We start from the raw sequence: 72,089 nt of genomic DNA, 5'->3' as shown, positions 1-72,089 counted from the left end.
CCCGCCTATCAGCGGCAGTTCTCCCTCTCGCGCACCATCCCTCTCTCGCTCGCTGCCCGCTGGGGCCGATCTGTCGGCGCCAGTTACTTCGCCCGCGTGCTCCCTCTCTCTCTCTGTCTCGCGGGCCCGGATCGCCAGTCGCCGAGCCATTGCCCCGCGCACCCCTTTCTTCTCTCTCTACGCCGTAGGCCTGCCTTGTCAGTTCCGCCCCCTCCGCGCTCGCCGTGGACCGGCGCTTGCGCACTCACGCACGTCGCCAGATTTCTCAGCCACGATGCCCACCCACGCGCCCAGCTCCCTTCTTAGAGGCCCGCCAGTGCCCTGCGCACGCCCCTTGCCTCATTTCACACATCTTCACCCTATCTCGTGCTCTGCTCACGCCGCCAGCCGTCGCCGGAGACCCGCGCCCGCGTTCCCGGCCATCCAGCTCGCCGGAGACTGCTCCAAGCCTCACCGAGCTCCGCCCCGAGGTGAGACACTCGTCCCCGTGCCCAATTTCCCATATTGCGCCCTATGTTCGGCCAATTTCGCCTTCGCCGGTGCTCGGCCGTGGAAGTCCACCGTGCTCGCGCAGTGACCAGCCGATTTAGCCCGGTCTAGTTCACCGGAGTAGGTCCCTGCATCACCCCTGCCTCTGCTGAAGCTAGCCCAGGCCTTAGCGCGCCTTAAGCCCCCTCCCCGTGGCCGGAATGGCTCATCGGAGTTCCTCCGGCCCGCCCGAGGCTTTCTCATCGCTGTTCTCCCCTCTCTGCCCGTGGATTCATGGCCCCTTCCCCGCCATTGAGTTTGCTGTGGCGCCCTCTTCCTCTCTGCCCAACTCCGACGACCCCGGACCCCCCTAGCTCATGCCTACCTCAAGTCCGGCGACCTCACCGCCGCGGAGAGGAGCAGCGCCGCTCGCAGCCGTTCACCCCTCCCCGGTCTGATCCCCTCCGTTCGATCCTGATCGCACGGCCTGGACCGCGGGTACCGCTTTATGCACGCGCGCCCTGCGCCCTTGGCCTGCCTCTGATCCCCTCCGTCCGATCCTGATCGCACGGCCCGGACCGCGGGTACTGCTTCGCGCACGTGCGCCCTGCGCCCTTGGCATGCCTCTGATCCCCTCCGTCCGATCTTGATCGCACGGCCCGGACCGCAGGTACCGCGTTGCGCACGCGCGCCCTGGCCCGCCTATCAACGCCCAAACCCCCTGGCGTGGGGCCCGCTCGGTCAGCGCGCTCTCCCCCTCTGTCGCTGACACCCCTTGGCCTGCCTGTCAGCGCTTGCCCGCTCGCACGCGCGCCCTCGACCCCAGATCTAATCTCGGCCGTCGGTTTCTGATCTAACGGTTAGATTCACCCGATACCCCTTCGCGCGGTAGTTTTCTTAAAGAGACCCTCGGTTTATTGGAAAACAACCCGCCATCCCTGGTTTTCGTGCGGAGGCCCCTGTAATCTTGCATATCTAACCCTGGACTTTGAGATATTCACAGAATTAGCCCTAATTTCATATTTTGAATTCCCAAACTTGTTTATTTCATAACTTTTGCATATGAACTCCAAATTTAGTGATTGAAATTGCAAAATGTTCATAGAATTATTCTCTGTTTAAATAAAATGGTTTCACTTACTGTTTGCACACTCTAATTTTTAGGATTTAGTATGAATTAATATAGATGTAGTTTTATTTATTTAATAAAATAAATAAAAGGAGAACCTTAGAGATTTAAACTTGTTTAAGCTTGTGAGATTAGTAATATGTATTACATAAGTTCATCTCTGTTCTAAATTTTAGGTCACAATAAAATAAATTGAACTATGCTATGTATTTGTGAGTAACACTTAGAGAAGTAATAATCTATTTTCAAATAAAGTTAATGTATGCCATAGTTTATGTTATACTCTGAATTCATTATCCCTTATGTAGTATTGTGTCTTTTGAAGATGTGTTCCAATGTTTGTACATGTTTGGTGTGATGTTCATTTGTACTTTCCAAATGTATTGAATGCATGCTCGCTTTATTTAGACAACGAGCAGTCCGAGGTTCCTGAGTGTGTTGTTGGAGACCTCCCTGAGCAGCATCCTGGTGAAGGCAAGTGTCCTATGACCTATTATGTCCTACATACTTTATGATTCACTGTCCCGCATTACTTTATGAAACCTAAGGATTGACTAGTCTGTATTCACTTATCCTTGTTTACCTTTTGGGTTACCATGGTTAGCATGTTGCTATTGCCTTAACTTAATCAATGAACATGATGTGAACATTTATGATACAATACTGTTATCCTGATTATGTGGATGATCTTGTGATATCTTAGGGGGGCTCAGGCCTTTTTCCTGAGTACCTCTCCATAAGGAACTGTTCGTGGAGTGACCACCCATGATAACAGTATAACCATGAGGGTGGAATGGGACGCCCTTAGCTGATTAATTAGATGAACCTAGGGGTGTAGTTGGCTTTGCCGGAGGGCCGTCAATGGGGGCCGGGGCGTAGTGCTCGCTCTGCCAAGGTTGGGGTGTAGAGTTTCATTTTGATTTGGTTTTGTTAGTCACCCACCTTGGGGAGGTGTACTGCGTTTGTACGACTGGCAAAACCTAACGAGCAGCTATGCACCAGGGGAGTCTTTGTAAAGGCTACATAGTGTATCCCTAGCCATTCACCTCGGTAGTGAAGATCGGGTCTGTACAACCCAGGCTGGAAAGGGATCACGACTTATGGGTAAAGTGTACAACCTCTGCAGAGTGTTAAAAACTGGTATATCAGCCGAGCTCACGGTTAAGAGCAGCCTTGGGATCCTCTTTGATTAGAAGAACTTTGGATAATTTTATGATGATGGTTAATAATGATGATATAAAATATGATCTCTGGTATTTCCTCTTTTGAGGAGGTACTTCTGGTAATAACTGGGTTTATTACTAAAACCTGGCTCTACTAATAATAATAAATACTTGACCAACTAAAAGCAACTGCTTAACCTAAACTCCATATACAGCTAGTCCACTTTAGACAAACAGGATATTTGTTGAGTACGTTGATGTGTACTCACCCTTGCTTTACACACCACCCCCACCCTAGGTTGTCCCCAGTGTGCTTAGTGCTCAGGAGGTGATGCTAGCAACATGGATGACTTCGCGGAGTTCCAGGAGTATGACGAGTTCTAGTTCTTTCTTAGTGGCAAACCCCCAGTCAGCTGCCTGTGTAGGCTTAGCTTCTACGTTTTGTATTTTCGCACTTTGATAATTATGTTGAACAATGGTTATATAATAGACTCTGTGGATGTCTTGGACATCTTGATGTAATCAAGTACCTTTCCGCAATTTATTTCGAGCATTGTGTGATGATGTCCAATTATGTAATCGCTGTTTACGTGAGTTTCTGATCCTGGCACATACATGGTTCACATTCGGTTTGCCTTCCAAAACCGGGTGTGACAACAACCCCCTCAATAGTGGCACCTCGAGCGACAGCACAACCCCACGCCTCCTCGAAAGGCTGGGCCACCGTCAAACAACTAATGTCCGAGCTCAGGGATAACAAAATACTCCCCCGACGCCGCAAGATGATCACATGCCATGGACGCCCTGTAAGAGCCATCCCTGTCCTCAAGACGTGATCCTCACTAACAATGGAAGGACCACGACCCTCTCACGGACAATGATCGACGTGAGGTGGCCATCACCCCCAGGGAGCGGTATGCTAAAAAAGAGCCTCCCGCAAGAGGGGTGCCGACTAAGGAGGTCCATCATAGACCGCGTTCACTGAAGAAAGCTCCTAGTCCACCTACGAAGGAAGCACGAGGAAGACCACAACCTTTGGTGACACTCAGATTCCGCCCAAGGGTGGCGACAAGCCTAGGAAAGGCTCAAAAATGTCGTGCCCCATGGGGACGACCGTCCCGGATCGGGAGTCAGAGCAATGGTGAAAAGCCACCACCGCAAGCCGCCCTCAACATTAGGGATCTTTGATCAAGAAAGGCTACAAGGACAACAAAATAAACTCCTTAGGATGGCGAGATGAGAAAAAGGAAGGGGCCAGAGGAAACGACGCTAGATGCTTACGAATTCAACAAAGCCTGGCTCAGGGGCGCATCGGAGGACACTCGAGGATAGAAAGCGAAGGTGGCATGCCGCTCCCTATGCCTCTATAACATCCTGTTTTTTGCTCCGAAGGTTAGTATAGAAAAACCTAGTTGCCTAACCCCCCTTAAACCCTAGCATCATGGCATTTATTTTTGAAAGCTTTGCTCATGTGCATGAATGATGTTTGTTAGAAGCACCTCACATAACTATTTTCATCTAGCAATTTATTTTGCACCTAGAAAATCTCATATAGATGCATATATGTAAATAGAGAAGAAAAAGATAAAGATAAAGATAAAAGGAAAAATCCCTTCCCCCGACATGAGCCGACTTCGACCTAGAGCCCACGCCCGCCCCCTCCCGCACGCTTGCCCCTCCCCCTCTCTGGCCCACCTTCGGCCCATCTCCACTCGCCAAGCCAGCCTACACCCACGCTCCCTCTCCTGTTGCCCGCTCGACCCCACCTACCAGTGCTCGCACCTATGCGCCCATGCTCTCTCTCTCTCTCTTGCTGACAGCTCACCCTGCCTACTAGCCTCTCCCCTCCTCGTGGCTGTTGACTGGGCCTCACCCATCAGTCCCTCCTCCCCCTTCGCGGGCGCATAGCTACGGCAATTTCTCCACCGGCCACCGTCCTCCCCCCTCTTTGGTGTTCACTATAGTGGAGTTAGGCACTGTTTAGTCCCCACCGTGCTATGCGTGTGTACCAGCACGACAACACCACTGTCCCCTCATCGTGTCGTCTCATCACCACCGCTGTACTACCCCTGCTCACTGTCGCTGTGCTCCACCCACCAGAGTGAAAGGGAAGTGTGCCCTTGGGCCATTTCTATGTATTTTGGCGATTGAGTGCCAACACATGTGCTTAATTGGGAATTTATGTACATGGATGAACAAGGTGAAAATCATGAAGTAAAGGTATGTTTCTAAGCCTTAGTACATTGGTTTTAAGTACTAATATATTTGTCTAAGTGTTAGAAACAGAAAGAAGAAGAATAGAGAAAAGGAGAAGGGACTTGGCTGTGTGCTGCCAAGACCCAGCTCGGTCTGGAGCACCGGACTGTCCGGTGTGCACCGGACAGTGTCCGGTGCGCCAGGCTGGCGCGACTCGAACTGGCCGCTCTCGGGAAATTGGCCGGCGACTTCGGCTAAAATTCACCGGACTGTCCGGTGTGCACCGGACTGTCCGGTGAGCCAACGGTCGGCCAGGGCCAACGGTCGGCCGCGCAATCCGCGCGGGACACGTGGCCGAGCCAACGGTCGGAAGACGGCACCGGACTGTCCGGTGTGCACCGGACATGTCCGGTGCGCCAACAGCGCCAGATCTGCCAACGGTCTGCAACGGTCGTCTTCGCCGTTTGAGGAAACAAATCGGGCACCGGACAGTGTCCGGTGTGCACCGGACTGTCCGGTGCCCCCGACGACAGAAGGCAAGGATGGCCTTCCGGATTTGCTCTCAACGGCTCCTAGCTGCCTTGGGGCTATAAAAGGAGCCCCTAGGCGCATGGAGGAGAGACACAAGCAACCTTTGAGCATTCTTGATCATCCACACTAAGTCTCTGCGCATTCGTTTGTGTTTCTAAGTGATTCGAGCTCTGTTCTAAGTGAGAACTCTGAGATAGTCTTGTGAGCTCGATTCTTGGCCGTGTGTGTGCGCTTTTGCTGTGGATTTGTGTGTGTTGCTTCCCTCCCTTACTCTGTGTTTCATTTGTGATCATATACTTGTAAGGGCAAGAGACTCCAATTTGTGGAGATTCCTTGCAAACGGGATAGTGAAAGGAAAACAAAACACCGTGGTATTCAAGTGGGTCTTTGGACCGCTTGAGAGGGGTTGATTGCAACCCTCGTCCGTTGGGACGCCACAACGTGGAGTAGGCAAGCGTTGGTCTTGGCCGAACCACGGGATAAAACCACTGTGTCACTCTGTGCTTGATTCTCTTGTGGTACTGTGTTTTGTTGAGATTGTTGAGACTTTACCTTAGCCACTTGGCAATAATCGTGCTAACACTTAACAAGTTTTTGTGGCTTAAGTTTGAAGTTTTTACAGGATCACCTATTCACCCCCCCCCCTCTAGGTGCTCTCAATTGGTATCAGAGCAAGTTCTCTTCAAGAAAGGGACTAACCGCCCGAAGAGATGGATCCTAAGGGGAAGGGAATTGTGATCAACGACAAGGAGAAGGAGTCCTTCGTCAACGAGCCAAGGGATGACAAGTCCAATGACTCGGGCTCGGGCCACAAGCGAAGAGATGGGAAGAAGAAGAAGACGAGACGCATCAAGGAGATCGTCTACTACGACAGCGATGAGTCCTCTTCTTCCCAAAAGGACGACGACTACGACAAACAAAGAAAACCGGTTAATTCGAACTTTTCTTTTGATTACTCTCGTATTCCGCAAAGTTCACATTCTCATTTGCTCTCCATTCCACTCGGCAAGCCCCCACACTTTGATGGAGAGGACTACGGATTTTGGAGCCACAAAATGCGTAGTCACCTATTCTCTCTCCATCCTAGTATATGGGAGATTGTAGAGAGTGGAATGCATTTTGATAGTTCGGATAGTCCCATGTTCATTAATGAACAAATTCATAAGAATGCACAAGCTACTACTGTTCTTCTAGCTTCCTTGTGCAGGAATGAATACCATAAGGTGAGCGGCTTGGATAACGCCAAGCAAATCTGGGACACCCTCAAAATTTCTCATGAGGGGAACGACGTCACCTTACTCACCAAGATGGAGTTGGTGGAGGGCGAGCTTGGACGGTTCGCAATGATAAGGGGCGAGGAGCCAACGCAAACATACAATCGGCTCAAGACCCTTATCAACAAGATAAGAAGCTACGGGAGCACGCGATGGACGGACCACGACGTCGTCCGCCTAATGCTAAGGTCATTTACCGTTCTTGATCCTCACTTGGTGAACAATATACGTGAAAATCTCAGGTACACCAAGATGTCGCCCGAAGAAGTTCTTGGGAAATTTGTTAGCGGGCGAATGATGATCAAGGAGGCGAGATATGTGGACGACGCCTTGAATGGTCCGATCAACGAGCCGCAACCTCTCGCTCTCAAGGCAACACGAAGCAAGGAGGCGCTACCTAGCAAGGTGGCACAAATTGAGGCGGCCGGACTCAACGATGAAGAGATGGCTCTCATCATCAAGAGATTCAAGACGGCGCTAAATGGTCGCAAGGGGCAGCCAAGCAAGACCAAGACCAAGGGGAAGCGCTCATGCTTCAAATGCGGTAAGCTTGGTCATTTTATCGCTAACTGTCCCGATAATGAAAGTGACCAGGAAAAGGGGAACAAAAGAGAAAAGAAGAAGCAATACAAGAAGGCAAAGGGCGAGGCGCATCTAGGAAAGGAGTGGGACTCGGATTGCTCCTCCTCCGACTCCGACAACGAAGGACTCGCCGCCACTGCCTTCAACAAATCGGCTCTCTTCCCCAACGAGCGTCTCACATGTCTTATGGCAAGGGAGAAGAAGGTGAGTACTCAAGACTCCACTTATGCTTCTTCTAGTGATAGTGAGTCTAGTGATAATGACATAGATTATTCATACTTGTTCAAGGGCTTAGATAGATCTAAGATAGATAAAATCAATGAATTGATTGATGCATTGAATGAAAAGGATAGGCTGTTAGAAAAGCAGGAGGATTTATTGTATGATGAACATGATAAATTTGTAGAGGCACAAAAATCATATGCTTTAGAAGTAAAAAGAAATGAAATGCTTTCTTATGAACTATCTACTTGTCATGAAACCATTTCTACTTTACAAGGTGTTAACAATGATTTAAATGCTAAGTTAGAAGTAGCAAATAAATCTAATTCTTGTGTAGAACATGTTAAGATTTGCACTAGGTGTAAGGATTTCGATGTTGATGCCTGTAGTGAACATCTAGTTTTAATTTCCAAATTAAATAAGGAAGTGGCTAGTCTTAATGCCCAACTTAAGACTAGCAAGAATGAAGTTGATAAAATAAAATTTGCAAGGGATGCCTATACGGTTGGTAGACACCCCTCAATTAAGGATGGTCTTGGCTTCAAGAGAGAGGCCAAGAACTTAACAAGCCATAAGGCTCCCATCTTCGTCAAGGAGAAAGGGAAGGCCCCTATGGCTAGTAATGCTAAAAAGAACCATGCTTTTATGTATTATGATAGGAGAAATGCTAGAAATGCTTATAATGATTTTGATTCACATGTTTATGATTCTCATGCCATGTTTGCCTCTAGTTCTTCTTATAAGCATGATAGGGATATGCCTAGGAGAAATATTGCTCATGTGCCTAGAAAGAATGTTATTCATGCTCCTAGGAAAGTAGTGAATGAACCTTCTATAATTTATTGTGCTTTAAACACTTCCTTTGCTATTTGTAGAAAGGATAGGAAAATAGTTGCTAGGAAGTTAGGGGCAAAATGCAAGGGAGACAGGACTTGCATTTGGGTCCCTAAGGATATTTGCACTAACCTTGTAGGACCCAACATGAGTTGGGTACCTAAGACCCAAGCCTAAATTTGCCTTGCAGGTTTATGCATCCGGGGGTTCAAGCTGGATTATTGATAGCGGATGCACAAACCATATGACGGGGAAGAAGAAGATGTTCACCTCCTACGTCAAGAATAAGGATTCCCAAGATTCAATCATATTCGGTGATGGGAATCAAGGCAAGGTAAAAGGGCTAGGTAAAATTGCAATTTCTAATGAGCATTCTATATCAAATGTATTCTTAGTGGAGAGTCTTGGATATAATTTGCTATCTGTCAGTCAATTATGTCAAATGGGATATAATTGTTTATTTACAAATGTAGATGTGTCTGTCTTTAGAAGAAGTGATGGTTCACTAGCTTTTAAGGGTGTATTAGACGACAAACTTTATTTAGTTGATTTTGCAAAAGAAGAGGCCGGTCTAGATGCATGCTTAATGGCTAAGACTTGCATGGGCTGGCTGTGGCATCGCCGCTTAGCACATGTGGGGATGAAGAACCTCCACAAGCTTCTAAAGGGAGAACATGTGATAGGTCTAACCAATGTTCATTTCGAAAAAGATAGACCTTGTGCAGCTTGTCAAGCAGGGAAACAGGTGGGAGGAGCGCATCACAGCAAGAATGTGATGACCACTTCAAGACCCCTGGAGCTGCTGCATATGGATCTCTTCGGACCCGTCGCCTATCTAAGCATAGGGGGAAGTAAGTATGGTCTAGTTATTGTTGATGACTTTTCCCGCTTCACTTGGGTGTTCTTTTTGCAGGATAAGTCTGAAACCCAAGGGACCCTCAAGCGCTTCCTCAGGAGGGCTCAAAATGAGTTTGAGCTCAAAGTGAAAAAGATAAGGAGCGACAACGGGTCCGAGTTCAAGAACCTTCAAGTGGAGGAGTTCCTTGAAGAAGAAGGGATCAAGCACGAGTTCTCCGCTCCCTACACACCACAGCAAAATGGAGTGGTAGAGAGGAAGAACAGGACGCTCATCGACATGGCGAGGACGATGCTAGGAGAGTTCAAGACCCCCGAGTGCTTTTGGACGGAAGCCGTGAACACGGCTTGCCACGCCATCAACAGGGTCTACCTTCATCGCCTCCTCAAGAAGACGTCATATGAGCTACTAACCGGTAACAAACCCAATGTATCGTACTTTCGTGTATTTGGGAGTAAATGCTACATTCTAGTAAAGAAGGGTAGAAATTCTAAGTTTGCTCCCAAAGCTGTAGAAGGGTTTTTGTTAGGTTATGACTCAAATACAAAGGCGTATAGAGTCTTCAACAAATCATCGGGTTTGGTTGAAGTCTCTAGCGACGTTGTATTTGATGAGACTAATGGCTCTCCAAGAGAGCAAGTTGTTGATCTTGATGATGTAGATGAAGAAGATGTTCCGACGGCCGCTATACGAACCATGGCGATTGGTGATGTGCGACCACAGGAACAAGAAGAGCAAGATCAACCTTATTCCTCAACTATGGTGAATCCCCCAACTCAAGACGATGAACATGTTCATCAACAGGAGGCGTGTGATCAAGGGGGAGCACAAGATGATCATGTGATGGAGGAAGAAGCGCAACCGGCACCTCCAACTCAAGTTCGAGCGATGATTCAAAGGGATCATCCCGTCGACCAAATTCTGGGTGACATTAGCAAGGGAGTAACTACTCGATCTCGATTAGTTAATTTTTGTGAGCATTACTCCTTTGTCTCTTCTATTGAGCCTTTCAGGGTAGAAGAGGCCTTGCTAGATCCAGACTGGGTGTTGGCCATGCAAGAGGAGTTAAACAACTTCAAGCGCAATGAAGTTTGGACACTGGTGCCTCGTCCGAAGCAAAATGTTGTGGGAACCAAGTGGGTGTTCCGCAACAAACAGGACGAGCACGGGGTGGTGACGAGGAACAAGGCTCGACTTGTGGCAAAAGGTTATGCCCAAGTCGCAGGTTTGGATTTCGAGGAGACCTTTGCTCCTGTGGCTAGGCTAGAGTCAATTCGAATCTTGCTAGCATATGCCGCTCACCATTCTTTCAGGTTGTTTCAAATGGATGTGAAGAGCGCTTTCCTCAACGGGCCAATCAAGGAGGAGGTGTACGTGGAGCAACCCCCTGGCTTCGAGGATGAACGGTACCCCGACCATGTGTGTAAGCTCTCTAAGGCGCTCTATGGACTTAAGCAAGCCCCAAGAGCATGGTATGAATGCCTTAGAGATTTCTTAATTGCTAATGCTTTCAAGGTAGGGAAAGCCGATCCAACTCTGTTTACTAAGACTTGTAATGGTGATTTGTTTGTGTGCCAAATTTATGTCGATGACATAATATTTGGTTCTACTAACCAAAAGTCTTGTGAAGAGTTTAGCAGGGTGATGACGCAGAAATTCGAGATGTCGATGATGGGCGAGTTGAACTACTTCCTTGGGTTCCAAGTGAAGCAACTCATGGACGGCACCTTCATCTCCCAAACGAAGTACACGCAAGATCTGCTAAAGCGGTTTGGGATGAAGGACGCCAAGCCCGCAAAGACTCCGATGGGGACCGACGGACACACCGACCTCAACAAAGGAGGTAAGTCCGTTGATCAAAAAGCATACCGGTCAATGATAGGTTCTTTGCTTTACTTATGTGCTAGTAGACCGGATATTATGCTTAGCGTATGCATGTGTGCTAGATTTCAATCCGATCCTAAGGAGTGTCACTTAGTGGCGGTGAAGCGAATTCTTAGATATTTGGTTGCTACGCCTTGCTTCGGGCTCTGGTATCCAAAGGGGTCTACCTTTGACTTAGTTGGATACTCAGACTCCGACTATGCTGGATGTAAGGTCGATAGGAAGAGTACATCGGGGACGTGCCAATTCTTAGGAAGGTCCCTGGTGTCATGGAACTCTAAGAAACAAACTTCCGTTGCCCTATCCACCGCTGAGGCCGAGTATGTTGCCGCAGGACAGTGTTGCGCGCAACTACTTTGGATGAGGCAAACCCTCCGGGACTTTGGCTACAATCTGAGCAAAGTCCCACTCCTATGTGACAATGAGAGTGCTATCCGCATGGCGGAGAATCCTGTTGAACACAGCCGCACAAAGCACATAGACATCCGGCATCACTTTTTGAGAGACCACCAGCAAAAGGGAGATATCGAAGTGTTTCATGTTAGCACCGAGAACCAGCTAGCCGATATCTTTACCAAGCCTCTAGATGAGAAGACCTTTTGCAGGCTGCGTAGTGAGCTAAATGTCTTAGATTCGCGGAACTTGGATTGAATTGTAGCATACATGTGTTTATGCATTTGATCAGGTTCATTTTGTTGCTTATTGTGGTGCTCAAGTTGTACCAACACTCCCTGTACCTCACAAGTCCGTTGCAAAGTGATGCACATGTTTAGGGGGAGATGTGTTACAACTTGACCCTTTGAGACTAACCATTTGCTTGAGATTGCTTGATTTAGTCTCGAAGGAGGATTGAAAGGGAAAAGGTGGACTTGGACCATGAAAGACTTCCACTGCACTCCGATGAGAGGGTAACTAGTTCCAAGTTCATCACATGAAATCTTATTGCCATTTGCTCTTAATTGAAGACTTTGGTAAGGCAATGAGGTTAAAAGGCCAAGATTGATCCCGTTTTGGTGCTTGATGCCAAAGGGGGAGAAAATAAAGGCCAAAGTGATAAATGGATCAGCTACCACTTGAGAGATTTTGAAAATAGTAGAATAGAGTTTTTGTTTTGTCAAAAGCTTTTATTATCTCTTATTGTCTCTATTTTCAAAAGTTGGCTTCTTGTGGGGAGAAGTGTTGATTATGGGAAAAAGGGGGAGTTTTTGAAATCTTTGATCAATCTCTTTTGGAATGACTCTCTTTATACTTCAACATGTGTGTTTGACTTAGAGATAGAGATTTGAGTTTGATTTGCAAAAACAAACCAAGTGGTGGCAAAGGATGATCCATATATGCCAAAATTGAATCAAAATCAATTTGAGTTTTTATTTGAAGTGATTTTGCACTTGTTCCACTTGCTTTATGTTGTGTTGGCATAAATCACCAAAAAGGGGGAGATTGAAAGGGAAGTGTGCCCTTGGGCCATTTCTATGTATTTTGGTGATTGAGTGCCAACACATGTGCTTAATTGGGAATTTATGTACATGGATGAACAAGGTGAAAATCATGAAGTAAAGGTATGTTTCTAAGCCTTAGTACATTGGTTTTAAGTACTAATATATTTGTCTAAGTGTTAGAAACAGAAAGAAGAAGAATAGAGAAAAGGAGAAGGGACTTGGCTGTGTGCTGCCAAGACCCAGCTCGGTCTGGAGCACCGGACTGTCCGGTGTGCACCGGACAGTGTCCGGTGCGCCAGGCTGGCGCGACTCGAACTGGCCGCTCTCGGGAAATTGGCCGGCGACTTCGGCTAAAATTCACCGGACTGTCCGGTGTGCACCGGACTGTCCGGTGAGCCAACGGTCGGCCAGGGCCAACGGTCGGCCGCGCAATCCGCGCGGGACACGTGGCCGAGCCAACGGTCGGAAGACGGCACCGGACTGTCCGGTGTGCACCGGACATGTCCGGTGCGCCAACAGCGCCAGATCTGCCAACGGTCTGCAACGGTCGTCTTCGCCGTTTGAGGAAACAAATCGGGCACCGGACAGTGTCCGGTGTGCACCGGACTGTCCGGTGCCCCCGACGACAGAAGGCAAGGATGGCCTTCCGGATTTGCTCTCAACGGCTCCTAGCTGCCTTGGGGCTATAAAAGGAGCCCCTAGGCGCATGGAGGAGAGACACAAGCAACCTTTGAGCATTCTTGATCATCCACACTAAGTCTCTGCGCATTCGTTTGTGTTTCTAAGTGATTCGAGCTCTGTTCTAAGTGAGAACTCTGAGATAGTCTTGTGAGCTCGATTCTTGGCCGTGTGTGTGCGCTTTTGCTGTGGATTTGTGTGTGTTGCTTCCCTCCCTTACTCTGTGTTTCATTTGTGATCATATACTTGTAAGGGCAAGAGACTCCAATTTGTGGAGATTCCTTGCAAACGGGATAGTGAAAGGAAAACAAAACACCGTGGTATTCAAGTGGGTCTTTGGACCGCTTGAGAGGGGTTGATTGCAACCCTCGTCCGTTGGGACGCCACAACGTGGAGTAGGCAAGCGTTGGTCTTGGCCGAACCACGGGATAAAACCACTGTGTCACTCTGTGCTTGATTCTCTTGTGGTACTGTGTTTTGTTGAGATTGTTGAGACTTTACCTTAGCCACTTGGCAATAATCGTGCTAACACTTAACAAGTTTTTGTGGCTTAAGTTTGAAGTTTTTACAGGATCACCTATTCACCCCCCCCTCTAGGTGCTCTCACAGAGGCTAGTTGGCCACCGCTCCCCTCCTAGGGCGCCTTTAAAAGGAGCCTGGGGCTCCTCTCCAACCCACACCGTGTCACATCCAGATTTAGGGGGCCAAACCCGGGCGCGACACAAATGTGAGCTGGGATCAAGTCTTACACATATGATGACTCATGGTACAGAAATAAATGTCACATCATTAATATATAACGGAGTTCTATACAAAATAGTTAAATAATCACATCATACAAAGACAACGATCCAGCAAGCATAGTTGACTGGGAGACGACGACCTAGGCCTCTCACGAACTCATCGTGGCATCCTTCATGCTCCTCAACCTGCGATACCTGATCTTGACCTGGGAGAATGTGAGTACAGTAAGGGTGAGCTCACATACGTTCATCGCTCAACAAGTTGTGGAGAATAATGTGCATGAGCTCACTTACAGTGGGGCTCATGTGAAGTGTAAGGCTTACCAAAGGAGATGGTTAAAGCTCTTGATTGTGAGCACGACTGATATACCAGTTTTACACTCTGCAGAGGTTGTGCCCTTTACCCACAAGTCGTGTTACCCATTTGCCAAGGGATCGCAACTACCCATTCATCTTTGCTAAGGAGACAAGGCCTTTATAAAGTTCCACTAGCTTCAGAAAATCCGCTACGGTTTCTGAGAAGGGAAATATAGGAATCCCTCGTCCAAAAAGCTATCACAGCGTAATCGACCCAAGAACCTCCCTATACGCAGCTCCTCTACCGCCCTTGCCTCTTTCGGGTAAGGTAGTCCTCCACTAGCTTTCCTAATTAGTCAGCCAAGGGCGTCCCATACCACCCTTGTGGTAGCACTATTATCTCAAGTTAAGCTCCAGGTTCCAATTAACACAATGATCTTGTCATGAACAATAATTAAAACAACAACATAATTGGAACATGATCATAATTCAAATGTAACATTAATCCCAAAACGAGGTAGATCAATAGCAAGTCTACCCAATAGTTAATTTGTCTGCAAGGGGTGGGGTAAATAAATCTAGGGAAACCTATTAGGTCCCATCAAATTACATTGAGAATGTCACAATGATTAACAAGAACATTATTAGGTAGAGAAGAATGATCAAGGGCACAACTTGCCTTAGACTCGAGGTTCCCAGTTACTTCACCAACTTGGTCTTCAAGTGACTCGTAACCTCGCTGCTACTCGTAGCAATACATACAAATAAACAAGAAGTACATAAAAATAACAGTATACTAAACACGAGAACAAACAGTGTGAGAATATTCTATGCATTGCTACGAGACCGTAGGTTCAAGAACTACTAAAATCGGAGTTACGGTTAAGAAGATATGATTTTCGGAAGATTTTAGTGATTACATAATTAACAACTATATTTTATGTTGATTAATGTAAATCATCTGAGAAAAGATATTAAGGAAATAACTAATTTAACTTTAATATAAATTATCACCTAATTAGGGATCATCTACTAATCAAATTATATCTATAACCAGATTACTTTGGTAAAATGATTAATCTACTATACATAAGGTAAATAAATACCTAATTATAAAAAAACATGTGGTATGTCTAATTCATGTGTGTTACTTCATAGTAAATATTTTATACGAAGCTAATACAACAAGAACATATTAAATTGGAGTTAAAATATATAAATCATGGACAAAACAAGCTCTAGTTGTTTTTATATTAGATTTATACCCAAAAGTAACAGCTAGGGGTGAATACGCGAATTCTAGGGACTAATTTGTAACTTAAGTATTGAGCCAAGGACTCAATCATGGAAATCTGGACGGTGGGTTTTAATCTGATGAAACCGAGGGTCTCTTACGCAAAATCTTCGGCGAAGGGGTATCTTCTGTTGTGAGCTGTCTGATCAAGATCCGATGGATAAGATATAACAACGAAGGGGTAAGTAACCCCAACCTTGATCTATGGATCTGCGGTCTAGATCTAATGAAGGCGTGATCTATTTCGAACCGAAGGATCACGATCAAACAGTTTCCTTTTAACGAAACGAAGGGGTACTCTCTTATCTAATCGGGAGCGCCCATTTCGCGATCAATGGACACCCATGTCTCTTCTTTGTCTTGACCAAACCGGCCACGACAGTAGCTACCGGTCAGTGGCAGCGCCATTGCTGGCAACCCCATGCTATAAATCACAACCCAAAGAATGCCACATGCAGTGGACAGTGAAGAAAATGTTTGGAGAGGGTTCTCACCGGGATTGGAGCAACATCGAGCATGTTCCTTGCCATGGAGCGGGTGCACGACAACGTCCCAGCTCCAACAAGAAATCAATCCTTCTCTGCTTGGCCCTGATGCTTGGGAGAACCAGCCCCAAGTACGTTGTGCTCCGATGAACATCTCTGATCCCCCACCAGAATCCGAGCAGTCAGCGCTTGAAGAAGATCCGCATGGTGGCATTCTTTATCTCTCTCTCTCTTCTCTCCGCTCGACACATTCGAGCGACGAGAGTATCTCCTCGTGGTGGTGTGCGCTAGCTCCCTTGCATGGTCATGGAGGAAGGGAACACAACGACAGACTTATATCGCATGATTGGTAGCCTGGCCAGCTGTAAGCAGGCTTAGTGGAAGCATTGACTGGGACCATGCCCGTGATTGGTTCTATATGTAGAATGAAATGTATCTGCACACGCGTATGTAGATAATTTTTTCTGCTTTTGCCTGCACGCGTGGAGATGCAGGGAGAGAGCTTCCCTGGTGGTGCAGGCCGGCGCGAGCCCGGCTCTTATGGCTGCAGGAACCAATCACGCCGATATAGCTTGTAGGCAGGGCCCAGTTCGAAATCCGATATAGAGGGACTATCCATACATAAATATATATAATTATACAGACAATATCGAATATTTGATGTATAAAAATTATTATACGCTGTTTTGATGTTTATAAGATAACAAATGTAAAATATAGTCAAAAACACTTACTTCTCATCTGATATCATTAAAAATATCTTCTAACATTTTGTGATACAAAATTTTGTGATAAAAAGTCATCGCTTTTATCATTGAGATCAATTTCATCCAACAACTTTTTTCGATATATAGAATCGTCAAGCCATTTAACCTCTCTTAAATTATTGTTGACCATAAATAGCTCAAAAAACATTTCAATTTTAAAAAGCTTCTCTCTGTCGATGCAACCATCATGTGTATAGTAAATAATACTCTATCTATATCAAAATAAAATTCATTTTGTTTTTTTAGTGGATTCATCATCATCTAGTTGAATATAAACATAAAAATCAAGAGATAAAACAAATATTATTTTAAAACAGATAGAGTATTCGATAATCAATTGAGACATTAGTTTAACAATTTAAACGAGATTGATTAATAGCGCATCGCTTTTTGCGTATTTGTGTCTAAAATAGATAGATTTAACAGGAAAAAAATGCTAGCATCTAGTGGCTAGGGCCCTCTGAATTTGGGAGCCCGGTGCAGCCGCACCTTCGGCACCCCCACAGGGACGGCCCTGCTTGTAGGATACAGTCCGTTTGGGACGGGCGGATCAGGCCAATTCTCCCTACGTGGAGTACGGCGCGTTCCGTTACGAGCGAGAGGAAGGAGAAGATAGGCCTGACACATGGGGTCATTTGTCCGTGATTCTGAGTGAGGAATACAACAGCTGACGTGTGGGCTCCACTAGGCAGTGCCACCGAGGGAGGGGTGCGGCTAGGCCACGAAGTGGGCTGAGCGGTGGAGAGGAATCAGCTGGGCCGGGGAGAAGGTTTGGCCCAAGCGAGGAAAACTGTTTTCTTTTTCTTTTGTTCATTTCTATTTCTCTTTCGAAATTATGAATTTCAATGAAAACTTAGTTTGAAATTTTGAGAATAAGCAAAATACACAAATCAAAGGATCAACATGATGCATGTATGATTGTATACTAATTAGTTTACTATTTATCTATTTAGATAAATGCTTGTGTGCATATATAAAAAACAACTCCTATAATTAAACAAATTGGAAACCTTTATTTTATTTTGAATTTTGAGTTTCAAATTCTTATTCTAGTGTCAAGATTCAACCCTAAAGTGAATCAAACTAATAGTGCCCTTAATTATTACAAGACAATACTTCTTTTTAAATGTGTAGTTTAATTCAAGATTCCATGTTTATCGTTTCCTTATTTTTAGGAAGAGTAATCTCAAGGGTAAGAGGATAAAAATATATCTTACTTTAAAACCTTTGAAGAATTCTACTAAATCCCAAAACTAAGATTTGAGGTGTTACAAATTCTACCCCCCTTAAAAATAATCTCGTCCTCAAGATTAGTAAGAAAGGGGATGCAACAAGTTTGGTTTGTAGTCCATGTTTTAGTTTCTAATTGGTTTTAATACCAAAAGATTTTTTCCAGTCTATACCACAAGTTATCAGGTGATTAGGAAAGCATGGGTATATATAGGTATAGCCACTTTATTATGTAGGATAAAAGATGTCTTTAAAGCATAGATAGGTTTGGGTAAGAAAGAGTAGGGTAAGGAGAGACTCCATCATAGATTGTGGATCTAGCTCCCTTTGGGGGGTCTCGCTTGACTCATATTCTTCCCTAATGAGGTTGATCTTTTCCTTCTCGAGCTTTGGTGTCTTCATCCGGTTAGGGATAAGAGGTTAAGATAAATCTGTAGGTAACACCTTAGTAGGTTGATCAACTAGTTTAGTAGATAGCTATGAGTTAAATGAGATTAATCAGAATCTGGTTTGGTTGTTTGCTTCTATATTGGTTGGATAAGTTCTGTAACCTACTATGTCGGTCAAGTTGTTTGTGTATGGCCGAGTTGATCTAAGACCTCAATATAGGTTAAAACTTGTTTATAGGAGTAGGGTATAATGTATTTCACCAATATTAACTTTTTGTTAAATAACATACATTAGATTTGATTATATTAGATAAGATAGGATCTAGATTAGATTGATAGGACTAGTTTAGATTAGATAAGATCTAATTAATTTGGATTAGATCGTGATTGTTAATCTAGGATGAGATAAGCAAAGTGCAACACCCTGAATTTGGGGGTATAAAATTTCTTCTCTAATGCCTACCAAATTCAGGTGTTACCTCATATTTCTCTCTCTTTTTATTAGAGCTATGTCAATTAGGTGAGGGATTAACTATTTATTTATTATATCAATACCTATGTGAGTCATGAAATGTTGCATCATGCTGAGCCTAAATTATTCTTTTGCTTGATGCACATGTTTAAAATTGTTTGAATTTGATTTGAAATCCATAGAGAAAATAAAAAGAAAAGCCATTAGAAATTACAGAAAAAGGGAAAACGGATTTCAGCCCAAACAGCCCATCTCGGCCCAGTCCAGCCGTGCGCGCGCCAGCCCTCGCTGACAGCCGGGCCCCGCCTGTCAGCGCCGCGCTCGCGCACACGCATCCGTGCACCCCCTGTCCCTCTGCCCGGGGGCCGGATTGTCGACGCCGGTTTCCTTGAGCGCGTGCCTATTCTCTATCGCTGCTCGATGGGTCCGCCCTGTCAGCGCAGACCGCCCGTTCGTGAGTCCTCTCTCGCTGGCCCATGGGCCCCACCTGTCAACCTCCTCCCTTTCCCTAACCTCTCGCCCGCGCACTCCACCGTGGACGCGCCCAAGTCGTGTGTTTCCCGGACACTCCCTAAGAACCTGACCTCTTTCTGGAGCCCGCACCCACTTGCTCACTCCCCTCGCTCAGTTGCGCCCCCAGCAGACCCCCTTGCACCTCTCTCTCGCACCGCGCGTGCACCTGTGGAGCTTCGCCGTGGTCCGCCGTCCGTTCCATGGCCGCCGTCGAGCTCCTGTCACGTCCGTTGCTACGGTGAGCTCTGCCTCCTCGCCAGTAATGTGAGATACCCTCTAGTTTGCTCCCTTACCCCCTATTTCGCCCGGTCCATGCTCACCGGCCCTTTTCTCCGCACCGCAGCAGCTCTGCCGCCATCGACCCGAGACCCCACTGTGCCTCGACCGCCGTTTGAGGGTCCTTGAGTCTTCTCTCAAGGTAACCAACCTAGCCCCACCCATATTTCCCCTTGTCTGCCCTAGGGTGTGCGTGAATGCTCGCCGGAGTAGGGTTGCGCCACCGCCAAGCCGCCTCACCATGAACCGCCACCCTCCAACGCCCTTGTGCTGGTGCTGTGCCCATGGCCGTGTTCGCCACACTTCCCCGAACCTCCCTGAGCCATTCCCTGCGCCCCGTGGCCCCCTAGTGCGCCTGCGTCCTCATCTCCGGCGGACCTCCGCCGTAGGCGCGAGCGGCACCACCGCTGGCGGTCAGGGAGCCCTGCCCGTGCTTGTTATTGGATCTCATGCGTTCACCTGAGATCGGGCGACCCAGAATTAATTAGATCAAGGCTAATCCCAACCGTCCGCTCGGGATCCAGCCGCTCAGATTCGTCCCTCACCCGCACCCCTGCCCTCGGGCCCGGCATGTCAGCCCTACTGACCCCAGGCCGCTGCCTTTCCTGCCCCACCTGTTAGCCACGCTCACTCGCCCGCGCCCTCGTGCTCGCCCACCATTCTAATCTCAGTCGTTGGTCTGAGATCTAACGACCGAGGTAACCAGATACCCGTTCGAGTGTGTATTTTGTTAGTAAATCCCTCGGTCTTCCAAGAATCAACCCGTCATCCCTCAGTTTCGTGCGCAGACCCCTGAGAATTAGCAGAAAGAACCCTAGATTTATATTTAATCACAAAATTAGGTCTAATTTAGGGTTAAAATTTCAAAACTTGTTTATTTCATATCTTTTGCATATGAACTCCAAATTGAGTGATTCAAATTGCAAAATATTCATAAGATTATTCTCTACCTTTTAAATTATAACCTTTTACTGTATGCACATGCTAATTTTATGCCTAGACTACAGGTTAGCGTAAGTGATGACTTATTTATTAATAAGAAAGGTAAAAGGGGAACCATGATGGTAATTAGGTGATTAACTTTGTGAGGTTAATAATATGTAATATAAGAATTGGTCCCTGGTATAATTCTTTTATCTCGTTAAGATAAATGAAATTAGGTTATACTTAGGGAACCACAAACCTCTAGGTGTATTAGTCCACCCTAGGTCCTAGACTTTGCTTTTGAGTTTGTTACTTTCTTTTGAATTCATGTTCACTTTCCTAGACTTTGCTTGGTGTTGGGGGCCTTCGTCCTCCGAAGGTCCTCAAAAACGTGATTTAACAATATCTTCCGAGTGTGACATATGAACAGATACCTTCGGACTCGGGTTAAAAGCATGTACGATGTAAAAAAGCATGATCGTGACGAAGGATGAAGTTGCTCTGAAGCTACGCGCAAGGGAGCTTCAGCTAAATAGCGAAAAAAGGAACCGACTTAAAGGGGAAAAGGCTATCTAGTCCTCATAGATTTGTCTATAAATCAATAGTAAACATGAAGGGCATGAATATAATTTTGCACAGGTTGTGTACTGCGCCTATAAGTAGATGAACAATACCCTTGTACTGTTCACGCTGACTTGTATTCGTTTGTGCGTCACGCTTGTACTTTTACCTTCTATCAAGCCGAAGGTACATTTGTAATCCAATATTGTTTTTTTCTTTTCCAGTATAATATGATAAGAATGAATTAATAATGATATATGATTGTTTATGTTATCTCTTATATTTCATATACTTCTTCTTTTATTAACATATACTGCGTTTATGAAGGTATGTCCTTCATAACCTTCGTCTGAAGATCATTATATCCTAAGGGAAATAATGCTTCAAAGGAACAAGGGCATTAACATTTAACATTTTGTGTTGCCTTGTTCTTAATTCATAGCATTTGAGAACAAGTGATCAACATTGGCGCCCACCTCCGGTGAACTCTTTCGACCACCTTCGGCAAGAACTGACCTTCGTCATGCCGCCGAAGAAAGCTTCAGCGACAGGGGCTGCTGCACTGCAGCCACTGGACCCAAACCAGAAAGCTCTCTCTCTCCGAGAAGCTCGAAGCCAGAAGAGGAAGGCCACCAGTCCAACACTCCAGGAGGAGGAGTTGAACCAAGAAATCAGGGACATGGAAATCATCCATCAGCAAGTACAAAGGAAGAAGGAGAAGATGGTGTGACTAGCTGATCTTCAAAGGAAGATCGACGAAGCTACTGAAGAAGTGCGTCATCTTGCTCAAGATGAACAAGATCGAAGGCCTCAACACAGAGAGCTTCGTCAAGAAGGCTTATTCAACGAAGATGGATGGTATGATGATTTTAATCATGATGCCTTTACTTTTGATGATGCTTCTCCCTTGGCAGCAGAACTGCAGGCTACCTCATGGCCCCCGTCATACAAGCCACCTCAGCTTCCCATGTATGATGGGCACTCAGATCCAAAGCAGTTTTTGATGAGCTACGAAGCAACTATATCTTCGTATGGGGGCAATTATGCAGTCATGGCGAAGTCCTTTGTCATGGCAGTCCGGAATGTAGCCCAAACATAGTATTCTTCTCTTCGTCCAGGGACTATCACGTCGTGGCAGAAGCTTAAGGACATGCTGGTGACCAGTTTCCAAGGCTTTCAGACGAAGCTGGTCATAGCTTAGGCCCTGTTCCAATGCACGCAAGACCATGAGGAATACCTCCAGGCGTATGTCCAAAGGTTCTTGCTATTAAGGGCATAAGCGCCCATAGTGCCCAATGAAATTGTCATTGAGGCCATGATCAAGGGCCTTCGGCCAGGACCTATGGCTCAGTACTTCGCCAGGAAGCCCCCACAAACTCTGGAGAAGCTGCTTCAGAAGATGGATGAGTACATCCAGGCTGACAACGACTTTCGCCAAAGAAGGGAGGAAGCTTACAGATTCTCGGAAATGACCAGGGGCTTCAGAGGAAGAATGCACCCGAGGCATGTCAGGTCAATTCATAACTCCGCTCAAAGTGACAACAAAGGAAGTCAGTCTCAGAGGTCACAATAAACCTCACAATCTTCGGGGCAACAACAAAGCTCTTTCAGGCCACCAGCTCCAAGGGGCAGAGGCGCCAGGGGCTTCGAAGGAAGATTTGGGGATCAGCCTCGAAAGATCTACTGCTTATTCTGTGGTGAGAACAAGGGCCATACTACAAGAATGTGCCAAATCACCATTCAGAAGCAAAAGGAGATAGTAGAAGCCGAAGCTCGGCATAATCAGCCGAAGCAGGTCTTGCACACTACTTCGTGTCACTCTCCCTACATACCAGAGTATGTGGGTAATCATCCTACAGCTTCTGTTGCTTCGGCTAGCCATTCACAGGCTTCCTGGCCACAACTCCCACCCCCACCACCACTACAACCGACCTATTCCCGAAGCCAGCAGCCAGAAGGGCGCCAGCACTCTCAACAGCAACGGGAATTCAGGGAGGAATCTGAAGCTCGCACAGTCAACAGTACTGTGCCGGAATCAAAGCACATCTATTGAGAGATATCCTACCTCTGAAATTTTTTTACGTTCAATGTCATTTTGTTTTTCAATAAGAAACAAGTAATGTAAATTTAGTTTAATTCCTTGTAATAGTTTCGCTTCTATTAAAATGAAATATATCTTCTTCATAGACTTACGAAGCTCAAAAATTGCCGAAGCTCAAAAAGTCGTTCCTAAGGGAATGCAGAGCTAGAAAACTGCCGAAGCTACAAAAAGACATTCCTAAGGGAGCACAACGTAAATTTCGACGAAGCTACAATAAAGTCATTCCTAAGAGAGCGCAGTTTAAGTTTTCTGCTCAAAAGTCGTTCCAAAGGGAATGCAGAGCCAAGTACAGCCGAAATATAAGGCGAAGAAGTTCAAAAGACGTTCCTAAGGGAATGCAGAACTTACACCGAAAAGTCAACGGTGATACCGCCAAAATATAAGGCGAAGAAGTTGAAAAGACATTCCTAAAGGGATGCAGAACTTACACCGAAAAATAAGCGGTGAAGCCGAAAAATAAACGGCAAAGAGACTTCAGTTGTTTCTAAGGGAATGCAGAGATTGTGTTCCAAGTGTGGGAGTGTGAGCATGTGCCTTCGGCATTAGCATCATCCTTTGCATCATATCATCACATCATCCCGCATAGCATCACATCATACATCATATTGCACCGATGACACGAATTGAATATGAAGTCGACCTTCGGAGATTGCTTTATAAAAAATGAAAATGTGCTAAGGCACAAAGTAAGCTGAGAAATACAACTTCATTAGCTCTATTGCAAAAGAAGGGATCCTTTGTTTATGAAGCTGGGATGTTCTTACAAAGCACGAATATTTTCACGAAGCAAGGATCTTTTCTCTTTACGAAGCATGAAAAGAAGGGAAGGTGTTTTTTCGCCGAAGGCTCAAAAACGGTATGTATGTAAAAGTTTCATGCATCGCAAAGAAGTGAATTACGAATAATTTACAGATTAGATTCAAAACTATACACATAGAATATTACAGTCTTGTTGCAGCAAAGTTTCATTGTTCGTCTAAAAATGTTTTTACAAAAAGTACTAGTCTTCCTTCAGGACCTTCTCCGCAATTTCATTTAGCAATTTGTTAACGACTTCGCCGATAACAGATTCGACTATATTGATAACCTCCAGTACTTCCTTCGCTTCTGGATCAGCTAGGAGATCGAGCGGTACCGACAGCGGAGATAATTCAGCTAAAGAAAGAAAAAGTTAATCAGTCCAAAGCTATAAAAACAAATGTCGAAGATAAAAATCACGACATAATACTTATACGTTTTTCACGCTCTGTAGCTTCTTCAACTTGTCTTGCTTTGGCTCAGGTCTCATGAATGTCCTTTTCTCTCTTTTTCATAATGTTGTGAGCCATTTCTCGGCCACCATTTGCCCAGATGTCGTTATAAAATTTCCCGCCTATTAAACTTGCTTCAGCTGAGGGGTCCTTCGTATCATTTACGGAGAAGGCAACTTCGTCCTGGGCCATGGTTTTAATATGGTCGCATCCCGCCTTCTCCAAGATAGTTGAAATCCCCTGCGCACCGGAGAACGCGCATACATCCCCGCGGTCGCTTAGAATTTCTTCAAAGGCTTCGGCCTCCCCACTTAACCATTCAATAACACCTTCGGGGTCGCCTTGTATGAAGTTTTCTTCGGAAGAATAGGCGCCCACGTTGGCAAAACTGGTTTTTATTTTCTTCACACAGTCCATAGATTTTTCAAAGCATCTTTCCTTGGATGTGCGAAGTTCTTCAACGTTTTTCTCTAAATGATTTGTCTAGTATTCGCTAATTCCTCGTTTAGCTTCTGCGACTGCGCATTTCTCTTTAGCTTCGGCTAGCTGCTTCCGAAGGTCTTCAATCTCATTTTTTGGGCTTCGGATTGGGTTTTGAAGCTAGCTTCATCTTCTTTTACTTTACCCACCAATGAATGTAGAATTTTGTCCTTTTCCGTGGCTTCGTTCCTCAGCCTGATAACCTCTGATCGAAGGTTGTTGAGAGCTATAGTGCAGCTCTCGTCTTCAGCATTCTTTTGCGCCCTTAGGGCATTGCTAAGTATTAAGCCCTGCAAGAAAGAATAAAGGATTAACATGAGAATAAAAAAACTTCATTTCAGAGTCCATAAACTTCAAAAATTCACAATTTTTGTACCTTCAGACTATTGTATGCAAGACTATCTGCGAGATCGGCCTTCTTCATGGCACAAAGGCCAGCTTCAAGCTTCGGAAAACCCATACTTCTGGCCATCTCCCGACAGACAGATAATTCTTTGTTGTCCGGGAGGCAGTACCAAAAGTCATCTTCGTCTGTACCGTTGAACACTAAGGCCCCCTTCGGATATTTCAGTTCCCGGGCATAGTGTTTGGCTTCAAAAATTTCTTCTTCGGATAATCTTTTTCCCAAAGCATGTCGAACGATATAATCAAAATCTTCGGAGAGTGCTTCGGGAGTAAGGGTTTTGACTTCTTTGGCCACACTTTTCTCAAAAACTATGCCAGTATCTAGAGATTTTCCCTCGGTCTTTTGCTCGATTGCGGCGAGCTTCGTCTCAGCAGGCACTGAAGGCCCAGCATCGGTTTTAGCCTTAATTACTGCAGCTCCGACTTCTACTTGCTTAGTATCAACTTCGATTTGTGCCTTGGAAGCTTCGGCAACTTTCCCAGTAGGAGCAGGATTCAAGGTTTCGGCTGTTTCTAGCACATCCAGTACATTTACCATTCTTCTCCTCTTAGGAGTTACGACAGAACCCATTTTTACCTTCGGTACTGTTGCCTTTTCTGGAGGGCTCAAAACCTTTGGCATCTTCGTTATTTCTTCAATTTCTGGCTGTTCAGCCTTATCAACCTTCGTTTCAACAACCTTGACTGTAGGCATCTTCGGCGTTGCAGCCGGCTTTTCAGTACTCTATGTAGTTGAAGCAGTTTCTTTTCTTTCGGCAGCAGAAGATGTCCCTACGCCAAACTCAGGAACCACGACCGGTTCAATGTAACGCGGTCGGTGGGTAAGAACCTTCAATTTTTTCCCTTCGGCACAGGCTTATCTGGTCTGTCTGGAGCAGAAGTTTTCCTCTTTTTCCCTTGTTCCCGCAGCGAGTAGCGGTAGTCAGGGTATACGAAGCCGATGGCGTCGAAAACTCTGTTTAATCTTTTCTTTCTCCAGCCACCGAAGGCTGCGGACAAGGCATTGTCCTCGATTTTGGAGTACGCCCCAAGTAACTTGTCGCTAGTAGTTTCAATGCACTTCAGCCAATCATCATTTGGTTCATCAAACTGATCTCTAAACCTGAAGGTGTATTTCAGCCGGACCAAATCACCTTCACTAGAATCATTGATGGTTTCCTTCGGCATTTCCTAGCCTTCCACAAGCGTCCACACCCTGAAGGCTATGTGCTCCTGAACTAGATCTCTTGTGCAAATAAAAGAGCAAACAGTGTCGAAGGCCTTCTGACACGCTTTCGTAGCATCATCAATTTCAACCTTCGGCCTTCGGAGGCCGAAGCGGGACCAAATGGGATGCATGATGACTTCCTTAATATCTTCCCTTGCTTTCATATCATTCTTCACGTAAAACCATTCCTCCATCCAAGCTTCGGGTCACCTTTTCCGGAATGTTGGCATCGGGTGGCTTGCGTTAGGGCGAGCGATAAATCCATAACAGCCAAAATTGTTATGATATTGTTTTTTGCCCATGGCCTTCGTCTCATATACAAGCTCGTGCATACTGCAAAAGCATTTCGCGCTTGGCTCCAGTCCTTGGCTTCTTACAGCCCAGACACAAATCCCCATTCTAATAATAGCTTCGGGGGTTATCTGATGAAGGTAAATCTGATATATTTTCAGCACTTCAACCAAAAACCTGCTCAGTGGGAACTGAAGCCCAGCTTTAAAGAAGCTTCGGTAAATCACAACTTCGTCTTCCTCGAGGGCAGGGACGTTGTTGTCTCCACCAGCTCTCACAATAGACATATCACGAAAGTACCCTCCTCTCATATTGTCAAGATGACTCTGTTTAATTGTTGATTTCCCAAAGATTGTATGACTTGGCCTCCAGGGCCGATCCTCAGAATCTTTGCCCCCGCTTTCCGCATCATAACTATCACTGTCACCAGTATCTTCAGACAGGCCTTCTAGTATCTCCTTAGTAATCTTCTCTGTATTTGTTTTTGCCATTGACTCGATAAATCCAGCAATGTAAGTGAAAGGGAAATAGGCTTACACCTTTTCCTAATTGATTTTGGTGGTTGAATTGACCAACACAAATAATTGGACTAACTAGTTTGCTCTAGATTATAAGTTTTACAGGTGCCAAAGGTTCACAATAAACCAATAAAAAGACCAAGAAAGGATTCAAACAAAGAGAGCAAAAGACAACCGAAGTGTGCCCTGGTCTGGCGCACCGGACTGTCCGGTGCACCAGGGAACTCAAGTCCGAACTGCTCACCTTCGGGAATTCTGGGAGCGGCTCCGCTATAATTCACCGGACTGTCCGGTGTAGCACCGGACTGTCCGGTGTGCCAGCGGAGTAACAGCTACTACAACGCCAACGGTCATCTGCAAAAGCAGTTAATGCGGTATAGTGCACACAGAAGTCAGAGCAGAGCCAGAAGGCGCACCGGACAGTCTACAGGACTTGTCCAGTGCACCACCGGACTGTCCGGTGACCCAGATGTTAGAAGCTCCAACGGTCAGAATCCAACGGCCGAGTGACGTGGCTGGCGCACCAGACTGTCCGGTGCGCCATGTGGCAGAAGCCCTCACCAACGGTTCTTTTGGTGGTTGGGGCTATAAATACCCCCAACCACCACACTTCAATGCATCCAAGTTTTCAGTCTTCATACACCTTACAAGAGCTATAACATTCAATACAAGACACAATCAAAAGAGATCAAATCCTCTCCCAAGTCCAAAGATCATTCCAATCAAATAGTGACTCGTGAGAGAGAGACTTGTGTTCATTTGAGCTCTTGCACTTGGATTGCTTTTCTTCTTCCTTCTTTCTTGTGCTCAACTCAATTGTAACCAAGACAAGAGACACCAATTGTGTGGTGGTCCTTGTGGGGACTTAGTGTCCCATTTGATTGAGAAGAGAAGCTCACTCGGTCTAAGTGACCGTTTGAGAGAGGGAAAGGGTTGAAATAGACCCGGTCTTTGTGACCACCTCAACGGGGAGTAGGTTTGCAAGAACCGAACCTTGGTAAAACAAATCACTGTGTCATCCGTCTTATTCGCTTGTGATTTGTTTTTCACCCTCTCTTTCGGACTCGAATTTAATTCTAACGCTAACACCGGCTTGTAGTTGTGCTTAAAGTTTGTAAATTTCAGATCCGCCCTATTCACCCCCTCTAGGCGACTTTCAATTGGTATTAGAGCCTGGTACTTCATTGGAGCCTAACCGCTCGAAGTGATGTCGGGAGATCACGCCAAGAAGGAGATGGTGACCGACGAGAAGCCCGCCACAAGCCATGGGAAGGCTCCATCCGGGGAGTCTAGCAACAAGGTGAAGGGATCCCCTTCACACGACAAGTCGCGTCGGAGCGGTGACAAGAAGAATAAGATGAAGAAGGTGGTCTACTACGAGACCGACTCTTCATCGCCATCCACCTCCGGCTCCGACACGCCGTCTGTCACTTCTAAGCGCCATGAGCGCAAGAAGTTTAGTAAGATCCCCTTACGTTATCCTCTCATTTCCAAACGCACCCCTTTACTTTCCGTCCCACTAGGCAAACCACTGGTTTTTGACGGTGAAGATTATTATATGTGGAGTGATAAAATGAGGCACCATCTAACCTCACTCCACGCTAGCATTTGGGACATTGTTGAGTTTGGTGCACATGAACCATCCGTGGGAGATGAAGGCTATGACTCGGACAAAGTAGCCCAAATCTGGCACTTCAACTCCCAAGCCACCACTATACTCCTCGCCTCTCTAAGTCGAGAGGAGTATAACAAGGTGCAAGGGTTGAAGAGCGCCAAAGAGATTTGGGATGTGCTCAAGACCCCGCACGAAGGAGATGAGGTGACCAAGATCACCAAGAGGGAAACGATCGAAGGGGAGCTCGGTCGCTTCATGCTTCACCAAGGGTAGGATCCACAAGCCATGTACAACCGGCTCAAGACATTGGTGAACCAAGTGCGCAACCTTGGGAGCACTAAATGGGATGACCATGAAATGGTCAAGGTTATTCGTAGATCACTCGTATTTCTTAATCCCACTCAAGTTCAATTAATTCGTGGTGATCCTAGATATAAGCTAATGTCTCCCGAGGAAGTTATAGGCAAATTTGTGAGCTTTGAGTTGATGATCAAAGGCTCCAAGAAAATCATCGAGCAAGGTGCCTCCTCCACACCCGATGTACAACCCATTGCATTCAAAGCAACGGAGGAGAAGAAAGAAGACTCTACACCTAGTAGGGTCCCCATCGACGCCTCCAAGCTCGACAATGAGGAGATGGCGCTCATCATCAAGAGCTTTCACAAAATCCTCAAGCAAAGGAGGGGGAAGGACTACAAGCCCCGCTCCAAGAAAGTTTGCTACAAGTGTGGTAAGCCCGGTCATTTTATTGCAAAATGTCCATTATCAAGTGATAGTGACAGGGGCGACGACAAGAAGGGAAAGAGAAGAGAAAAGAAGAGGTACTACAAGAAGAAGGGCGGCGATGCCCATGTTTGCCGGGAGTGGGACTCCGACGAGAGCTCCACCGACTCCTCCTCCGACGAGGACGCCGCCAACATCGCCGTCAACAAGGGACTTCTCTTCCCCAACGTCGGCCACAAGTGCCTCATGGCAAAGGACGGCAAAAGGAAGAAGGTAAAATCAAAATCCTCCACTAAGTATGCAACTTCTAGTGATGAGGATAATTCTAGTGATGATGAGGATAATATGCTCACCCTTTTTGCCAACTTAAACATGCAACAAAAGGAAAAAATAAATGAATTGATTAGTGCTATTCATGAGAAGGATGAACTCTTGGATAGCCAAGAGGACTTCCTAATTAAAGAAAACAAAAACATGTTAAGGTTAAAAATGCTTATGCTCTAGAAGTAGAAAAATGTGAAAAATTATCTAGTGAGCTAAGCACTTGCCATGATGTTATTTCCAACCTTAGAAATGAAAATGCCAAATTAATTGCTAAGGTTGAGAAATCAAATGTTTGTGATGATTCAATTGACAATCTTAGAAATGATAATGCTATTTCAATTGCTAAGATTGAAAAATTGAATGCCTCTCTTGCTAGCCTTAAAAATGAAAATGAAAAATTAGTTGCTAAGGCTAAGGAATTAAATGTTTGCAATGTTTCCATTTCTAATCTTAGAGATGAGAATGCTATTTTACATGCTAAGATTGTTGAACTAAATTCTTGCAAACCCTCACATCTACCGTTGAGCATGTTACTATTTGCACTAGATGTAGAGATGTTAACATTGATGCTATTCATGATCACATCGCTATGATTAAACAACAAAATGATCATATAGCAAAATTAGATGCTAAAATTGCCGAGCATGAGTTAGAAAATGAAAAATTTAAATTTGCTCGTAGTATGCTCTATAGTGGGAGATGCCCTAGCATTAAGGATGGCATTGGCTTCCAACAGGGAGGCAATGTCAAACTTCATGCCCCTCCTAAAAAATTGTCAAACTTTGTTAAGGGCAAGGCTCCCATGCCTCAGGATAACGAGGGTTACATTTTATACCCTGCCGGTTATCCCGAGCACAAAACTAGGAGAATTCATTCTAGGAAGTCTCACTCTGGTCCTAATCATGCTTTTGATGTATAAGAGTGAGGCATCTAGTTCTAGGCAATCAACCCGTGCTAAATTGCCTAAGAAGAAAACTCCTATTGAATCAAATGAACCTAACATTTCATTTAAGACCTTTGATGCATCTTATGTTTTAACTAATAAATCTGGCAAAGTAGTTGCCAAATATGTTGGGGGCAAACACAAGGGATCAAAGACTTGTGTTTGGGTACCCAAGGTGCTTGTTTCTAATGTCAAAGGACCCAAGACCGTTTGGTACCTAAGAACAAGGCCTAAAATTGTTTTGTAGGTTTATGCATCCGGGGCTCAAGTTGGATCATCGATAGCGGGTGCACAAACCACATGACAGGGGAGAAGAAGTTGTTCTCCTCCTATGAGAAAAACCAAGATCCCCAACGAGCTATCACATTCGGGGATGGAAATCAAGGTTTGGTCAAGGGATTGGGTAAAATTGTTATATCTCCTGACCATTCTATTTCCAATGTTTTTCTTGTAGATTCTTTAGATTACAATTTGCTTTCTGTTTCTCAATTATGCAAAATGGGCTACAACTGTCTTTTTATGGATATAGGTGTTACTGTCTTTAGAAGAAGTGATGATTCAGTAGCATTTAAGGGAGTGTTAGAGGGTCAGCTATACTTAGTAGATTTTGATAAAGCTGAACTCGACACTTGCTTAATTGCTAAGACTAACATGGGTTGGCTCTGGAACCGCCGACTTGCCCATGTTGGGATGAAGAATCTTCATAAGATTCTAAAGGGAGAGCACATTTTGGGACTAACCAATGTTCATTTTGAGAAAGACAGGGTTTGTAGCGCATGTCAAGCAGGGAAGCAAGTTGGTGTTCATCATCCACACAAGAACATCATGACGACCGACAGGCCGCTCGAGCTACTCCACATGGACCTATTCGGCCCGATTGCTTACATAAGCATCGACGGGAGTAAGTATTGTCTTATAATTGTGGATGATTATTCTCGCTTCACTTGGGTGTTCTTTTTGCAGGAAAAGTCACAAACCCAAGAGACTCTAAAGGGATTCTTGAGACGGGCTCAAAATGAGTTCGGCTTAAGGATCAAGAAGATAAGAAGCGACAACGGGACGGAGTTCAAGAACTCTCAAATAGAAGGCTTTCTTGAGGAGGAGGGCATCAAACATGAGTTCTCTTCTCCCTACACGCCACAACAAAATGGTGTAGTGGAGAGGAAGAATAGAACTCTATTGGACATGGCAAGGACCATGCTTGATGAGTACAAGACTTCGGATCGGTTTTGGGCGGAAGCGGTCAACACCGCTTGCTACGCCATCAACCGGTTCTATCTACACCGAATCCTCAAGAAGACATCGTATGAACTCCTAACCGGTAAAAAGCCCAATGTTTCATATTTTAGAGTCTTTGGTAGCAAATGCTTTATTCTTGTTAAAAGAGGTAGAAAATCTAAATTTGCTCCTATGGCTGTAGAAGGCTTTTTACTAGGATATGATTCAAACACAAGGGCATATAGAGTCTTTAACAAGTCCTCGGGACTAGTTGAAGTTTCTTGTGACATTGTGTTTGATGAGACTAACGGCTCTCAAGTAGAGCAAGTTGATCTTGATGAGCTAGATGATGAAGAGGCTCCGTGCGTCGCGCTGAGGAACATGTCCATTGGGGATGTGTGCCCTAAAGAATTCGAAGAACCTCCACATGCACAAGATCAACCATCTTCCTCAATACAAGCATCTCCACCAACTCAAGATGAGGATCAAGCCCAAAGTGATGATGATGAAGATCAAGAGGAGCTACCTCAAGAGGAGGACAATGATCAAGGAGGAGATGCTAATGATCAAGACAAGGAAGATGATGAAGGTCCAAGACCGCCACACTCAAGAGTCCACCAAGCAATTCAACGAGATCACCCCGTGAACACCATCCTCGACGACATTCATAAGGGGGTAACTACTCGATCTCGTGTTGCTCATTTTTGTGAACATTACTCTTTTGTTTCCTCTATTGAGCCACATAGGGTAGAGGAAGCACTTCAAGATTCAGATTGGGTGATGGCGATGCAAGAGGAGCTCAACAACTTCACAAGGAATGAGGTATGGCATTTAGTTCCACGTCCTAACCAAAATGTTGTAGGAACCAAGTGGGTCTTCCGCAACAAGCAGGATGAGCATGGTGTGGTAACAAGGAACAAAGCCGACTTGTGGTCAAGGGATATTCACAAGTCGAAGGTTTGGATTTCGGTGAAACCTATGCACCCGTAGCTAGGCTTGAGTCAATTCACATTTTACTTGCCTATGCTACTTACCATGGCTTTAAGCTTTATCAAATGGATGTGAAAAGTGCCTTTCTCAATGGACCAATCAAGGAAGAGGTCTATGTTGAGCAACCTCCCGACTTTGAAGATAGTGAGTACCCTAACCATGTCTATAGACTCTCTAAGGCACTTTATGGGCTCAAGCAAGCCCCATGAGCATGGTATGAATGCCTAAGAGATTTTCTTATCGCTAATGGCTTCAAAGTCAGAAAAGCCGATCCTACTCTCTTTACTAAAACACTTGCAAATGATTTGTTTGTATGCCAAATTTATGTTCATGATATCATATTTGGGTCTACTAATGAATCTACATGTGAAGAGTTTAGTAGGATCATGACTCAAAAATTCGAGATGTCTATGATGGGGGAGTTGAAGTATTTCTTAGGATTTCAAGTCAAGCAACTCCAAGAGGGCACCTTCATTAGACAAACGAAGTACATTCAAGACATACTCACAAAGTTTGGGATGAAGGATGCCAAGCCCATCAAGACACCCATGGGGACTAATGGGCATCTCGACCTCGACACGGGAGGTAAATCCGTAGATCAAAAGGTATACCGGTCGATGATAGGTTCTTTACTCTATTTATGTGCATCTTGACCGGATATTATGCTTTCTGTATGCATGTGTGCAAGATTCCAAGCCGATCCTAAGGAAGTTCACCTTAGGGCCGTAAAATGAATCTTAAGATATTTAGTTTATACTCCTAAGTTTGGCCTTTGGTACCCTAGGGGATCCACATTTGATTTAATTGGTTATTCCGATGCTGATTGGGCAGGGTGTAAAATTAATAGAAAGAGCACATCAGGGACTTGCCAGTTCTTGGGAAGATCTCTGGTGTCTTGGGCTTCAAAGAAGCAAAATTCTGTCGCTCTTTCTACCGCCGAAGCCGAGTATATTGTCGTAGGCCATTGTTGCGCGCAATTGCTTTGGATGAGGCAAACCCTTAGGGACTACAGTTACAAATTAACCAAAGTTCCTCTTCTATGTGATAATGAGAGTGCAATCCGCATGGCGGATAATCCCGTTGAGCATAGCCGCACTAAACACATAGCCATTCAGTATCACTTTTTAAGGGATCACCAACAAAAGGGGGATATCGAGATTGCATATGTTAACACCAAAGAACAATTAGCCGATATCTTTACCAAACCATTAGATGAGCAAACATTTACCAAACTTAGGCATGAGCTAAATATTCTTGATTCTAGGAATTTTGATTGATATTTTGCACACATGGCTCATTTAATATACCTTTGATCATATCTCCTTCTTTGCTATGACTAATGTGGTTTTCAAGTGTATTTCGAGCTAAGTCATAGATTGAAAGGGAAATGGAGTCTTCGGCGAAGACAAGGCTTCCACTCCACTCCATCAATTATTCATCCTTCGCCATCGCTCCACACCGCTCTCCATGTTGGTATAATCTTCACTCATATATTATTTATCATAGGGGGAGAAAGTGGAAGGGCTCTAATGACTCCGTTTTTGGCGATTCATGCCAAAGGGGGAGAGAGTATTAGCCCAAAGCAAAAGGACCGCACCACCACCAATTTCAAAAATTTTAGTCTTTCAATTTGTTTTTAAAGTAGTGTTTTCAAATTGGTATACCCTTTTCAAAATCTGTATCTAAAACCCTCTTGAACACTAAGAGTAGGATTTCATTAAGGGGGAGTTTTGTTTAGTCAAAGGAAAAGCATTTCAAACAGGGGGAGAAAATTTCAAATCTTGAAAATGCTTCTCAAAATCCTATTCATTTACCTTTGACTACTTTGCAAAAGACTTTGAAAAAGAATTTCCAAAACATTTGCAAAACAAAACATGTGGTGCAAGCGTTGTCCAAAATTTTAAATAAGAAGAAAGCCATCCATGCATATCTAGTAGAAATGATTATTGGTTTCATTCCAAGCAACCTTTGCACTTACATTATGCAAACTAGTTCAATTCAGCACTTTTATATTTGCTTTGGTTTGTGTTGGCATCAATCACCAAAAAGGGGGAGATTGAAAGGGAAATAGGCTTACACCTTTTCCTAATTGATTTTGGTGGTTGAATTGACCAACACAAATAATTGGACTAACTAGTTTGCTCTAGATTATAAGTTTTACAGGTGCCAAAGGTTCACAATAAATCAATAAAAAGACTAAGAAAGGATTCAAACAAAGAGAGCAAAAAACAACCGAAGTGTGCCCTGGTCTGGCGCACCGGACTGTCCGGTGCACCAAGGAACTCAACTCCGAACTGCTCACCTTCGGGAATTCTGGGAGCCCCTCCGCTATAATTCACCGGACTGTCCGGTGTAGCACCGGACTGTCCAGTGTGCCAGCGGAGTAACGGCTACTACAGCGCCAACGGTCGTCTGCAACAGCAGTTAATGCGCTACAGTGCGCGCAGAAGTCAGAGCAGAGCCAGAAGGCGCACCGGACAGTCTACAGGACCTGTCCGGTGCACCACCGGACTGTCCGGTGACCCAGATGTCAGAAGCTCCAATGGTCAGAATCCAACGACCGGGTGACGTGGTTGGCGCACCGCACAGTGTCCGGTGGCGCACCAGACTGTCTGGTGCGCCATGCGGTAGAAGCCCTCACCAATGGTTCTTTTGGTGGTTGGGGCTATAAATACCCCCAACCACCACACTTCAATGCATCCAAGTTTTCAGCCTTCATACACCTTACAAGAGCTATAGCATTCAATACAAGACACAATCAAAAGAGATCAAATCCTCTCCCAAGTCCAAAGATCATTCCAATCAAATAGTGACTCGTGAGAGAGAGACTTGTGTTCATTTGAGCTCTTGCGCTTGGATTGCTTTTCTTCTTCCTTCTTTCTAGTGCTCAACTCAATTGTAACCAAGACAAGAGACACCAATTGTGTGGTGGTCCTTGTGGGGACTTAGTGTCCCGTTTGATTGAGAAGAGAAGCTCACTCGGTCTAAGTGACCGTTTGAGAGAGGGAAAGGGTTGAAAGAGACCCGGTCTTTGTGACCACCTCAACGGGGAGTAGGTTTGCAAGAACCGAACCTCGGTAAAACAAATCACCGTATCATCTGCCTTATTCGCTTGTGATTTGTTTTTCACCCTCTCTTTCGGACTCGAATTTAATTCTAACGCTAACCCCGGCTTGTAGTTGTGCTTAAAGTTTGTAAATTTCAGATTCGCCCTATTCACCCCCCCTCTAGGCGACTTTCAGTAAGGATTCACAACTTTCTTCTCCCCAAAAAGCTTCTCCTCTTTAGTCAGCTTCGTCTCAGCAGCAACCTTCTTGTCTTGAGAAATTTCTCCTTCAGAAATGATGAAAATGCGTCTTTTTAACCGAAGCTCAGAAAGCTTGAAAAACTAACAAGCGCTAGTGAGCAAGAGCTATGAAATTGAGGAAGTAAAGCTAATGACACAAGCAGCGTATCAAATATAGCTGGTGTGAGTTCTTATTTATACGCTCAGCACGCTCCAAATTGGGGGGCCCTGTCCGTCATTGACTGTTGCTATTCTAGCAAAGGGAAGGTGTTTTTTCGGACCTTTGGCTTAAGACCTTCGTTCATGTCACAGTCTGAATTTGTTATCTTAAACAAATTAATACTGCGAGGGGCTACTGTTGGGGGCCTTCGTCCTCCGAAGGTCCTCAAAAACGTGATTTAACAATATCTTCCAAGTGTGACATATGAACAGGTACCTTCGGACTCGGGTTAAAAGCATGTACGATGTAAAAAGCATGATCGTGACGAAGGATGAAGTTGCTCCGAAGCTACGCGCAAGGGAGCTTCGGCTAAATAGCGAAAAAGGAACCGACTTGAAGGGGAAAAGGCTATCTAGTCCTCATAGATTTGTCTATAAATCAATAGTAAACATGAAGGGCATGAATGTAATTTTGCACAGGCTGCGTCCTGTGCCTATAAATAGATGAACAGTACCCCTGTACTGTTCACGCTGACTTGTATTCGTTTGTGCGTCACGCTTGTACTTTTACCTTCTATCAATCCGAAGGTACATTTGTAATCCAATATTGTTTTTGTCTTTCCAGTATAATATGATAAGAATGAATTAATAATGATATATGATTGTTTATGTTGTCTCTTATATTTCATATACTTATTCTTTTATTAACATATACCACGTTTATGAAGGTATGTCCTTCATAACCTTTGTCTGAAGATCATTATATCCTAAGGGAAATAATGCTTCGAAGGAAGAAGGGCAATAACATTTAACATTTTGTGTTGCCTTGTTCTTAATTCATAGCATTTGAGAACAAGTGACCAACACTTGGTGTATTATTTCTTTGTCATTATCCAAATGTGTTGAATGCATGATCGCTTTGCGTAGACAACGAGCAACCCGTGGTTCCTGAGTGTGTTACCGAAGATCTTCCTGAGCAACAACCTGGTGAAGGCAAGTGTCCTCTATCCTATTATGTCCTACTTACTTTATAATTCACTGTTCCACATTACTTAATTGAAACCTAAGGATTGACTAGTCTGTATTTACCTTGTCCTTGATTGCCTTTTTGGGTTATTATGGTTAGCTTCATGCTATTGCTTTACTTTAATCAACGAACATGATGAGAATATTTATGATACAATGCTGTTATTATGTTTATGATGATGTTCTTATGGCACTTTAGGGGACTCGAGCTGTATTCCTGAATACTTCTCCGTAAGGACCTGTTCGTTGAATGACCACCCGGGATAACAATGCAACCATGAGGGTCGAATGGGATGCCCTTAGCTGAATAATTAGATGAACCAGGGGGTGTAGTTGACTTTGACGGAGGACCGTAAATGGGGACCGGGCCACAGTGCTTGCTCTGCTAAGGGTGGGTGCCAAGGTTTATTCGATTTGGTTTTTTTAGTCACCCACCTTAGGGAGGTGTACTGTGTTTGTACGACTCGCAAAACCTAATGAGCAGCTATGCACCAAGGGAGTCTTTATAAAGGCTACATAGTGAAACCTTGCCTACTCACCTTGGTAGTGTTTGAGTGTTTGATCGACCCGAGGCAAAAATGGATCACGACTCATGGGTAAAGTGTGCAACCTCTGCAGTGTTAGAAACTGGTATATCAGCAATGCTCACGGTTAAGGGCAGCCTTGGGATCCTCTTTGATTAGAAGAACTCTGGATACTTTATGATGATGATTAATGGTGATCGTTATAACTATGATCTCTGGTATTTCCTCTTGGAGGGATTACTTTTGGGTAATAACTAGGTTTATTACTAAAACTTGGCTTACTACTAGTATTAAATACTTGACCAACTAAAAGCAACTGCTTTAACCTTAACTCCACATACAACTAGTCCACTCGAGCCAAACGGGACATTTGCTGAGTACGTTGATGTGTACCCACCCTTACTTTAAAAACCACCCACCCCAGGTTGTCCTCATTGCAATCAGTGCTCAGGAGGAGATGCAGGCAACATGGAGGACTTTGAGGAGTTCCAGGACTACGATGAGTTCTAGTTGTGTTAGTGGCAAACCTCCAGTCAGCCGCCTATGAAGGCCATATCTGCTATGTTTCGTATTCCGCACTTTGATCACGTTATTAACTATGTTATGTTAATGACTCTGTGGATGTCTTGGACATCTTAATGTAATAAAGTACATTTTTCACTATTATTTTGAGCAATGTGTGATGATGTCCAACTATGTAATCAATGTGTACGTGAGTTTCTGATCCTGGCACGTACATGGTTCGCATTCGGTTTGCCTTCTAAAACCGGGTGTGACAAAAAGTGGTTAGGATAAGATGAATTTATGAGGATAAGATAGAATCTTTGAAGATGAAATGGATCTATTAAGATAGTTATATGTTAATGGGGAATAATCTAAGTTGTCTAGTTATCTTATAAGTATGTTTTATGCCTAACTATATATGTAGATGCAATTGTGGACATTACTCCACAACTCATCACAATCAATCAAAGAACCAAATCAAACAGTTATCATAAGAACAAACATTCAAGCGTATAGATACTTAAAAAATAGTTTTGTTTTTTTGTTCCTAAGTTTAGGTCTCCTATTCCTAAAGGTCACTTCAATATAGGATTTCAAAGTGTGAAATCCACTTTTGTCTTTAGAAGAGAAAAGGTAAGAGTAATCAGAGTAAAGCAGCAATAGATGAGAAAAGATTAAGAAAAGTTTAGAAAGAATCGGAGTAGCAAAGGTAAGTAGGAAAGGGTTGTCCAGTTCTATCTAGGTTACGTCATACAATCAACATTCCTCTAATACCACTTCTGTCACACCCGGATTTAGGAGGCCAAACCTGGGCGTGACACAAATGTGTGATGGGATCAAGTCTCACACATATGATGACTCATGGTACAGAAACAAATATTACATCATTAATATATAACAGAGTTCTATACAAAATAGTTAAATAATTACATCATACAAAGGCAACGATCTAGCAACCATAGTTGACTGGGAGACGACGGCCTAGACCTCTCACGAAATCATCGCAACATCCTTGATGCTCCTCAACCCACGGTACTTGATCTTGACTTGGGGGGATGTGAGTACAACAAGGGTGAGCTCACATACGTTCATTGCTCAACAAGTTGTGGGGAATAATGTGCATGAGCTCACTTATAATGGGGCTCATGTGAAGTGTAAGGCTTACCAAAGAAGATGGTTAAAGTTGAGCATTGCTATTAAAGTTGGTCAAAATTTCATTAGCAGTTACTAGGTATAAGTTGATACCAACCCAATTAAATAAGAGATCACAATTAATAATAACACCCACAATGCAATGCATATGACAGATTAAGTTTAGTTCCATAAATTAATCATGTGAGAGTCCTGAGTCGCTCTTGACCGTGAGCACGACTGATATACCAGTTTTACACTCTGCAGAGGTTGCGCCCTTTACCCATAAGTCATGTTACCTATTTGCCAAGGGATCGTGACTTGCCATTCATCTTTGCCGAGGAGACGAGGGAGGGTAGCACTACAAGGCCTTTACAGAGTTCCAGTAGCTTTAGAAAACCCGCTACGGTTTTTGAGAAGGGAAATATAGGAATCCCTCGTCCGAAAAGCCATCGCAGCAAAATCGACCTGAGAACCTCCCTATATGTAGCATCTCTACCCCCTTGCCCCTTTCGGGTAAGGTAGTCCACCACTAGCTTTTCTAATTAGTCAGCCAAAGGGCGTCCCATACCACCCTTGTGGTAGCACTGTTATCTCAAGTTAAGCTCCATGTTTCAATTAACACAATGATCTTGTCATGAACAATAATTAAAACAATAACATAATTGGAACATGATCATAATTCAAATGTAACATTAATCCCAAAACCAGGTAGAGTAATAGCAAGTCTACCCAATAGTTCATTTGTCTGTAAGGGGTGGGGTAAACAAATCTAGGGAAACCTATTAGGTCCCATCAAATTATCATGAGCATGTCACAATGATTAACAGGAACATTATTAGGTAGAGAAGAGTGATCTAGGGCACAACTTGTCTTAGATTTGAGATTCTCAGGTACTTCACCAACTTGGTATTCAAGTGACTCGTAACCTCGCTGCTACTCATAGCAATATATACAAATAAATAAGTACATAAAAATAACAGTACACCAAACACAAGAACAAACAACGTGGGAATATTCTACGCACTGCTACGAGTGCGTAGGTTCAAGAACTAATAAAATCGGAGTTACAGTTAAGAATATATGATTTTCGGTAGATTTTAGTGATTACATAATTAACAACTATATTTAATGTTGATTAATATAAATCATCTAAGAAAAGATATTAAAGAAATAACTAATTTAACTTTAAAATAAATTATCACCTAATTAGGGATCATCTGCTAATTAAATTATATCTATATCTAGATTACTTTGTTAAAATGATTAATCTACTATACATAGGGTAAATATTTTATATGAAGCTAATACAAGTGGAACAAATTAAATTGGAGTTAAAATGCATAAATCATGGACAAAACAATTCTAGCTATTTTTATATTAGATTTATACCAAAAAAATAGCTAGGGGTGAATACGCAAATTCCAGGGACTACTTTGTAACTTAAGTATTTAGCCGATGACTCAATCATGGAAATCTAGACGCTGGATTTTAACCTGATGAAACCGAGGGTCTCTTAAGAAAAATCTTCAGCGAAAGGGTATCTTCTGTTGCTGTCCGATCAAGATCCGATGGATAAGATATAACAACGAAGGGCTAACTAACCACAACCCTTGCTCTATGGATTTGCGGCCTAGATCTAAGGAAGGCGTGATCTATTTCGAACCGAAGGATCACAATCAAACGGTTCCCTTTTAATGAAACGAAGGGGTACTCTCTTATCTAATCGAGAACGTCCATTTCGCGATCAACGGACACCCATGTCTCTTCCTCCTCCTGACCAACCAGCCACGACAGTAGATACCAGTCAGCAGCAGCGCCATTGCTGGCAACCCCATGCAGTGGACATTGAAGCAAATGTTTGGAGAGGGCTCTCACCGGGATTGGAGCAACATCGAGCATGTTCCATGCCATGGAGCGGGTGCACGACGATGTCCCAGCTCCTACAAGGAATCGATCCTTCTCTGCTTGGCCTTGATGCTTGGGAGAACCAGTCCCAAGTATGTTGTGCTCCGATGAACATCTCTGACCCCCACCAGAATCCGAGCAGTCAGCGCTCGAAGAAGATCCGCACGGTGGCATTCTTTCTCTCTCTCTCTCTCCTCTCCACTTGGCACATTCGAGCGACGAGAGTATCTCCTCGTGGTGCCGTGTGCTAGCTCCCTTGCATGGTCATGGAGGAAGGGAACACAGTGACAAATTTATATAGCATGTTGGATAGAGTCTGTTTGGGACGGGCGGACGAGGTCAATTCTCCCTGCGTGGAGTACGACACTTTTAGTTACGAGCGAGAGGAAGGAGAAGATAGGCCCGACAGGTGGGGTCATTTGTCCACAATTCTCCCTGCGTGTAGCAGCTGACGTGCGGGCTCCACTAGGCAGTGCCACCAAGGGAGGGGTGCAGATGGGCCACGAAGTGGGCTGAGCGGTGGAGAGGAATCGGGCTGGGCCGAGGAGAAGGTTTGGCCCAAGCTGATGAAAACTGTTTTCTTTTTCTTTTGTTCATTTCTATTGCTCTTTCCAAATTTTGAATTTAAATGAAAGCTTAGTTTAAAATTAGAATAAGCAAAATACACAAATAAAACAACCAACATTATGCATGTATGATTGTATACTAAATATTTTACAATTTATCTATTTAGATAAATAATTGTGTGCATATATAAAAAAACTCATATAATTAAACAAATTGAAAACCTTTATTTTATTTTGAATTTTGAGTTTCGAATTCGTATTCTAGTATCTATATTCAACCCTAAAGTGGATCAAACTAATAGTGCCCTTATTTATTGCTAGACAATACTTCTTTTTAAATGTGTAGTTTAATTCAAGATTTCATGTTTATCATTTCCTTATTTTTAGGAAGAGTAATCTCAAGGGTAAGAGGATAAAAATTGATCTTACTTCAAAACCTTTGGAGAATTCTACTAAATCCCAAAACTGAGATTTGAGGTGTTACACATCGGCCATCGACCTCTCTCCTCCTCTCCCCCGAGCCGTTTGGAGCTAGCGCCGCCAGCTCTGCCATCTTCGGTGAACCTCCCCTCTCCCCCTCTAGTCACCCAGAGAGCAATTCAGTGATGGAAAAAGCTTCACTACACCCTCACGGGTGCAAAACACCCCACCCCGACCACTCATTGTGACCTTGCCGGCTATCTCACCGCCGCGGGAGCCCGCCACCTCGCCGTGGCCATCCCACACTAGCTTGCCACTAGCCAAATTGATCCCACCACTGTGTTCGTTTGATCTTTCCCATGCCGACACACCTCCCTGATCCCATGGAACCAAGCCACCGGCGGAGAACCACCTATCGGCGTTTCGGACCCGGGGGGGGGGGGGGGGTCCCTGGACCGACGAGTAAATTTGTCGATGCGTGCCCCTTCCCAGATGGGTTGGCGCGAGATGGAACACAAGGGAGAAACGCGGATCATATTATCTCGCACCAGGGGGGTGTGCTCGTAGTAGGGGTTACAAGCATTTGCGAGAGAGAGAGAGAGAGAGAGTGAGCCTGTTCGTTAGCTCGTTCCCTCGCGCGACCTTCCCGCATGAAGGCCCTGGACCTTCCTTTTATAGATGCAAGGAGAGGGTCCAGATGTACAATGGGGGGTGTAGCTAGGCGCTAACGTGTCTGACAGGGAAGTGCCTGAGCCCTGTGTACATGCCAACGTGGCTGTCGGAGAAGTGCTTGAGCCCTACGTAGGCGATAATGTGGCCATCGGAGAAGTGTCTATGCTCTGTAGAAGCACAGCTGTCGGTGCTGTTGGGATCTTGCTGACGTCTCCTTGCTTCCGTAGGGGGCTGAGAGCCACCATCGTCATGGACGCACGCGGGGAGCCATCATTACCTGTTACCGGGACGAGCCAGATGGGACGCCGGTCTTGTTCCCTCGTAGCCTGAGCTAGCTAGGGGAGGGTAATGATGTATCCCTTGTGGCACAGTCGGTCCGAGCCCAAGGTCGGGCGAGGCGGAGACTTCTCCTGAGGCCGAGGCCGGGGTCGGGCGAGGACGTGATTCCTCCCGAGGCCGAGGCTGAGCCCGAGTCTTGGGGTCGGGCGAGGCGGAGACCTCCTCGCGAGGCCGAGCCTAAGGTCGGGCGAGGCAGAGCTTCCTGTTGCGCCCGAGGCTGAACTTGCTGTTGTCAGCCTTGCCCGGGTGGCTGGCACAGCAGTCGGAGCGGGGTGAGCGGCGCTGTTTTCCTGTCAGATCGGTCAGTGAAAGGGCGAAGTGACTGCGGTCACTTCGACCTTGCCGACTGAGGCGCGCGTGTCAGGATAAGGTGTCAGGCGATCCTCGCATTGAATGCGCCTACGACACGGTCGGTTGGAGAGGCGATTTGGCCAAGGTTGCTTCTCGACGAAGCCTGCCCGAGCTGGGCCTCGGGCGTGCCGAGGGTGTGCCCACTGCCTGAGGAGGCCCTCGGGCGAGACGTAACTTCGTCCGGGACTACAGTTCCCGCCCGAGGCTGGGCTCGGGCGAGGCGAGATTGCGTCCCTTGGGTAGACGAAGCCTTGACCTGAATCGTGCCCATCAGTCTTTGCGGTTTGTGCTGAGGGTGGTTACCAGCCGTGTTTAGGAGTGTTGGGGGTACCCCTAATTACGGTACCCAACAGTAGCCCCCGAGCCTCAAAGGGAGTGTGGGTACTCGCTTGGAGGCTTTGCCGCACTTTTTTGCGAGGGGACCGACCTTTCTCGGTTATACTTTGTTCCGGTGGGTGCGCGCGAGCACACCCGCCGGGTGTAGCCCCCGAGGCCTCGGAGGAGTGGTTTGACTCCTCTGAGGTCTTAATGCCTTTCGTGATGCCTTGGCCGGCCTGGTTGTTCCCTCATGCGACCTGATTGTAGCCCGGGTGCATGGTCAGGTTCCGAATTTTTAGGCTGGTTTGTTGACGCTGTCAACAGTTTGACCGTAGCCGGGTTGCGAGAGCAGCCCTCGAGCCTCTGCATGGAGCAAGAGGACGATCAAGGACTGTCTCGACTTTTATTATACGCCCCTTCATCGCCTTTTCGCAAGGAGGAAGGGGGGGGGGAAGCGCCGTGTTGCCCTCGGAGGGCTCCGAACATGGTGTCTCCAGTGAGTTGCTAACGGGTGATCCGAGTGGACGCCTGTGCCCCGTTCGATAAGGGTCGGCTAGTGGCCCAGAGGCGCGCTCCAAAAGTACCTGCAGGTGATTTGCCGGACCCAGACTCGTTCGATAGGGTCCGAGGGCTCGATGCCTCCCTCTGCTGGGATTCCGTTACAAAATCGCTCCTGCTGGTCTCGGAAATGTCCTAGGGTACCTCGGGAGCATAGCCCGAGCCTCGGCCATGTAACAGACATACACAGAGTCATCCCTCACTCTGCGTGCTCTGGGGCGGCTGACGAACCCTTCCGAGGGGCCAGCCTTCGAACCCCTGATCAGTAGTGGGCGCGGAGCCCGAGTGCTCTGGGGCGGCTGTCGAACCCTTCCGAGGGCCCAGCCTTCGAACCCCTGATCAGTAGGAGGGCTCGAGGCTCGCTTCCTTCGCGGAGAAGGATCCCTTTCGAAATATCCTCTTTTCTGGTCCCTGTTAGTAAGAGAGAGAAAGGGGAAGAGGAAAAGGATGTGAATTTAAATAGTGTGGCGCACCTTTTTTGACGCGGTCATCATGGCGGAGGTGAAACGACGCCCGCTTCGCCTGCCAAAGGTGTCGCTTGCCCTGCCGAGGAGTTAATGCGACGGGACGGGCGATTCGCGGGGCGGCCGCGTGCGTGGGTCGTTCGAGGAACGGAACACGGGCGTGTCGTCGTCACGCCGTGGGAGAGGGCTCCCCTGCCGCTTCAGGAGGGGACGCGAGCCTGAAGGCGATTTGAATGCTGCTTCCGCCATTACTGCCGGTCCACTTTTGGCCACATCAACCGTCGTGCCTCCTCCCGCGGCTGACTGACTCATGATCGTTGTGCTCGATTGGCACTGTTGGGTCATGCGTAGGGCTGCCTCGAGTCGCGGCACCGGTTCCGCAGTCGAGAAGGCGCGACATTGGCGCAAGTGACGGTGCGGTTTCTTGCACGTAGTAACCGGCGCTCCAGTTACATGACGTGTGGGCCTGGGCCTCCATGCTGGATGCGATGAAGCCAAAGTGGTGTGCCACCGCGGTGCGGTTGTACGCCACCTACATGGCGGTCTGCCCTTTCGACCGCTGGTTTTGGCGAGGATGGAGGAGTGCTTGTAACCGCAGGGCGGTTACATGCTCCGCGTGCGGTGGTTTGGCTTCTTCCGTTTCGGGTCACCTTGCATGACGTGTGGGACCCAGCCCCCTTGTCGTAGGGGGAGGACCCTGGAGCACATCGGTGAAGACTTTGCCCGTGGCGCTTGAGGATGCGAGTGGGGAGAGCCGCCTTTAAAAAGGGGTCGATCCCCCAGGCGGTATCCATGTCTTCGCACTCCCCTCATGCATCGCGCCCTTCCACCTTCCGAGCCCCCGGATGGGGAGCACCCGCGTTGCCTTCGTCTTGCTGCTGTTGGAGGAGCGCGACCTCGCGGGGGTTGGCGCCCTTCAGCCATCGCTCGGCTTCAAGGATTTTCATCATGCAGCCCGACTGCATTCCCTCACCAATGGTCATCCAGGATGATGACCACCAGTTCGGTGGTGGGGAGAAGCAAGCCGGGCTGCGGCCTCTGCCCCGCCCTCAGCTTCAAGGATCTTCATCATCCTCGCTGTGGCAGAGGGCGAGCTGAGCCGGGGTTCTACCTCCCGCATGGGCCGGCGACCCGGTTCTTCCTCCGGCGTTCGAGGGAGAGGGGCATCCTCCAGCTGTGCGGAGGAGGCGTCCTCCAGCCATGCGGGGGAAGGCGAACTGCTGCTGCTTGGACAGGGTGCAGCTGTCACCGGCCTCGCGGAGGGGGCGAACATTGACAACGCGGGCCCGGTCGGCCGCGAGCGTCGTCAGCTGTAGCGTGCCTGGCATGCTGGCTCAGCTGGCTCTGGCGCTGCCTCCCGATGTTGCCTCCTGCCGCTTGGTCCGGGCATGGCTGTCTGTCCAACGCAGGGGCGACTGTCGCGCCGCGCGCAGGTCGGGCATGTCTGTGGCCCTTCCCGCGTCGCCGACTGCACCGGGGGATCGTCCAAGACGTCGTACGCCGCTAGGGCGGCGTTCGTGTTCTTGGATTGTCTTGTCCTCTCTCTAGAACGACGCCTCCACGTGGAGGCCGGTGCCGACCCGTCCGCTAGGACTTGAGTGGGGACCTGCCGGTGCAGGCTGGGGCGACCGCCATTCGTCGGTGTGGCACGGGCGCGCAGGTGGCCACTGTCGTCGGTGCCGAGGTGGTGGCAGCCAGAGAAGGTTTCTCCGCCGACGAGACCGTCGGCTCCACATGCGGTCGGACCCCCGGATCTTTGGCTTTGATGGCTTGTCCTCGCCCCTCGTGTTGGGGCGTGGGCGAGGGCCTTTCCACGGCAGCGTTTGCCCTGAGGTCATCACTGCTGCTGTTTCGCCGCCCGAAGCGGAGGTCGTTGACGCTGCTGGTGCAGTGGTCGCCGGCGAGCCACCTGGAGTTTGTTGTCCCACAGGCCCTCTGGTGTGGAGGTTGTTCATACCCGCGGGAGTGGAACCGGAGTCCCGTTTGTAATGGTACCCGTGTTTCTTCCTCATTTCGAGCACTAGGGCTCGCCTGTCGGCTAGCTGAGCCAATTAACCGAGCGTGAGTTGCTTTGCGTGGAAGGTGACGAGTGAGGTATCCGTATCCTGGAGGCGTAGGAGTCCCTCGGCTCGGTCTGCCTTGCCGCTCAAGGCTTCTCTTGCTCAGTTTTAGAACCTTCGGCCGCTCTGCGATGAGCTGGAGCCGGAGGCAACATCGTTGGCGTGGACATAGGCGAAGTCGGCTCGAAAAGAGGCTTCGTCGGCCCGGGAGCATGTGGCTTCCCAGGCCGAGGAGGTGCAGCAGTGGCGACTGGAGCTTGGCCAGGTCGTCCGCGAGCGGGACCAATCCCGGAGTCACGCCGCTGAGGCCGAGAGCCGGGCTGAGGTCCTCGGGGGACAACCGGCTGAGGCTACAGAGCAGCTAGCCGGGGTGTCTGCTCGGGCCGGAACCCTTGCGGAGAACCTGGTCATGAGGGCCCAAGCGTGGTGCTGGCGTCCTCCTCCGAGGTGGAGATCCTTCCGCCCGAGTCACCGTCCGAGGCTGGGCCAGGATCTGCCAAGGGTGGAAACATCACCGAGGGTGCTGCTGCTCCCCCTGCCGATGTCTGAACCTGCAGGAGAAGTTTGTCTGAAGTATGCATATGTTTTTCGCGACCGCTGGGGCCTAAACATTTTAACGCCGGATTATAAAGCTGCGTTTTCTTTCCTGTTGTTTCATGTGTTTGGACTTGTTTGGTAGCAGAGTCCCTCGTCTGAGCGTGAGTTACTTTTCACGGAAGGTGATGAGTGAGGTATCCGTATCCCGGAGGCATAGGAGTCCCTCGGCTCGGTCGGCCTTGTCGCTTACGTGTACTCTCGTCATTTTTAGAGTTCTGCTATGGAAGCAATCGAAACGGCACGAAAGTCATTCTGGCAGAAAAGTTTTCAAGCGTTAGGACTTGTTCGGCAGCAGAATCCCTCATTCGAGCGTGAGTTACTTTTCGCGGAAGGTGATGAGTGAGGTATCCGTATCCTGGAGGCGTAGGAGTCCCTCGGCTCGGTCGGCCTTGCCGCTTACGTGTACTCTCGTTGTTTTTAGGACCCCGCTATCGAAGCAGTCGAAAAGCGCGAAAGACGTTTTGGCAAAAGATTTTTCCGAGGAAAATTTTGATGTACAGGGGGTTCCCCCCTTCTAGCCCCTAAGGGAGGGTCAGGCTTTGCCGAGGCAAGGCTGATCCTTCCTTGACAGTTAGACTTTATTTATGTATGTAAAGAAAAATGAGGTATATGAACGACTTGAAACATCTTAAGGGTAGAAGCGACGTAGCTGTTGGATGTTCCAAGCGTTGCTGTAGACCTCGCCTTGATCGTTGGCCAGCTTGTATGTTCCGGGCTTCAAAATCTTGGCGATGATGAACGACCCTTCCCAGGGAGGAGTAAGCTTGTGGCGCCCTCGGGCGTCTTGCCGCAGTCGAAGTACCAAGTCTCCCAACTGGAAGCCTCGGGGCCGAACCCCTCGAGCGTGGTAGCGTCGCAGAGACTGCTGATACCGCGCCGAGTGTAGTAAGGCCACGTCTCGAGCCTCTTCCAGCTGGTCCAGTGAGTCTTCTCGGCTAGCCTGGTTGCCTCGGTCGTCGTATGCCTTTGTCCTCGGGGAACCGTATTCTAAGTCTGTGGGTAAGATAGCCTCGACCCCATAGACTAGAAAGAATGGCGAGAAACCCGTGGCTCGGCTCGGCGTCGTCCTCAGACTCCAGACCACCGAGGGTAGCTCTTTCATCCACCACTTGCCAAACTTGTTGAGGTCATTGTAGATCCTCGGTTTAAGTCCCTGTAGAATCATACCATTGGGACGCTCCACATGCCCATTCGTCATGGGGTGAGCTACGACGGCCCAGTCCACACGGATGTGGTGGTCCTCGCAGAAGTCCAGGAACTTCTTCCCAGTGAACTGTGTGCCATTGTCGGTGATGATGGAGTTCAGGACCCCAAAGCGATGGATGATGTTGGTGAAGAACGCCACTGCCTGCTCGGACCTGATGCTGGTTAAGGGTCGGACCTCGATCCACTTGGAGAATTTGTCGATGGCAACCAGCAGGTGAGAGAAGCCCCCGGTTGTCTTCTGCAAGGGACCAACGAGGTCCAGACCCCACACTGCAAATGGCCAGGTGATGGGTATTGTCTGTAGGGCCTGAGCGGGCAGGTGCGTCTGTCTCGCGTAGAATTGACACCCTTGGCAAGAGCGTACAATCCTAGTGGCGTCGGCCACTGCGGTCGGCTAGTAGAAACCTTGTCGGAAGGCGTTTCCCATGAGGGCTCGAGGTGCTGCGTGGTGACCGCAAGCCCCCGAGTGTATCTCTCGCAACAGCTCTTGTCCTTCGGCGACGGATATGCATCGTTGGAGAATGCCCGAGGGGCTGCGGTGGTAGAGCTCTTTCTCATCACCCAGTAAAACGAACGACTTGGTGCGCCGAGCCAGTCGCCGAGCTTCTTCCTTGTCGGGGGGTAGCTCTCCTCGGAGGAGATATTCCAGACACGGGGCCTGCCAGTTTGGGTTAGGCGTGACCCCATTCCGCTCTCCCTCGACGCGCAAGGCCTCACCCTTGGTGGCCGAGGATACCTCGGGCTGGGCCGAGGCCTCCTCGGGCTCGGGCGTGTCGTCGATCTTGACGGAGGGTTGATGTATGTCTCTGGAGAAGACGTCTGGGGGAACCGTTGTCCGCCCCGAGGCTATTTTCGCCAGCTCATCCGTAGTCTCATTGTACAGTCGAGCGATGTGGTTGAGCTCTAGCCCGTAGAACTTGTCTTCCAGGCGTCAAACTTCGTCGCAGTAGGCCTCCATCTTCCAGTCGCGGCAGTGGGAGTTCTTCATGACTTGGTCAATGACAAGCTGCGAGTCGCCACGAGCGTCGTGGCGCCGAACCCCTAGCTCGACGGCGATGCACAACCCATTAACCAGAGCCTCGTACTCGACCATGTTGTTTGACGCCGGGAAATGGAGGCGCAGCACGTAGCGGAGATGTTTCCCGAGGGGTGAGATGAAGAGCAGGCCAACACCTGCTCCCGTTTTCATCAGCGACCCATCGAAGTACATGGTCCAAAGTTTTGGTTGGATCGGAGCTGTTGGCAATTGGGTGTCGACCCATTCCGCCAGTAAATCCGCCAAGACTTGGGACTTTGTGGCCTTCCGAGGGACGAATGAGAGTGTTTCGCCCATGAGCTCCACTGCCCACTTTGCTATCGTACCCGAGGCCTCTCGGCACTGGATGATCTCCCCCAGGGGGAAGGATGACACCACAATCACCGGATGAGACTCGAAGTAGTGTCACAACTTTCACCGCGTCAGAATTACTGCGTACAATAGCTTCTGAATTTGCGGGTAGCGGATCTTGGTCTCGGATAGCACTTCACTGATGAAGTAGACCGACCTTTGGACGAGCAGCGCATGCCCTTCTTCTCGTCTGTCGACTACGATCGCGGCGCTGACCACCTAAGTGGTTGCGGCTACGTAGATCAAGAGGGCTTCTCCCGCAGCGGGGGGCACCAAGATGAGCGCATTTGTAAGGAGCGCCTTTAAGTTTCTGAGGGCTTCCTCGGCCTCGGGGGTCCAAGTGAAGCGCTCGGTCTTCCTTAAGAGGCAGTACAAGGGTAACCCTTTCTCGCCGAGGCGCGAGATGAAGCGGCTCAGAGCCGCAAGGCATCCCATGACCCTTTGTACTCCTTTCAAATCTTTGATAGGCCCCATGTTGGTGATGGCCGCGATTTTCTTCGGGTTGGCCTCGATGCCCCGCTCGGAGACGATGAACCCCAGGAGCATGCCTCCGGGGACTCCGAAGGCACACTTCTCGGGATTGAGCTTCACGCCCTTCACTCTTAGACACTTGAATGTCGTTTCAAGGTCGAGAGGAGGTTGGAGGCTTTCCTTGTCTTGACAACGATGTCATCAACGTAAGCCTCGACCGTTCGGCCGATGTGCTCTCCGAACACGTGGTTCATGCACCTTTGGTATGTTGCACCTGCATTCCTTAAGCCAAATGGCATAGTAGTATAACAGTACATGCCAAAAGGTGTGATGAAAGAAGTCGCGAGCTGGTCGGACTCTTTCATCTTGATTTGGTGATAACCTGAATAGGCGTCGAGGAATGACAGGGTTTCACACCCAGCAGTGGAGTCCACAATTTGATCGATGCGAGGCAGAGGGTAGGGAACCTTCAGATATGCTTTGTTTAGACCAGTGTAGTCTATGCACATCCTCCACTTCCCACCTTTCTTTTTCACAAGCACAGGGTTAGCTAACCATTCAGGATAGAATACCTCTTTGATGAACCCTGCAGCCATGAGCTTGTGGATCTCCTCGCCTATGGTTCTGCGCTTTTCTTCATCGAAATGGCGTAGAGGCTGCTTCACAGGTTGGGCACCGGCTCGGATATCCAGTGAGTGCTCGGCGACATCCCTCGGTATGCCAGGCATGTCCGAGGGACTCCACGCAAAAACTTTGGCGTTCGCGCGGAGAAAGTCGACGAGCACTACTTCCTATTTGGGGTCGAGCGCGGAGCCGATCCGGAGTTGCTTGCAGGCATCGTTGCTGGGGTCGAGGGCGACAGACTTAACCGCCTCAGCCGGCTCGAAGTTGTCGGCGTGGTGCTTCGCATTAGGCACCTCCTGGGAGAGGCACTCTAGGTCGGCGATGAGGGCCTCGGACTCGGCGAGGGCCTCAGCGGACTCCACGCACTCCATGTCGCATTCGTACGCATGTCGGTTCGTGGATCCGACGGTGATGACCCCGTTGGGGCCTGGCATCTTGAGCTTGAGGTACGTGTAGTTGGGGACGACCATGAACTTGGCGTAGCACGGTCTCCCCAGCACCGCGTGGTAGGTCCCTCGGAACCCGACCACCTCGAACGTGACGGTTTCCCTGCGGAAGTTGGAGGCAGTCCCGAAATAGACGGGCAAATCGAGTTGCCCAAGGGGCAGGACGCGCTTTCCGGGGACAATCCCGTGAAAGGGCGCCGCACCGGCCCGGATCATGGACAGATCGATCTCCAAGAGCTCGAGGGTCTCGGCGTAGATGATGTTGAGGCTGCTGCCTTCGTCCATGAGGACCTTGGTGAGCCTGGCGTTGCCGATGACGGGGTCGACAACGAGCGGGTACTTTCCTGGGCTCGGCACGCAGTCGGGGTGGTCGCCTTGGTCGAAGGTGATGGGCTTGTCGGACCAGTCTAGGTAGACTGGCGCCGCCACCTTCACCGAGCAGACCTCCCAGCGCTCCTGCTTGCGGTGCCGAGCCGAGGCGTTCGCCACTTGCCCACCGTAGATCATGAAGCAGTCGTGGACCTCGGGGAACTCCTCTTCCTTGTCGCCATCTTTCTTGTTGTTGTCTTGGACTTTGCCATCTTCCGCTGGGGGGCCGGCCTTATGGAAGTAGCACCGAAGCATGACGCATTCCTCAAGGGTGTGCCTGACGGGACCCTGGTGATAGGGGCACGGCTCCTTGAGCATCTTGTCGAACAGGTTGGCCCCTCCGGGAGGCTTCCGTGGGTTCCTGTGCTCGACAGCAGCGACGAGATCCGCGTCAGCGGCGTCGCGCTTTGCTTGCGCCTTCTTCTTGGCCTTCTTCTTCATGCCCCGCTGGGCGGACGCCTCAGGGACGTCTTCCTGTTGTCGTCCCTGAGGCTGCTTGTCCTTCCGAAAGATGGCTTCGACCGCCTCCTGACCAGAGGCGAACTTGGTGGCGATGTCCATCAACTCGCTCGCCTTGGTGGGAGTCTTGCGGCCCAGTTTGCTCACCAGGTCGCGGCAAGTGGTGCCGGCGAGGAACACCCCGATGACATTCAAGTCGGTGATATTGGGCAGCTCGGTGCGCTGCTTCGAAAACCACCGGATGTACTCTCGCAGGGATTCCCCTGGCTGTTGGCGGCAGCTTCGGAGGTCCCAGGAGCTCCCAGGGCACACGTACGTGCCCTTGAAGTTTCCAGCGAAGGCCTTGACCAGGTCATCCCAGTTGGAGATCTGCGCAGGAGGAAGATGCTCCAGCCAGGCCGGGCGGCGTTGAAGAGGAACAGGGGGAGGTTGCGGATGTTGAGGTTGTCATCGTCCGTTCCTCCCAGTTGGCAGGCTAGCCGGTAGTCCGCAAGCCACAACCCCGACCTTGTTTCCCCTGAGTACTTGGTGATGGTAGTCGGGGCCCGGAACCGAGCTGGGAACGGCGCCCGTCGTATGGCCCGACTGAAGGCTTGCGGACATGGTGGTTCGGGCGAGGGGCTCCGATCCTCCTCACTGTCGTAGCGTCCCCCACGCCTGGGGTGGTAGCTTCGGCGCACCTTCTCGTCAAGGCGGGCTCGACGGTCACGGCGGTGGTGCTCGTTGCTGAGGCGATCCAGGGCTGCAGGCGTCGCATCCCACGTGCGCCCGGTGTGGACCGAGGCCTCCCGCATGAGTGGGGAAGTCATTGCGCGATGCTCCGGGGGGCACCCTTGCCTTCGGGAGGCAGAGCTTTTGGCCCGTAGAACCACGGCATCCTCCAGGAGATTCTTGAGTTCTCCCTGGATACGCTGCCCCTCGGTGGTGGATGGCTCTGGCATTGCTCGGAGTAGTATTGCCGCTGCAACCAGATTCTGGCCGACCCCGCTGGAGGCCGGGGGCAGCCTTGCCCTGGCATTGTCAACGATACGGCGCTGGACGTCCCGGGCCTGATGACGCGCTTCTCCGGCGCGTGCTCGGCCTGCCCACTCCTGCTCGATGTTTTGCCGGAGCTGCACAAGTTGCCCTGCTTCCTCGTCGAGCTTGGCCTGCATCTCGCGGATTTGCTCGAGCTGTGTGTCCTGACCCCCCGCAGGGACTGGGACCATAGCTAGCTCCCGCAGGATGTCAACGCGAGAAGCAGGCAAGGGGGATCGTCATCCTCCGGCATACCGAGGTGGTTGCCTTTGTCGCGACCCCCCAGATCGACGTGGAAACATTCGCGACTTGGGCCACAACCCTCATCGTCAAGGCTGTGGCCATCATCAGAGCAACCGGAGAGGCAGTAGTCACATGCGGTCATGAAGTCTCGCACGGCACTGGGATCACGGAGCCCGGAGAAATCCCAACCGGAGTCGGGACTGTCCTCTTCCTCGGAACCCGGGGGCCCGTAGGTTGAGACGGCCATCAGTCGGTCCCAAGACGACCACATATGGTACCCCGGAAGGTTAGGATATGCCTTTTTGAAAGTGCTCACCGAAGCGGGGTCGTTTGGTGGATCGAAGCTGAATCTAAAAGGCACAGGGTGGAAAACGGACGGTACCTCTTGATCGATGGACGGTGACGAAGTCGCGCCGGGGACGGACTGCACCGTTATCTCAGGTACGAGGCTAACGCCCAACAAGCCCTTCGCGAGTGTGCTGGCGTCATCTGTCCGCTTAGGGTTGGCACGTTGCGGGGAAATGACATCCGTCATTGTCTCAAGTGCGAGGACAACGCCCGACATGTCCCCCACTGGGGTGCCGGCGTCGTCGACTTGTTCGACAGCCGACGAGGTGCCGCCTCCTGCCTGGCCATGGTTGCCCCGTCTCCTCCTCCTGCTGCGAGGAGGGTGGCAGGACAAACCCGGATGCTGCTCTTCCGCCATGGGGGGAAGACGTCGTCGAGTTCGCCGCCGCCGGGCGAGCTGACGACCGTCGTGGTTGCTGTCACACTGTGGGGGGAGGAGTACCATGTCGTAGCTGCCGTCGAGGGACATGAACTCGAGACTCCCGAAGCGGAGCACCATCCCGGGCTGAAGAGGTTACTGTAGAATACCCATCTGGAACTCAACGGGAAGTTGTTCGTTAACACGCAGCAGGCCCCTACCTGACTCGCCAACTGTCGGCGTTTCGGACCTGGGGGGTGTCACACCCGGTTTTAGAAGGCAAACCGAATGCGAACCATGTACGTGTCAGGATCAGCAATTCACGTACACAGCAGTTACATAACATGGACATCATCACACAGTGCTCAAATAGTATTAAAAAGGGAAATAATAGTCGATTACATCACATGTCTGAGACATCCACATAGACTTTACAATAAATCAAAGTGCGAAAACGAAACGTAGATAAACGTGACCTTCACAGGCAGCCGACTGGGGGTTGCCGCTAACCCACGCCTAGAACTCGTCGTAGTCTTGGAACTCCTGAAAGTCTCCTTCCACAGCTTCATCTTCTCCTGAGCAGTGGTTGCAATGCTGACAACCTGGGGAAGGGAGGGTTGGTGTGTAGAGCAAGGGTGAGTACACATCAACATACTCAACAAGTGTCCTGTTTGGCTGTAGTGGACTAGCTTTATGTGGAGGGTAAGTCAAGCAGTTGCTTTTAGTTGGTCAGATTATTATTACTAGTAGAGAAAGCCAAGTTTTAGAGTTAACCCACGTTATTAACCCAAACGTACTCCTTTCCAAACGGAAAGAGTACCACTTACCATTACCAGAGTCAAAACCAAGAACCATCAGTCTCATTGTCACCTGCAATCCAAACATCTCTGATCAAGTACCACTAATCACTGGAGCTCCCTTGGCCGCTCATAACCGCGAGCACGGCTGATATATTAGTTTCATAACACTCTGCAGAGGTTGCACACTTTACCCATGAGCCGTGATTCCCTTTTGCCTCGGGTTGTACGGACCCTTGAACACTCCCAAGGTGAGTAGGCAGGGTCTCACTATGTAGCCTTTACAAAGATTCCCCGGGGCTGTAGCCGCCCGTTAGGTTTCCTAAATGAACCGCACTCCTCCCCAAGGGACAAATCAACCTTGGCAGAGCGAGCCGCATACACCGAGCCCCATTGACGGCACGCCGGCGAAGCGAACTACACCCCGGATCCTCTAATTATTCAGCTAAGGGCACCCCATTCCACCCTCATGGTTGCACTGTTTTCCCGGGCGGTCATCCAACGAACAGGTCCTTACGGAGAGGCACTCGAGAAACCGCTCGAGCCCTCTTAAAGGCCACAAGTATAACATCATAATCAGAAGAGGGAAAATAGTGTATCATTGATCATTCTCATCATGTTCATTGATTAGAGTTGAGCAATAGCATAAGACTAAGCAATAATAATCCAACCCAAATAGGTACACGAGGACATGGATAACAAGAGCTAGTCAATCCTTAGGTATAAATGTGTAATGCGGGAGGTGAATTAAAGTATATATAGGACAGAGATAGGTCAAGGGACACTTGCCTCCACCAACCGACTGCTGCTCAGGGGCTTCTCCTGCGAGTTCTTCGGGCTCCTCAACCAGATCGTTCTCTATGTGAGCGCAAACATACATGCATCCATCCATTCGAATTAGGAAACAAACAGTACACCATTACAAGAGAACAAATAAATTAAATATGCATAGAGTATCACATACGATATTGCATATGCCATGGCTAGAGAAGAAAGGTCTCACAGTGGTTAAAGCTATACTCAAGGCGTATTACGGGTAGACGCATAACTAGCCATTACGTGCTCTAGTTCCACTTAGTTCCAATAATAAGGATTAGTCACATGCGCTAATAGAATCGTAACCATTACTACAATTGACAACTCGTTATGTTCATGTTAAGAGAAAGAACGAACTTAGCCACTACATTTCATGTAGTCATACTAATTGATATTTAATATAGGTGTAAAAATAGCTATTATCTAAGCATAATTAACCCATGCCTAGTTATTGCCGCTTCTTGATATAGTTCAATGGGTACTAGCACTTTTAAATGGCGAAGAGCATCTTCGCGCGACAATTCGCACACAAAAGGTAAATGACTAAGCATGATGTTTAAGCGTTGCACGGGCGAACAGGCTACGCGAGCGAGCGAGGCCGCGGACCACTACCGCGCACACGAGCGAGCGAACGAGGCCGCCACGAGCAAGTCGCGCGGGCTGCCGCAAGCGAGCTGGGATGCCAGGGGGCACGCCACGCCGCGACGTCGCGGGCGAGCCATGCGAGCAAACCGCGCTGAGTGGGGCTATGCACCACACCAAAGCCGCGGCGAGGCCATGGCCGCGCGCCAGCAGCCAGGGCGGGCCTGCGCAGGACGCCGGGGACACGCCGGGCGCCACGACCGAGCTCCGACCGCCATGGCCGAGCCGCGCCGAGGTCGCGGGCGGGCGAGCCACGCCGCCACGGCGGGCAGGGCAGGCGCAAGGCCGCGCCGAGCCGCGGGCAGGCGAGCCACGCCGCCACGGCGGGTAGGGAGGGCGCACCGCGCCACCGCACTGGAGCCGCGCGCAAGGCCGCGCCATGCCGGGGGTCGGGCTGCGCGAGCGGGCAGGCCGCGCCGCCGCGCCAAAGCCGCGCGCAAGGCCGGGGCCGGGCTGCGGACACGAGGAGGAAGGGGTGGCGTCGAGGGGGGGCAAGGCCGGGGCCGACCGCGCCGGAGGGCCGAGCCGCCATGGCCGCGCCGCCGAGCGCCAGGACACCGGGCCGGGGCTCCGTCGTGCCGGGAAGAAGGGACGAGGAGGGGGAGAGGAAGAAAGGGAGGGGCCAGGGCTCACCACGGGCAGGTGACGGGCGACGGCGTCGGGCGAGCCGGGGGCGGGCAGGGGAGCGGCGCGAGGTAGGGTAGGGAGGAGATCGTGCGGGGGGGGGGGGGGGGGGGGGGGGGGGTGGTAGAGGGGAGGAGAGAGAGAAAGGGGGGTTTGGGGAGGGCTGACGAGTAGGGCCTGCAGGGGGAGAGGCGGCGACGGTGTAACCGTCGCGCGCCGCGCGCGGGGGATGCGGGGGGGGGGGGGGGTGCAGCTGGGCCGCCACTTGGCCCCAAAGCGGGGGGGGGGGGGCGAGGGGGCGAGCTGGGACGCGGCGTCGCCGGCCCACGGTGCGAAGGGGAAGGGGAGAGGGGGAAGCAGGCCGCACGGGGGGGGGGGGGGGGAGGAAAGCGGCTGGGCCGCAGAAGGGGGGGGGGGGAGCGGCGGCTGGGCCACCGACCAGGCTAGGCCGCGAGGAGGGGAATTGGCCCGAGAGAGGGGGAAAGGGTTTTCCATTTATTTTTCTATTCTAGCCATAATCCACCTCTAAAATGCATGATTCACAAACTCTCTCAATCAAACAGCAAAAACTGCAAGGTCCGACATGATACAACAACTAAATAAAATATTTCTAGGGTTTATTATTATTATACGACTTGGAGTTTTGAAAATGGGTAGGGTTTTAGCGAAAGAAATGGGGAAAGAGAGGTAACGCCCGAATTTAGCGAGCTATAGAGAAAGAAAAAATTCAACTCGAAATTCGGGGTGTTACAGGGGGTCCCTGGACCGACAAGTAAATTTGTCGCTGCGTGCCCTTGCCCAGATGGGTTGGCGCGAGATGGAACACAAGGGAGAAACGCGGCTCGTATTATCTCGCACTAGGGGTGTGTGCTCGTAGTAGGGGTTACAAGCGTTCGCGAGAGAGAGAGAGAGAGAGAGAGAGAGAGAGAGAGAGAGTGAGCCTGTTCGTTAGCTCGTTCCCCCACGCGACCTTCCCGCATGAAGGCCCTGGACCTTCCTTTTATAGATGCAAGGAGAGGGTCCAGATGTACAATGGGGGGTGTAGCTAGGCGCTAACGTGTCTGGCAGGGAAGTGCCTGAGCCCTGTGTACATGCCAACGTGGCTGTCGGAGAAGTGCTTGAGCCCTGCGTAGGCGATAACGTGGCCATCGGAGAAGTGCCTGAGCCCTGTAGAAGCACAGCTGTCGGTGCTGCTGGGATCTTGCTGGCGTCTCCTTGCTTCCGTAGGGGGCTGAGAGCCACCGTCGTCATGGACGCACGCGGGGAGCCATCATTACCTGTTACCGGGACGAGCCAGATGGGACGCCGGTCTTGTTCCCTCATAGCCTGAGCTAGCTAGGGGAGGGTAATGATGTATCCCTTGTGGCGCGGTCGGTCCGAGCCCAAGGTCGGGCGAGGCGGAGACTTCTCCTGAGGCCGAGGCCGGGGTCGGGCGAGGACGCGATTCTTCCTGAGGCCGAAGCTGAGGCCGAGTCTTGGGGTTGGGCGAGGCGGAGACCTCCTCCCGAGGCTGAGGCCTAAGGTCGGGCGAGGCGGAGCTTCCTGTTGCGCCCAAGGCTGAACTTGCTGTTGTCAGCCTTGCCCGAGTGGCTGGCACAGTAGTCGGAGCGGGGTGAGCGGAGTTGTTTTCCTGTCAGATCGGTCAGTGAAAGGGCGAAGTGACTGCAGTCACTTCGACCTTGCCGACTGAGGCGCGCATGTCAGGATAAGGTGTCAGGCGATCCTCGCATTGAATGCACCTGCGACACGGTCGGTTGGAGAGGCGATTTGGCCAAGGTTGCTTCTCGACGAAGCCTGCCCGAGCTGGGCCTTGGGCGTGCCGAGGGTGCGCCCACTTCCTGAGGAGGCCCTCGGGCGAGACGTAACTTCGTCCGGGACTACAGTTCCCGCCCGAGGCTGGGCTCGGGCGAGGCGAGATCGCGTCCCTTGGGTAGACGAAGCCTTGACCTGAACCGTGCCGTGTTTAGGAGTGTTGGGGGTACCCCTAATTACGGTACCCGACACCACCGTTGAACCCCGCGCGGCGTCTGGTTCTCCCCTCGGCCCGACCGGTCCACCCCCTGACGCCATCACCCTCCACTGTCTCTGGCACATGTGCCTGTAACACCCATGGTGTTACAAGAACTAAAACTTGGGAATTGCATCATATGCATTGACATTTCATTATGTATGTTACACCTAGAGTGCATCCACTAGGCTAAAATCTCAAAACAAGTTGTAATGTGATGACTTGAAGTGCTCCTTAACCCTAGAATAAGGTACTTAACCAAGGGATAGAGCTATGTGGGTGTGTATGACAACAACTTGAGTTTTATCTCAAAGGTTAGTTGAAATGTTCATAAGAGACTAAACTTGGAGAATTTGAGTGGCACATAAACCCTAGAACACTCCAAACCCTAATTGAAACCCTAGAAACCCTAATTAGTGCCCTACAAGGTGATTTCAATTTCTATGCACTTTTGGACCAAAGTGCATATATCAAAGTGCTAGAGTATCAAAACATTGGAAAATTTTCAAATGTTGTGGAACAAATTGGATTTAATTGCAAAAAGTCTCAAAGGCACCATATGGCTTAACTCTGAAAAACAGTGTGATTGGGCTGACTTTGGGACCTTGTATCTCTTAATCCATGGAGATTTTGCTATAAGTCAATACAACAAACCTGTAGAGCTATGTTAGTAGTTCAAGATGGATTAAGTGATCTAGCCCCAGAGCTATATGGAAATGGGAGAAATATGGATCTAAAGTTGGGCTGTCAGTCACCCTTGATACTAAAATTCAACTGTCAGTTAACTGGGATGAACTTTGAGATCGATTTTGCATAGGATCCAGTGGATGTTTGATCGAGGTTTCTATAACAAAATTAAAGTTGGTTTATAGAAGAACAACTTTGCTACAGACAGATTAGTGGGTTGTTACATAAAAATTTGAGAAAGGGGCTCCCTAACTTGCTCTGTCAAGCGCACTGATGGATGGTCGCGATGGTACAGTAACTGAATAAGAATCTAGGTTCAGTGAACTCGCCACCGGTGATCTCTGCGCGTGGATTCACGCTAGAGGCCACGATTCATGCACAACGTGGCATGGATATTATCGGACCAGTGAAAAGATCTTGACCGCGGATGAGATTGTGAGCTGACCGCTGTACCCACTTACCCCGCAACCGGTCGAGATGCCATTGCCGGAGTTCGCCGCTTGCCGCAAGGGTGCCACGTATTTGGAGGCGTTACCACGTCGCAGTAGATAGCAGTAGATAGCCCATCTACCGCCTGAGCCTTTGCCCCGGTGAGCGCCACGGTAGTTATGCTCTAGTGAGTCACCTCCTCTCCGAACTCCAGCTCATCGCATCCCAAATTTGTGAAACACTCGAGCGATCGCTATAAATTGAGTGTGCGGCCTACTCTGTTATCTCGTTATGAACCCAGTACACCGCTCCTCACCGCCGATTAGCCACTAGAACCCCCGAATTTGGAGTTTCCCCCAAATTGGTCATCTGCACCGCCGTGAGACACCACACCATAGTTAGCCACCCATAGGTCCGTCCTCGTCCTTCTTGTCCGTGTTTCAACACCCTCGTACGCTTGTGATGCTCATCGGCTGAGCCGATTGAACTCTACCGCGCTGTGTCGTCGGGAACGGGCCTGAGAAGGCTTCAAATCCGCAGATGGAGTTCATGCTTAATTTTTGATCCCCAGTGGTGCACCAAGATTGGAATTAGGTGTAAGAACAAATTTGAGCAGAGATTATAGGATAGTGCGGCCGATATAGGTTCGCTAGAGCAAATCACGCCGCCGTCCGGGGTCGGGGACATGGTCATGCGAAGAAGAAAGAAGGGGAGGACTTAAGTGAACATGTCAGTGAGACATGTGAATAGGGTGTAGGGATTCTTCACTGGTTTTTCAAAAAGCCAAGGGCCTCTGCACAAAGTCGCAAGCGCCCGCGCGCGGGCGTGTTTCCCCGTTCGCGGGCTGTTTTGGGCTGAATTGAGTCCAACACTATTCATAGTTTTTCCTTTTCTTTTTACTGCCAGACTTGGAAATTTGTAGAAAATAATAGAAAAATGGTAAAAATATGAGACCAATTTTGTTAGACTTCTAAAATCATCTAGTGTTTAATAAAATAGTTCCAAGATTTGTATCCCAAGCCTGGAATTATTTAGCATTTAAAGATGCTCAAACCAAGCCTTTTAGAATTTTATAAATAATTTAGTAGCTCCAAAAATAGTAAAACTTTTTGGGTAGGCTTAGTATGATGATTAAAGACCTTGGGTAAAGTTTGAGATGATTTGGACATTGTTTGGTCCCAAACCCAATAAACTAGCCTCCTAGGGATTAGTTGCTTAATACTGATAGAATCCTAACTTAGGAAACCCTAGTGGTTAGTGTGTACCATGATGGAAAGTTGTATTCAAGATACAACTTAGTATGTTTCTATTATGTAACTGCATATTCATAGCATCACATAAGCATTCATGTATATGTACTGTTATGTATAGAAAACGAGGAAGAGACTATAGTTGAAGAAGTTGTCCCTCAAGCTGAGAATCCACGAGCCGAGAATAAATTCTACTTCGACATTTGTGGAGTAGACCCAGAATCTCCTGCAACACAAGGCAAGCCCCGGTGCATTTACCCCTTTCCTTGTTGTTTTAAACTCTTTATCACTTGAGATGATGCACTAGGTGATAGGAGTTGTGTGCTAAACAATTGTTGCATTCCCTTCCTTGGAAACTGATTACCATTCCTTGTTACCTGATTTGCGTAAAGTTTTCTGATGCTTAGCCTTGCTTTATAAAACAAAATCTTTTGTTTTAAACAAAAGGTGATGCTTCGTATGCGATGGGAATTTTTCAAATAAAAGACTTGATGGGGAATCCATCATGCCCGTGATGGGTTCAACATCTGAAAAGATGTACCTCTATCAGGTACCAAACTTTGGGTTGTAAAAGATAAAGTTGAGACTAGATGGGTGACTTTCATGAGAAGAGAGTCTTAGTGTTGTGTCTCTGTCTGAGTCGCTTAAGGACTGAGCCGATGTAGGCTTGCTGATCGAGGACCTTTTAACTGGCCACTTGCCTCATCATTGGTAAGCTTTGCCTCGGTCGGACCAATACCAGAAAGGCCACCACACAATGGGAGTGGAGAGATGGCGAGAGTAGCATGTACCCTCCGTGACAAGAGGCTGGACGGTGGAGTATATGTTCTCTCAGTTGGCGTGAACCCATTCTAGTCTAGAGAAAACCGGTGGTGAGTTGACATATGAAAGGGTTAAGTGCTACATATGTTGTGTGGTTGGAGATCCCCAGCTGGGTATTAAATCGATTCAGATCGACATTACTTCTCGGACATGAAAACTTGGTCTCTGCCCTACACGTAGCAATCCAGTGAACTGAAGGGATGATAAAAGACGGGTAGTGTAGGCCAAGTGTTTCATCTAAGATAGAAAGAACTCTAGATGCAGGTAACTACTTAACCTGAAAATAAAAATGGATTTTTAAGGATCCACTTATAGTAACTTTTTCTGCAAACAGAGTCTTTGAATATTGTTAAACTTTACCTTGATTCCCAAAAAGCCAGCATATCCTTGAGAGTTTTTTCCTTTGATGGGTAAGACTTGTGAAAGTACACTCCGTACTCAGGGTTTTCGAACCCATGTTGTTGTAGGTGATCAAACAACCGAGTTCTGCTGTTTCTGCTCAAAGGTGGTGCCAAAGCAGGAGGAAGATCACTGTCACACCCGGTTCTGGGGCAAAAACCGAATGCATATCATATGTGGGCCAGGATCCATTTTCCACACATATATTGATGTCACAAGTGTAATATATCAAAAGACAATGCAATAAAGGCGTAAAGAGAGTACAGTAACTTTATTACATCATCCAGAACATTGTATCTTAACAAGTATCATAATCAAAGTACGACGGAATTAAACATGAACACTCTTCCACAGGAAGGTGACTGGCGCATCGTTAGACTCAAAACTCGTCAACGTCATTTGTGAAGTCTTCGTCATCACCCTCTGATCAAAATATTAGCAAGGGTGAGCTCACTTCTGGTCGGGGCTCAGCAAGTGGGGGAAATTAATGCAAGTTAACAAGGTAGGCTATGGATAAGCGGTAAGCATTTTAGTTGGTCAATATTTTATTAGCAACACCTATCTTACTAATAAATGTGTATCCCAAATATCCCAATTAATCAAATGTATAAGATTATATCAAAAGCACTTAAGTTAAATCACTTAAGCAAACCACTGGTAGATCATCAGATAACGATTTATTTTCCATCTTTAAGTTCAATTATCATGTGAGGGTCCAGGTTGCTCTTAACCGCGAGCACGACTGACATATCAGTTTTACACTCTGCAGAGGTGGTACAACTTTACCCAGAAGCCATGTATCCCATCTAGCCTGGGTAGATCGGACCCATAAACACTGCTGAGGTGAATGGCTAGGGATCTATTATGAGGCTTTCACAAAATATCCTTAGTACAAAGCCACCTGCTAAGGTTTTCACGTCAGTATTGATGGCTCTCTAGGTGAGGTAACTTAGCCAAGGCTACCACCCCATGATAACATGAGCAGCCACCAAACCACTGCCGCCCCCTCTTGCCCATCTTTTAGGTAGGGTTGCTAAGCACTAAGTTTATAGAGCTAATTATCAAAGCCAGAGCCATTATAGCACTCGTGGTTGCACTGTTATCCTGGGTGGTCACTCCATGTTCCATTTAACACAAAATGTTCTTGTTTAACCATCAGGTTAACATCATAATAAAACTTCATTTCCGGAACATAGTATCATTAAAAGAGTGACATCATATTCATCAAGTTGAGCAATAGCAAAAATTGCTAAGCATAGCATTTATCCTAGCGTAATTCAAGGAATAGGGATGGTAATTCTAGGAAATCCTTATTTAGGCAAATCCCATAAATTTATGCAATATATATCCAAAAGTAAACATTATTGTATGCATTATTTGGGTACAAATAGAAATGCAGAGGGAGAATCCACTTGCCTTGCACGAAAGTGTCCTGTGGGTCTCGAACGAGTTTGGTTCCTCTACCTCATAGTCAACTTCTAGCATCGATTTGCGTATCGTACATACAAAAGAATACGTACGCCAAATAAATAAACATACACCATTACATGGGTAATGATTCACCATTACATATACATTCATAAATCACACAATTATACTCATATATACGTCTTAAAGCATAAATACTTATTAATCCACTATAACTTCTACTGCGAGTTATTATTGGTGAAAATATGAGTAGGTAACTATGACACTAGTTTATCTAGTATAATATAAAAAATGTCTTAAAAACTTTACGGAAAATAATTGTTTTTATTACTAATAATAGACTTTTGGGTTTTATCCTTTTCTTTCTAAATATAAATCTTACGTATAGCTAAAAATGTTTATTTATAAATCACCTAACATTAATATTCTAAGAATTAATGTAAATTACTAATTTTGGACTTTAGTAACATAATCATGGTTATTATGACATAAATAGATATTTTACTAATTCTAAGTAATTAAGTGCTATACTTATGAATACATTTATCATGACTAGTAAAACCTATATTTTCATCTGACCGAAGAATACGTGGCCTAGTGTTTCTTCTACTTCCTTAACTAAAAAAGATTATACTTAAATCGCTACTAACAAATATCGTTCCATGTGCTAAAGCGATGTTAATCGTAAACGTTTCTAGTATGTAAATCACCAAGTTAGTGAATAGTGACATTATTTATTTTTGAAATATAAAATAATACATTTGTCTAAAATATTGTTGCAGGGCTTGTTTACGATTACACGTATACATCGGGGTCTCTTTTCGATAACTTCTAAACTGAATATCTTTGAATTAAGTTCATTTACACGCAGGGACTAAAATGCAAAATGTGCTTCTTCTACCTTGAGATTTTGCTCACGCGCAAGAATGGAGCTCGACGGGGGGAGGGGCTCGGCCGGGCAGGGGTGCGGCTTGGGGGCTCGATCGAGTGGCCGGGGATGGGCGCGGACCGTCCGGCCGGGGTGCGGACGACGGGGCGCGGTCGACGGAGCTCCGGCGAGTGGCGAGGCGGCTTGGGCGCGGTCGACGATGAGCAAGGGAGAGAGGAGAGAGTGTGTGAGAGAGAGCTTGGGTAGGGAGAGAAGAGGGAGCTCGAGGCTTTTATACAGTGAGAGGGGAGAGGAGAGGGCGCCGGGGGAGGAACGACCGGCCATGGCCATTAACGGCTATCAATGGCATGGTTAATGGGGGAGAAGAAGTGGGGGAGGGAGAAGAGGAAACGACCGCCAGTTCAAGTGCTCCACTTACGCCCGAAGCCGAGGGGTCACGGGGTCGACGACGCGACGGCGGCGCAAGAGGGAAAAGAGGAGGGGCCGCGGGGCCGTGACGGGTTGGTCCCGCTGGTCATAGAGAGAGGGCGGGGGAAATGGTGGGCGCGGCTGCTGGGCCTAATGGGCCAAATGGCCGGTTAGGGTTAGGGTTTCTTGGTTTTTCTTTTTTTCTTTTCTTTTATATTGAAAAATATAAATAAATATATTTTTAAATAATTCTAAAAATTATAATAATTATTCCAAAATTATTTATAACTAAAATATTTATTTTTGGACGAATATTTCTATATTAATTAATTTGATTTTCAATATGAAAGAAATTCTACTAAACATTCAAAAATCAAAATATGAACAAAATTACTCTAAATGCATTATTTTTATTTTGATGGTTTTGTAGTGTTACAAACCTACCCCGTTGAAAGAATATCGTCCTCGAGATTAAGGAACTTTTGAGAATAGCTGGGGGAATTCTGCTCTGAGTTAAACTTCTCTTTCCCAAGTGGCCTCATCTTCCGATTGATGACTCCACTGAACTTCACACATGTTGATAACTTTACTCTGTGTAATTCTGCGAGATGTTTCCAAATTTTGATAGGGTACTCCGAATAAGTCAAATCCTCCTTAACATTGAGTTCTTCCATAGGTAATTGTTCTTCCAGTACTCTTAAGCATTTCTTAAGTTGTGACACATGAAATACGTCATGCACATCCGACAAACTATCGGGTAGATCTAACTGGTATGCTACTTCACCTTTTCTTTCAAAAATTTTGAACGAGCCAATGTAGCGAGGAGATAGTTTACCCTTAACCTTAAATATTTTCATGCCTCTCATCGGTGAAACTTTAAGGTATACAAAGTCTCCTACTTCAAATATTAACTCTCTTCTTCTATTGTCAGCATAGCTTTTCTGTATCGACTGTGCTGTTTTCAAATTCTCTCTGATAATCTGTACTTGCTTTTCTACTTCTTGGAGAATTTCTAGACGAAATACTTGACTTTCTCCGGTCTGATTCCAATAAAGCGGTGTTCTACACTTTCGTCCATAAAGTGCTTCAAACGGTGCCATTTTTAGACTTGCCTGGTAACTATTGTTGTACGAGAATTCTGCATAAGGCAAACTGTTATCCCAGCTTCTTCCATGCTTTAGAGCGCAAGCTCTTAACATATCTTCCAACACTTGGTTTGTTCTTTTCGTTTGCCCATCCGTTTGCGGATGATAAGCTGAACTGAAGTTTAGCTTGGAATCCATGGACTCATGTAGTCTTTTCCTAAAGCGCGAGGTAAATTGGGTTCCTCGATCCGATACGATCTTCTTTGGTACTCCATGCAGACAAACAATTCTTGACATGTACAACTCTGCTAACTAGGCCCCTGAGTAAGTTGTCTTCACAGGTATAAAGTGTGCCACTTTAGTCAACCTGTCCACTATAACCCATATTGAATCATAGCCATCCCGAGTACGGGGTAGTCCAACTATGAAATCCATACTGATTTCTTTCCATTTCCATTCTGGTACTTTGTGAGGTTGTAGCAATCCTGCTAGTCTTTGGTGTTCGACTCTAACTCATTAACACACGTCACATAGTGCAACATGAGTAGCCACATATCTTTTCAAACCGTACCACCAATACTTCTCTTTTAGTTCCTGGTACATCTTAGTACTTCCAGGGTGAATAGAATAAGTCGAATCATGAGCTTCTCTTAAGATAGGTTGTCGTAGGTGCTCAATTTATGGTACACAGATTCTCTTCTTAAACCATACTGTGCCTTGTTCATCTTCTGTGAAATCTGGGGCTTTTCCCAAACTAATTTGTGCCTTAATTTCATTGATTTCTCATCAGACTCTTGTCCTTTACGAATTTCTTCTTCCAAAGTAGATTCAACTTCCATAACTGTTGCTTCCATATTATTGAGCATTCCAAGGTTGAGTTGTTCCATTTCCCAGCACAATTCCTGTGACATCAAATGAGTAGTGATGTTATTCACTTGACCTTTACGACTCAAAGCATCTGCCACTACATTTTTTTACCTGGGTGATATTGTATTTCTAAATCATAGTCTTTAATTAACTCAAGCCATCTTCTCTGTCTCAGGTTGAGTTCTTTCTATGTGAAGATGTATTTCAAGCTTTTGTGATCTGTGAAGATTTTACACTTGTTTCCAATCATGTAGTGCCTCCAAATCTTCAAAGCATGCACTACGGCAGCTAATTCCAAACCATGCATAGGATAATTCTTTTCATGCTTCCGTAACTTCCTTGAAGCATAGGCAATCACTTTTCCTTCTTGCATTAACACACATCGAAGTCCTAGATGTGATGCATCACAATACACATCAAATCCTTTATGAATATCAGGCATAATTAACATTGGTGCAGTGGTTAGCCTTTCCTTTAATTCGTTGAAACATTTCTGACATGCTTCATCCCACTTAAACTCTTTACCTTTCTCCAACAGTGAAGTAAGGGGTTTCACTATTTTGGAGAAGCCATCGATAAATCTTCTGTAGTATCCTGCTAATCCAAGAAAACTCCTAATCTTGGACACATCTGTGGTTGTTTCCAATTTAGTATTTCACTTATTTTACTAGGGTCTACCTTGATTCCTCCATTGGTGATAATATGACGTAGGAAAGCGACTTCTTTCAGCCAAAAATCACACATGGAAAATTTCGCATACAACTGATTGTCACGAAGTTTCTGTAGAACTAATCTCAGATGATCTTCATGTGCTTCTTCACTCTAAGAGTATACTAGTATGTCGTCAATGAATACCACCACAAACTGGTCAAGGTATTCCATGAATACTTTATTCATCAAGTTCATAAAGTAAGCTGGTGCATTAGTTAGTCCAAAAGACATGACTAAAAATTCATATAATCCATATCTTGTGGTGAAAACTGTTTTAGGTATATCTTCAGTCTGAATCTTCAACTGATGATAGCCTGATCTTAGATCTATTTTTGAGAATACTGTAGCTCCTCTCATCTGATCAAATAGATCTTTAATCCGAGGTAACGGGTACTTGTTCTTAATCGTTACTTCGTTCAAGCTTCTATAGTCCACACACATTCTCCTTGAACCATCTTTCTTGTTCACAAATAAAACTGGGGCTCCCCATGGTGATGAACTAGAGCGAATAAAACCTTTTTCTAGTAATTCTTATATTTGTTTCTTCAGTTCAATTAAATATTTGACATCCATTCGGTAAGCTCTTTTTGAAATTGGTGCGGTTCTGGGTAATAGTTCAATAGAAAACTCTATATTACGATTAGGTGGCATACCTGGTAATTCTTTCGAAAATACGTTTGGGTATTCACACACTATCCTGATGTGCTCCAAATATTTTTCTTCCAAGTGATTTATCATTGCCTCTGCTTTTGCTGGCATACTGACATTGACTTCAATTCTTTCTCCTTGCGGACTAGTTAATGTAACCATCCTTTTGGCACAGGATATTACTCCATCATACTTGGTAAATAAGTCTATTCCAAGTATCACATCGATTCCACTTAATTTCAAAATAATCAGCTCTACTAGAAAGCTTAGGCCTCTAATTTCAGTCTTAGTCTGAGGGCATGAGTGAGTGGCTCTAAGTTCACCTCCTGGTGATCGAATTAATAATTTCTTCTTCAAGGGATAGTTTGGTTTGGTATATTATGTTTTTCCACAAATGACTTTGTTACGAAGGAGTGAGATGCTCCAGAATCAAATAAAACTGATGCAGGTATGGAGTTAATAAGAAACATACCATACACCACGTCGGCATCCTCAAGAACTGATTCCGCTATTACCTGATTAACTCTTCCTCTACTCTGGTTCTGCGGAGTCTTGTTCTGTGCAGATCCACGAGCAGGTGTGTTCTGGTCAGTCCTCTGGTTGTTGTTCTTCTGGGGTGTCTGTTGATTACATCTTGGGCAGTTGTTGGCATAGTGGCCAAGTTCGCCACACTTGAAACAACCATTAGGTTGAACTGGGGTAGTTGTGTTGTTGTTCTTAGCTGGTGTGTTCATGGCGCTTCCTTGACGATTCTGTTGTTGGACAATAGACCTTTGACCGGTCTGGGTGCTGCCTCTCTGCTGGTTCTAGTATTGGTTGCTCCTCTGACCTTGTTGTCCAGAGAGCTGTACTTGGTAGTTGTTGTTCCCACTCTGATTTCCGGAGCGGAACTGAGAACCTTGGGAGTTGTTTTGCCGGGTATTCTTGCTGGTCTGCCCTTGGTACTTCCTCTTGTGATCCGACAACTCTTTCCCTTTGCTTTCAAGGCCAATTGCTTTATTCAGCAAAGTCTAAAAGTTGGGGAAGTTGTGGCTCTGTAACTGGTAGTTCAAGGGTCCAATCAAGCCTTCCAAGAAACGTTCTTGTTAGTGTCCACTTCTTCCGGGGCATAACGTGAAAGCTGGGTGAAGCGATCACGGTACTCACTACCAGACATGTTCCCTTGTGTGAGGGAAAGGAACTCCTTCTTCTTTAGCTTCATTATTCCCGAGGGAATATGGTGAGCATAGAAGTTCACTTGGAACTCCTGCTAGGTTATGGCATCAACATTGGTGTGTGCCGCGGTGAAGGCATCCCACCAATCGGACGCGGCTCCTTCGAGTCTTCCCGAAGCGTACAATACCTTCTCTCAGTCATTGCACTAGGTGATGTCTAACTTCTTTACAATGACCTTAAGCCAGTCATCGGCATCCAAAGGGTCTACTGCATGAGAGAAAGCAGGCGGGTGATGACTCATGAAGTCCCGGTGCTTATCTCTAGCTTGGGGTGCATGTTGTTGTTGTTGTTGTTGTTGGTACTGTTGGTTCTGTTGATTTTGTTGAATCTGTTGCACCAAAGCTGTGAGTCCTTGAAGAAGTTGCATCTGCGTTGCGATGAATTGATCCATAGTGGGGTTGGGTGGTGGTGGCAACTGCTGACCACGCTGGTTCTGGTGGTTATTAGGACCTGATCGAGTGTTCACCATCTGGTTGGTTAGAAATTGCAATCCCGGGGTAAGTGAGGAGTAGAAAAGATTCTAGGGGGAATGACTTATTATTAATGTTATATTTTTTATGCTCTTATGGCCATCATTCCATAAGACCATTGCACTCAAGCAAAAATCCAAATCAAACATTTCAAACAACACCGTCACATGGTTGTTTTTATTAATAGTGTAGTAATATAAAAATGTTTATCATCTAACACGACATCTAACTTATTACAACATAATAATTGGAGAATCTAAAGCAGCCTGGTGATGGATCCTGGTTCTCCATAGCGGATCCTCTTGCGGGGAGGGGATAACGCCATGGCAGGGACTTGAACTTCAGGGGGATTCCTTCCATCAAGCTGAGCTTCTAGGGCTGCGATCCTTGCGTGTGCATCCTCTAGCTCCAAGTGTACCATAGAGAGGTCCAGGGTAGCACTGTCCAGGTTGGTGTTAAGACCTGCCACCACACCAGCTAGGGTGTTGAGGAGATCTTCTCTAGGTCCACCTGGAACAATGCTGGTCTGGCTTTCTCCATGAATGCACAGAGGAAGATGCTTGTACTTCGTGTTGTGCAGCTACTGCCGGTAGGTGTGGCTGAGGGACCACAGTGTTCGCCTAGCAACATCGCTGATTGAAGCAGCGTAGGTGGATAGCGGTGTCAGAGACTCATGAGCTGACAGAGTCCTGAACCCTCTATCACCTGCATCCATCACCCTGACATGAATGCGAGTGATGTAGTAGCAAGCCCGAGGAGGCTCATACACCCTCCATGTCTCATACAAGGGTCGAACGTAGGTTCCCAACGC

This window comes from Zea mays, chromosome 6 (genome assembly GCF_902167145.1).
Source record: "Zea mays cultivar B73 chromosome 6, Zm-B73-REFERENCE-NAM-5.0, whole genome shotgun sequence".
Taxonomy (NCBI): domain Eukaryota; kingdom Viridiplantae; phylum Streptophyta; class Magnoliopsida; order Poales; family Poaceae; genus Zea; species Zea mays.
This window is presented reverse-complemented; position numbering follows the sequence as displayed.